The sequence below is a fragment of the Bufo bufo genome, chromosome 2 (assembly GCF_905171765.1).
Source record: "Bufo bufo chromosome 2, aBufBuf1.1, whole genome shotgun sequence".
In the NCBI taxonomy this organism is placed as follows: domain Eukaryota; kingdom Metazoa; phylum Chordata; class Amphibia; order Anura; family Bufonidae; genus Bufo; species Bufo bufo.
Window position 1 is genome coordinate 723,541,405 of NC_053390.1, and position 72,089 is coordinate 723,613,493.

Consider the following 72,089-nt stretch of genomic DNA (forward strand, 5'->3'; position numbering starts at 1 on the left):
ATTAGCGGCTGCTCCCTGTCCCAGACGTGGGACCTGCACCCATCTAAGATTGATGGCATGTCCTAGTGATATGCCAATAATGACCCAGACGGGAATACCTTTTTAAGGTATATATGTAGACAACCTCCAATCTCTGCAGTTTTGCAGTCATGGAGAAACCTCCAATCTTTGATACATTTGAGCATTGAGATATTCATTAGAATTAGAAATTTGCTTTAATGATGTTAATAGGTTAACGGCTATGCAAATTCTTTGTTGAAAAGGCTATTAAAGGAACACTCAAGGCAAAACCAACGTAGGTGCATGACACAGAGGTTCTTACTATGAAGTACTTTAAACCCCTGTGCCGTGAATCACCCCCTTAAGCCCTATACCAGGTATAGCACTGTAGCCCAGAGTGTTCCTCATAGAAATCTTACAATATCGTGTGACATGTTTTCTTCATTAATGTTCACTCTACAAAAAATAAATAACTTTTCCCACTAAGAAATACTAACACAAAAAGGAGTAGGGCTTGCTTATGGTTTTCACTGGAACTGTGCCCAGCCACTCCTTAAAGGGCCAGATCCTGAGAGTTCAATTATAGCCCTGCTTTCTGACTGTCAAAACAGTATTTTTTCACACTAAAGGCACAACTATTACATTTGCTATATTACAAAATAGTTATTTTATTATGGAGAATGACAACTCTTTGTTCTTTCTATAATGGTAGTCACGCATGACATGCACTAAATCCAAAAAGACCACATTTAAACCTACTACTATGTGCATAGGAAAATAAGATCAGCTCCAATAATATATCTGGGACGAACCCACTACATTTTGGAGTTACCGTTAGACCCTATAGTGCCTTATATCTTACCTCCTTAATTAGCCACAGCTATTATATACAGAGCGTCCTTTGTATTCACTAGTCAGCTTGTAGATTAGAGGATGGTAACAGTAATCCTAGTCCTCAGACTTTTCCCTTACGCTATATGTATTTAACTAGAAAATGAACATATGTACTCCACAGAGGCAAAGTGACAAACCTAACGGCTTGCAATAGCCCCTGACCAATTTCACAACATCCTGGTAGGCTCCAACATTACTACAATCCATATGTTTAATCTAAGTTAATAGTGCTGTAGTAGAGGCACATAATACCATAGTGTGCAAAATATGAATGCATCATAAAGAAAAAGTGCAAATCTGTATTGGCCATATTGGTCCAGAGAAGACATCGTTTTGTGCAGGTTGTGGCAGCTATCTTTCAGCTAAGATAAAAATGTATGCTCATATTATTTTTTTTAAGGAATATCAATACAGCCATATACACAAGCCAATCGACTACCTGAATACAGTACTTATATCTGTGATGCCATAGGCATGGTGAAGATCTGTAGTTGGTTGATAAACTCCAAGCCCTGTCACCATTCCCTATGACTTGCCACATGACTTTCATTACTTCAGTCTCTTAAAATGTAGCAATAAAGGTCATTTGTGGATTCACATTTGACCAAAATAACAATAGCATTATATAAATGTTTCTGGAGAAAGCACCCGGACAAGTAAATGTTATCACGGTGGAAGTCTATCGAAACAACCATATAGTGGTAAACAGAGAGGAGTTAAGGACATCTAATGAGGATCTAACTACCTACGACAATGGATCTACTTAATAATTTGTGGACAGTCGCTCCAAGCTTTTGATTTCCTCTTGGCTAATGCCAACCAAGCTGGTTCTGATGAGACAGGAGTGGCATCTGGAGTGGAGAACCTCTTTGGAAGATCCTTTGCATGTGTTACGGGAACAGTCTCTGTAATTTCCACTGTTGGAGGAAAAAAAGTTATGTTTTTCACAAGAAACCATGTGTATACATCAAACTAAATCCATAAATTCTTATTGGATCCTTTGAAGATGTCTATTGCTGATCATAAACAAGTCTTATAGCTAGTTATAGTTAGCATATTCCATGGTAATGTAATTTCTGCAAATTAAAATGTGTGTGTGCTTTATGACTGCTGATAATGGATAGAAATTTTTCCATTCATTCCCTCTAGACCCTGGAACCTGCCCATGTACAATCAAGAAGAGATGTGGACCCGGAGCAGGGTATGGGTCTCTGGAAATCCTGTTTTCCCCTCTCCTGCTGCATTAAGTTACAACAGCTGGAGATTCTTATTGGCTGTTGTAACTTAATTCAATGCAGTTCTGTTGGGACAGACAGAAGAGGGAGCGTGAGGCAGGGCTATGGAGTCTGAGTCCACCTCTGGCTTTTAAATTAAACTATTACATGATTGAGGTGAAAAGTTTGATGTTACCAAGCTTTTACTGCAGCAAATTTGTTATTACCAATTATTATCATGAGCCATTTATGCTGCAGTCGGAGTGTGGAATACAGGAGTGTAATGTGTGTGTGTGTGTGCGTGCAGTACACAGAAATGGAAACTAGGAAACCAGACATGTATGAACAAGCACCAAGTCATTTAAGTATTCATCCGAAATTCATTATATTTAAACACAGTTATTTTGGCCCAAGTAGATGGTTAAATCAACACTCCGAAGCAGATGGCCATGGCTAAACGTGGCCATATCTATTAGATTATTGTCAGGTGAACCTGCCAATTTGTAATGTCCGTGGCCTCCTCCATGCTCATGGCCGATGTCAGGGAAAAGATGTTGAATTTCTACATGCCCAAATCTCGGTTCTGAAGGCATATAAGCCATCTCCAGATTTGGCAGTGGCTGTGCCTATTGAGAACACATGCACACTTGTCTTGGTTGGAAGAATTAGGAGGAACAGCTATCTAAACTGTATGGTAAGTTGGAGGCTGCATTTACCTGTGACTGATGTTGGAAGAGTGTTGGATTTCTGTAGCTGTTCCCTGCGCTGGAGTCTAGTCACCACTGTCTCACATTTCTTCTCTTCGTGGGGTAGTGGCTTCTGCAGTGACCCAGATCTGCTTCTGTATTCGCCTACTAGGACACCAGATGACTATAAAAAAAAAGTGATAGTTCTTAATATAGGAATATGAAAATAAGCATCTCCTGTTTTCAGGTATCAAGTACTGTCTGTCGCCTAATCTAAGTACATCATCTTTGTTCTGACCATTATAAAGTATTAAAACATCAGGAACATTAAAGAGGTTTTCCAAAGTTAGATGAAAAGGACCACTTCTTTCAGAAACAGCACCATTGCATAGGCAGTGTCCGGTATTAGAGCTTAATGGGGCTAAGTTGCTGTACCAGGCATCGGCCATGGACAAGAGTGGCGCTGCTTCTGGAAAAAAACAGACCTTTTAATACATTGACTGAAGTATCATATACAGTCCTGATCAAAAGTTTAAGACCACTTGAAAAATGGCCAAAAATCATATTTAGCATGGCTGGATCTTAACAAGGTTCCAAGTAGAGTTTCAACATGCAACAAGAAGAAATGGGAGTGAGACAAAACATTTTTTGAGCATTCAATTTAATGAAAACAACGAATAAACTGAAACAGGCTGTTTTTCAGCTGATCAAAAGTTTAGGACCACACCTCCAAAAAAAAACTTAACCCCCCCAAAACAGAAATCCAACTTCCAAACATGAACTCAGTATTGAGTAGCTCCGCCGTTATTGTTTATCACTTCCAAAATTCGTTTCGGCATGCTTGATGCAAGCGTTTCCATGAGGTGAGTGGGAACATTTCTCCAAGTGGTGAAGACGGCCGCACGAAGGCCATCTACTGTCTGGAACTGTTGTCCATTTTTGTAAACTTCCCTTGCCATCCATCCCCAAAGGTTCTCAATTGGATTTAGATCAGGGGAACATACAGGATGGGCCAAAAGAGTGATGTTATTCTCCTGGAAGAAGTCCCTTGTCCTGCGGGCATTGTGTACTGTAGCGTTGTCCTGTTGACAAACCCAGTCGTTACCACACAGATGAGGGCCCTCAGTCATGAGGAATGCTCTCTGCAACATCTGGACATAGCCAGCGGCCTTTTGACGCCCCTGCACTTCCTGAAGCTCCATTGTTCCACTGAAGGAAAAAGCACCCCAGACCATTATGGCGTCCCCTCCACTGTGGCGCGTAGAAAACATCTCAGATGGGATCTGCTTGTCATGCCAATAACGTTGGAAACCATCAGGACCATCAAGGTTACATTTTTTCTCATCAGAGAATAAAAATTTCTTCCACCTTTGAATGTCCCATGTTTGGTGCTCTCTTGGAAAGTCCAAACGAGCAGTACTGTGGCGTTCAAGGAGACGAGGTCTTTGAAGACGTTTTTTGTTTTTGAAGCCTTTCAGTCTCAGATGCCGTCTGATGGTTATGGGGCTGCAGTCAGCACCAGTAAGGGCCTTAATTTGGGTCGAGGATCGTCCAGTGTCTTGACGGACAGCCAATAGGATCCTCCGGCTCAGTGCGGATGACATTTTTGTTGGGTCTTCCACTTGACTTTTTTGTTCCATAACCCTCAGGATCATTTAAGAAATTCCAAATGACGGTCTTACTGTGTCCCACCTCAGCAGCGATGGCGCGCTGTGAGAGACCCTGCTTATGCAGTTCAACAACCCGATCACGTTCAAAAAGGGAGAGTTTTTTTGCCTTTGCCATCACAACGTGTGACTACCTGACAGAAAATGACAATGAATCCACATCTTTGCACAGATTTGGCCTTTTAAAGGCATGTGGTCCTAAAATTTGGATCAGCTAAAAAACAGCCTGTTTCAGTTTAATCGTTATTTTCAATTAAATGCTCAAAAAATGTTTTGTCTCACTCTCATTTCTTCTTGTTGCATGTTGAAGCTCTACTTGGAACCTTGTTAAGATCCAACAATGTAAAATATGATTTTTGGGCATTTTTCAAGTGGTCTTAAACTTTTGATCAGGACTGTACTTAGGTATAATAATTCAATTACAGTTTCCTTCGCTAGCTTGTCAGCTTGCTTGGCCTCTCTGGCTTGTCTCCTCTCTTCCCTGGATGCTTGCTGTTCACGGAATCCTTTTTGTTTCTGCAGAGCAAGTGTGATCCAGAGTGGTTGAGCTGATTCAACTTTCTCCATCAGTCTGGTGCCATCTAATGAATGTCGACTCTGAAGCACAGGTCTCTCTGTATGAACAAATGATAGAAACATAAATGACTTTTCCTACTTCAATCTTCTAGTCACAGACAAAAAAGTTAGTCTCTCATATTATCTTATAGGATTGAACCCCCCTCCCCTATGATATCCAGAATAGGAGTCAAACCTTCAGTTTTTAACCATAAGTTTGAGCAGTTACTGCTTTACAACTTGAGATCGACCTTATGGGACCCCCAAATTATGCAGAGATACAACCAAAATGGGTAAAATTGAGAACGAACTGCTCAGCCTTGGAGTTGAGACCACACAACTTCAGCTCTTAGAAATAGCCAACTGGTTATTTATGACATATACCAAGTCTACTGATTATCCTAGGTACATGATATCTTTAAGGGCTTAAAAGCTATGTACACCCTTGGGGACAAATTTTTTTATGATTGCATTTTATCATTTTGGGCTAAAAATTACTTGAAATGAATGAATCCGCATCCTATCCGCAAAAAAAAAATGAGGATTGGATGCGGACTAAAAATACAGTCATGTGAATGGGGCCTAAGCCTCTCCTGTGTTGTCTTGGTGGTGTGCTTAGGGTCATTGTCTTTGCCAGGTTTTCATTAAGAATATCTGTACTTTGCTTCATTCAGTTTTCCCTCAACCCTGTCCAAGCTTATAAACTCCCCCACAGCATGACGCTGTTTTTTCTTTTTAATAAATTTGCAAAAATTTCTAAAATTCTGTTTTCACTTTGTCATTATGGGGGATTGAGTTCAGATTTATGGGGAAAAATTTGATATTTTTTAATATTTTATCACAACGTTGCAACATAAAATGTGAAAAAGTGAAAGGATGTGAACACTTTCTGAATGCATTCTGTGTATACACATAAATACTGCTTCTGCCTTAATATACTGCACCCTGTGTGTATACAGACGGAAGAGCAGTATATACATGTACGTAAAGAGATGGAAGTGAATTTTTGGTTCTGATTTAGGGCACTGGGGACATCCTAGGTACTCCTCATGATTTGGATTGAGGTGTTTTGTGGGCGTGTGCTAATATGGAGTTGGGGAACATGTCTGTAAAAATTTTTTGACTGTCCACGAATTTTATCTTAGTTGCCCAGAAATAACTAATGGCAAGGTTGGATAGGGTATCAGCAGCATTCAAAAGAGTCCAAAAAATAGGGATTTATTCACCCATGTTTTAATCTGCTTGAAAAATATCCTGACCGTAAACTGAAACATTCCACTGAACATGAGTGAATACATTTTTTTTTTTTTTTTTTTTTATGATTAAGACTGTATTTGTTTTTTGGCTGTATGTCACTTTACATCAAGATTTTACTGCTGGCACCCTAATCTCTAATAACAATATCCTGCTATTTTTATAGTTATTAAAGACTGACAGACAGATAGATAGATAGATAGATAGATAGATAGATAGATAGATAGATAGATAGATACGTAGATAGGAGAAACAATTTTAGTTTATTTAGCGGAAGATGTTCCTAAACATGAAGAAGTACATTATATCTGTCCTCAACTTTCCTACTGTATTGCTGACTTTTTATTCTATTGCATGCCAACAGCTTTCATTGTGTTGTAACTGACACAGGAACCTGACAAGCTCCATGTAGGAAAATAACAGTTTGGATAAATGGGTAAACTTCTGTTTTCAAGTTCGGCATACAAGGTTCGGGTTATTTAAGAATTCCGTTATGGTTATGGTCTGTGGTAGCGGAATTCGTAAATAACCTGAACTTTGTACGCTGATCTTGAAAACAGAAGTTCTCTCATCCCTAGTTATAGAGATAAAACCAGTAGTTAGTTGCACACTAGTGCTTTTAGATCCGGCAGGCTGTTCCGGATCTCTCTGCATTCCAGAAGGTACCATTGCCGGAAGCTACCACGTTGCCATCCGGCCGATTCTCAGCGGTCAGATCTCCGCTGATCCCCATTATAGTTATTGGGGCCGGCGGGTATCGGGTAGCGTCTCTGGCAATGCCGGATCCAGACATCTCCAGCAGGTTGCTCTCTGCCAGAACAGCCTGTCGGAGATGTAAATCTAGCCTTAGTGTACTCTGAGATTGCAGTTCTCTACAGCTATCAATACCAACAACTTCAGTATAACAAACAGTTACGTAACAGCTAGATTTATGAGAAAGGTTAGAGGAAATGTGTATGAAAAATAATCAGGTATCAAAGAAGAATATGTTGGCAAACTTCCAAGATTGTAAGGGCAGTAAAACGTTGCTGACATGTATAATATGTTTTCTGCACTATAGCAGAAGGAATAAACAGAAAAGTAGCTTAAAGTGGTTGTCCACTACTTTTATATTGATTGCCGATCCTCAGGATAGACCATCAATATCTAACTGGCAGAGGTCCAACCCCTTGCACCTCCGCCACTCAGCTGTTCTGGAGTAGTTCCATCTACTGTGTAGGGGATAGTGCTGGTTACTGCAGTGCTGCCCTCATTTACTTCAACACGAGCAGCACTAACTAGCTCCGTCTACTACATTGTGTAGTTACAGCACTGGAGCTACTCCTGAATAGTTGATCGTTGGTGGTATGGGGTGTCGGACTTCTGCCGGTGGGATGTTAGTGGCCAATCCTGAGAATAATGCACCAATAAAAAAATGACTGGACAACCCCATTAAAGTGGCTTTCTGGGTTCAGTATATGGCAGGCCTATTCTCATATAGATACACTATATGGACAAAAGTATTGGGACACCTACACATTAGACCTACAGGAGTCTTTATGACATCCCATTCTATAATCATTAATATGGACTTGGTTCCTCTTCATCCCATAGGTTTTCAGTGGGGTTGAGGTCAGGGCTCTATGTGGGCTGTCAAGTTTTCCACACCAAACTCACACATCCATGCCTTTATGGACCTTGCTTTGTCTACTGGGGCACACCCATGCTAGAATAGAAAAGGGTATTCCCCAAACCAGTCCCACAAAGTTGGAAGGATGGAGTTGTCCAAAATGTCTTGTTATGCTGACGTATTAAAGAAGTTTTCCAGGATTACTATGTTAAGCTTATGTAGTTGCTTACCTTATTCCTCATTATCTCAAATCACTACAGTTTCCATCCTGTATATACACTTCCTGTTGCTGTAGCCAACCAAACCCATGATGCACTTCTCCTTTCTCTGTCCCTCGCTCCAGCACCGCCCCTTACAACTCCCAGGTAGTTTATAGCTCCTCCCACAAGCTAGTTACAAAGACACTCCCCTATCACTGCCTCTAAATGGACATAGCATCACAGAAAATAAGAAAGCGCTGTATGGACATGGTCATATGACCATAGCCTAGAACAGAAAATAGGAGCAATAAAGGTAAAAAAATATATATATACATTACAAAATTATAGCTACCTTCATAAATCATTGTTTTAAAGGATCTTGATGCAAACCTGAAGACCCCTTTAAGATTTAATGAAAGCATTGCTAGAATGCATGGAATATATATGCATATCTTTATAGCATACTAGATAGACATCTGTGTCATCTCAAGCTTTTTGTGAATTTGTTCTATAGTGGAAGCCTCAACGATATGCTGAATCAGTTATGTGAAATACCAACAGTGCTGACAGACCCTACTGACTTATAATGGGGGCTGTATGTGAATGGAGCATCTGATTGCTGAATCTTTTATTCACATCTGCCATACATATCTCAGCTTGCATAAATATGGTCCACTTTACCCGTACCATTTTTCGAACACAAATTACATCACTACTCAGATACCTTTCATTTGATAAATTCACAGTTTTAGCACCATCACAAAACTAGTTATTTGGGGTTTACGAGGCAGAAGTATAGTCTCACTAGTAGTGTTACAGTCTGCTATTCCCATGAGGTCTCTAAATGTCATCACGTTAGGAAGTAGAGGAAGACAGTCCTATCAGCACCTACAACACTTTCTAGAAAAATGGAAGGACCATTCTTTCTGCTTGGATTTGGCTATGTGTTTGTGATTATTTCTGAAAAATATGTATTTTAAAGCGATGCTGTTCTTTTGAAAACATGCTGAAAATAGGTATAAAAAAGTGTACAAAGAGTCCAAAAATATAGATAGATAGCATAGTGCATACTCCAGAGTCCAAATCTGACCCATGATTGAAACCACGTGACCATTAGTTGCCACTCATACATATGTCTTTATTTTTATGGACCCAGTAGTTTCCTACTGATGAGGAAACATGTATGGGATGGATTATCGGGGTTACAGGGGTTTTCTGGTCCATTTATATTGATGTCCTATCCTCAAGATAAACCATCAATATCTGAATGGCAGGAATCAGACAGCTGTTCTGCAGTAGCTCCAGCAACTGAACTGCAGCTTCATCAGTTGTGTGTAGTAGACGATGCTGGTTACTGCAGTACTGGGCTCCTTAACTTCAATGGGCAGTCAGCATTAGAACTTCTACAGAACAGCTGATCATCAGGGGTGCAAAGTGTTAGACCCCTGCTGATCAAATATTGATGGCCTATCCTGAGGAAGTACCATAAAATCCCTCTAAAGTAAGGGTCAAAGGGGTGCTTTTCCACTCGGTAGCCCTGTGAGGGACAGTGCAGGATGCATTGCAAAGGACAGAGATAATTTCCATACACATTCCTTTCGGTAGATAGTGGTGATCTATTGAACCATAGGGGACCAGGTCATAATGCCACACATTTAGGATTAGTTCTCCCTGCCTTTCATCCAATTTGTGTCCACCACTACCTAGCTTCTATTGTACAATAGGGATCATAGGACTTGCTTTTCCTGAAAGTATATGCCATAAATGTCTTGTCTTTTAGAATACCCTTTCAATATAGAGTCAACCAGGTTCAGAATTATTCATATTGTCATATATACTTGCACCAAACATGGGGGAAATCATCTGTAGGGTTGCCACTTCTATGTACAGCATTAGATAATTAATTTAAAATGGAAAGTTATGAATTTGAGATGTAATCACATTACCTCTTCCTGTTTTCTCTGGTCTTTTTTCTGGTTTCTCTCTCCATGGGATTGATGGCAAATTTGCTTTATCTGTTCTATCATACTCAAGACTTTCACTATGTTTTGAAGATGGAAAAGCTGCGCTTACTTTAACTTCCTCTGTTACACTTATTTGCTCTGTTTTGCCCAGACTTTCCCCATGAGGGTCTTTCATATCTGTTTTATTCAGTTTTGAAAGAGGGGAGGATGGTGGAGTTGGGCTGGATGGTTTAGGAGCAAGTGACGGCTTCTGGATGATGGGCGACTTAGGAGCTATTCTGTCTTTGTTAGGTGATGACAAATGAGGACTTGTACCTGGGGTCAGTGGAGAAATGAAAGTACTATAAATGTTTTCAGATAGATAGTTTGAGGTATCTAGCAATAATTTAACCGTGCTATCTTTCTTTAACTTAGTAGGGGATGCTGACAATTCTTTGTTGGGTAAAGTCCTTATTTCTGTTTCATCTCCTGCAGTTAATGGAGTAGGAACACCTTCAAAGCTGTCACCTGCACTATATCGTTTCTTCCGTTTCTGTTCATTCTGAGGATCTGAATGAAATCTCAAGGAATAATGTGTCCTTCTTAGTTTGACTCCAAATGGAGCCATTTTCTCTTCTGAACTTTGTAATAATTTAACTGGTTTTCTCATACTGTTGGCCATTTGTGCATTGAGGGAAGTTTGCTCTTCTAAATGACCACGACGAGGAGACGGAGGTGGGTAAGGAACCAAGAAGGATGGAAGATCTTTAGAAAATATACAACCTTCTGCACCACCTTCAATCGTAGCTTGCCTTTTCATTTTATTTGCCACCACTTCTTGGACACTCAGTGCCCTTTCTGTGAGCCTTCTCTCAGCTGTGTTGTCAGGTAACACTGTTCCTATATGTTCCTTATTTGATTTCATTGCTGGGGTGTCACTACTAAATTCAACGGTTTTCGCAGATTCTGGAAATTTCTGCCATGCTGGTGTTATAGAAAATTTAGCACTAGCTGACATTGTCTTTCGTAAGATGTTATGGGAGTCATCTTTACCCTTTCCTATCCAGTCATCACTAGGTACACAAGGATCAGTTTTATTATTTTCGGTCATGGCAACATTTTCAGATTTGTTGAATATTTTTGACCTAATGGAAGCCCATTCTTCCATGAAGGACTGATTTTCCAATGTCTCTGATGTATATTTTGTTTTACTGCTGATATATTTAGTATTGCCCATATCTCTTTCATTTTTGGTTTCGGCAAGATCTAATTTCCTTTCTTCAGTCAGTCCAAGCAATGTTTTACAAGCGGTGTCCCTAATCTGGTTAAGGTTTACAGCTGTACCACACAGTTGTGCTCCTGTAACCAAAATTGCAGTGTGGGGAATGCACTGGGAGGATGGAAGAACATGTGAACTAATATTCGTTTTAGTTTCTTTAGGGTCCAGTCTATCAGGGCATGTTGGTTGCTCTTTTACTAATGTAACTGGAGATAAATTAACTTTCTCAAATATAATCTGCTTTTCACCTGACGTGACCTTAAATGTAAATGGTCTTTGCCTTTGGTCAAGCTCATTCCATCGGAGTTCTTCATTACTTTGTCTCTGTTTTAAATCTGTGTCATTTTCTTTACTTATTTCATCTGTTTTCAGCTTTTCAGGTAGATGTTTTTCTGTAATACTGCTTTCATGATCTGGAGAGGAATGCCTTACCTCAACTACATTCTTCTTAATATCCTCATTAATTGGATATTCTTTCTTTAAAGGTTCCTCGTGTACCAATTTTTTGTCCTCCACTAGTCGAACAGCTTTTTGGTCTTCCACTTCAATCCCTTTCTGCACCCCAGCTGCCCTATGTTCCTCCAAGTCATGTTTTATCTCCTCTCCAACAAGAAGAGATCTCTGTAGTTCCAGTTTATGTTTCTTCAGTCCTTCTGCCATTTGAGAAGTCCTCTGCAGCTCCAGTTCAGATCTTTTCTGTTCTTCTATCTGAAGTACATTTTGTTGTTCCATTTCATACTTTCTCTGCTCCAGTGCAATCTGAAGTGCTTTCTGGTGTTCTTGTTCATGCTTTCTCTGCTCCTCTGTAATCTTAAGTGTTTTTTGCTGCTCCAGTTCTTGCATTATCTGCTCTTCTGCCATTTGAATTGTTTTCTGCTGTTCCATCTCACACTTTCTCTCTTCTTCTGCAATTTCGAGTGCTTTTTGTTGCTCCAGTTCACGATTTCTCTGCTCTTCTGCCATCTTAAGGATTCTTTGCTCCTCAAGTTTGCGTTTGTTCAGCTCTTCAACTTCCTGCAGAGCTCTCTGTTCCTCCTTTTCACACATTTTCCGTTCCTCTGCTAACTGAAGGGCGTTTTGCTTCTCTACTTCACGTCTTTTTTGTTCCTCAGCATCCTGCAAAGCTTTCTGTTGTTCCATTTGCTGCTCTATCTCAATCTTCTTCTGCTCTGCAGCTTGCTGCAATGTTCTCTGTTGCTCCAGCTCATGAGTCTTTTGTTCTTCTGCTAATTTGAGACATCTCTCCTCCTCACGTTGTCTTTGCTCATCTTGTTTTCTGTCTTCTTCTAATTCTTTCAGAATTTGTTCAGCCCGCAGTTTTTTCTCTTCTTCACGTCTACGCTGTTCCTTCATTTCATTTTCTTTCTGTTCTTTTATCTTATGCTGGAGCCTTTCTAACTCAATGTTCCTAATGATTTCCTGTCTTCTTTGTTCCTCTTCTGTGGTACGTTTATCTGCTACTGACTTCTTTCCTTTATCCATTTGTCTACTTTCTTCAGATTTAAAAGTGATTGGCTCCTTATGTTTTTCCCCTTCATATTGTCTATTGGTCACTTGAGTATGCTCAGGAATTTGTAATCCACAGGCTTTTCGCTCAAAATAATTAGACACAATTATATCCTGATTGGAAATATCCATTGAGTGGTACATGGCTTTATTGAGAGATCGATGCACATTCAGTCCAGTTTCATGTTCGTTGTCTTCTATGCTGTAACAATCCTGTGGAGAAAGTTAAAAGTTTTGAAAATGAAAATACACATAAGGCATACTTTTTAAGACGACTGTCAGTAACCATAAGGTAAAACGGCAGGAATTCTAAGGAGAAGGAGATGCTGCCAGACAACCAGGTGCAGCTTTTAAAAAAATATAATTTAGCCAATTAATTGCCCCAAGTGCGCAGATCGTAGGTCAAGCCAAAAATAGAAGGCTCTATCAGCATCAATCTAATATGATTAGGTAGCCTAGAGGTTAATTGGAAGGCAAATTATATGATTTATACACACAGAAGAATTATTTTATTTGCCCATTGACATTCTCCTGAAACTTTCCATATTGTCAGACGGAGTTAATTTGCATTTACACTGCGTCAACGAGTAGACAATTATCAGGAAGGAAGCGTCAGTGGAGGAGGAGAGCTGCATTTACATGCAGTGATCACCTCAACTGTATGGGGATGAGCAATAGCTACTGCTATCAGTCATCTTCATACAGATTCATTGTTTCTGGGCAGAAGATCTTGACTGAGGTGACAATGACTGATGTGTCCGAACAAAAGATCATTTCACCCGATGAACGAGTGTGTTGCTCATCCACTTGGTGATCTGTGGCAGCTTTACACAGGCCGTTTATCAGGAATGAGTGTTCTTACAAATATCCGTTCTTCGTAAATGGCCTGAAAATCGAGCCATGTAAATCCATCATTAAATAAGTATGAAAAGTGATTTGGAAAGTTAGCCTAGCCTAATGGAAATAATTGCTTTCAAGATCATTATTGTGAAGTTTACTCTTAAAGGCCAGATCCATGTTCAGGTTTTCTGATGTAGTTTAAGCCAAAACTAAGTGTGGATCACATGGGAAGAGTAAGTATAAAGGACAGAAACTACCTCACCTGTTTTTTGAATCCACTACTGGGTTTCACAGCAAAAACCGCATCAGAAACCTTGAACATGTAAACTCAGCCAAAGGGTTACTACTGAAAGTGCTGGGTAGGGTCTATGGAGACCTGGGCAAGCATACCTTTATCAGTGCTTTTATTATTAGCAGCAATGTGAACCTGAACTTTTACTCTGCTGGGCACTACTCCTGTAAGTATCCCTCTGTTCTCTCTGAAAAGGCTGTATTCACACATAGGTTTTTATGGCATTTTTCGGCACCTTTGAATTTTTGCTGTTATTTTGTGGTACGAATGTCAGCTCCAGATGTTAGCTGAAGCTCTTTGGGACATATGAAATGTAGGACACAAGTATTTTTCACTATTGGTGTTTTCGTTAATTAGGTGGCGTTTTTTTTGTCTTTCCTGCTTCCTTTTAAAAACCCAACATACTGCAGCTCTTGGAATTTTAACAACACCTTTTCTATAGCAGAAAAACACCATGCATAAAAGGTACGTTTCTCTGCTGTCCACAGTCCCAACCAGGGGGGTACACAGATATCATAGGGCACCATAGCAAAACTTAGTAAGAGTCCCCAAAGTAAGATTTCTGAGGTAGGGATGAGCGAACCCGAACTTTACAGGTTCAGGTTCAGGTTCGGTGTTCAGGTGGTGAGGGAATTCCATTATGGATTCAGTTATAGTGGAATATAACAGAATTTGTATTTCAGAATGCAAAACAGAAGCCTTTAAGAGGCATTCCGTTTTGATCCGTCATAATAGAAGTCTATGGGCAGCATAACGGATCCGTCTGGTTTCCATTATGCAGGACCTGCATAACGGAAACCAGACGGATCCATTATGCTTGGCTGTAGACTTCTATTATGACGGATCAAAAAGGAATTCCTCTTAAAGGCTTCCATTTTGCATTCCGTCTACGAATTTCATTATTTTACGCTATAACTGAATCCATAACATAATTCCTACACTACCCCAACACTGAACCTGAACTTTTAACGTTCAGGATCGCTCATCCCTATTTCTGGCTAATTAACTTTTTTCTTATTTGCAGTTGAAGAAGCCACACTTTACCCAACTTCTATGTGCAAAAATGGTTCCTTATTCTGAACTCGATCTCCTTCATTGTATTAATGTAGCACCCTGGAGCAAGGACATTTGTGGACATTTTCCCCTATTGCTACTATGCAAATCCATCAACTGACTACTCATTCTTTGCACTTTGAAGGGTTAACTAACTTGCACTGTGATTTATGCTGTAGTGTGCACTTATACTGTTGAACTGCATTTATCTTTATTGTAATATATCCTGTTCATTTGCACTATACTGTAGCTACAATGCACTGTGGAAAGGGTTAATGCACAGCCAGCTAATACTGAGACTTTATGACTTTCTACCTATGCAAAGTTTTGGAGGGGAAAAAACAGACACACTGACTTTCTGACTGTCTAGTTTAGCTCTGTTGTTTATGTCTTAAAAAAACGAATTATTCATTCCCATAGACTTTCATTGCAGCTCTATACAAATCTATGACAGACTAAAATTGTAACATTGTTTCTGTTTAGGCTCTGATTCTCCACTCCACCTTTCTCAGTAGAAAGTTTTAGTTCAGCTAGAAACTGTATATAGCTAGAGCAGTTAGAGCCCTTAGTTATCTGCAGATAGGGACAAGTGTTTAGAAGGAGAGACTCTGCCAGTCTGCAGATGGAGACCAATGTTTAGTAAAAGAGACTCTGCCGGCCTACTGATAGGAACCAGTGCTTAGTAGGAGAGACTTTACCAGATTGCATGAGTGACAAGAAGAAGACACTGAGATGGGGATGCTGAGCCACAGACCCCAGGTTGACATCCTGTAGACGACTGAGCCATGGGCCTTGGGTCACCAGCCTTTGGCCAGGGTATCAGGCTTCTGAGAGAGATAGGGACAGCTATTTCAGGCCTTTGCTCAGCATGAAATCATCTTCTGCTTGAAAAGCCCGCTCAGTGTCTTGCCTATATTGTTTTGCACTCGAGTTCCTACAGTAAAGAAGCACAATGCCTAAAGCAGTTGTCTGCTTTTTACTATTGATGACCTATCCTCAGGCTAGGTGATCAATATCTGATAGTTGGGGATCTGACACCTAGGACCCCTGCCGATCTGCAGTTTGAAGAGACTGCAGCGATCATATGAGCTCTGTTTACCTGCTCGTAGCAGCAACTTCAGTGGTGAGCAGGTGCAATTACGAAGTATGGTGTCTCCATTCACTTCTATGCACCGCCTCTGTAGTATTAACTTGAACGGACAGAGCTGTCCCATTGAAGTGAATGAGGACACCATAGTTGTAATCACACTATCCTCCGGAGCAGGTAAACAGAGCAGAGAAGGCAGCGCTCGTATGAGTCAATGAGTATTGATAAATTTCTCCCATGCAGTTTAGAATCCTCTGCTTCCCCTCACACAGTATATTGTAGCGATAACAGCCTGTAGCCACCACAAGGGGGAGCTCTGTGCATAGGAATTTATACAGAAACCATTGAACTCAATTGTAAGTCTAAAACTCTCTATGCACGGAGCTCCCCCTTGCAGTGACTTCAGTACATTCAAGACTTGTTTTTGGATGCAAAATGAAAAGTGACTATCTAAAATCCATCCATTTTGATAATTGCCATTATATACTACATCTGGGTACATTACCTGGGACATCCCTCTGTGTTTCTTTGACACTCTCTGATTTTTTGGCTTGACAGAAAGTTTGTGTTTAGCGGCAGTATTATCTAAACAAGCGGCAGATCGTGGAACGACATCCAAGTTTATAGAGTCAATTGTGCCAGATGGTCTTTTTGTTCGAGACGATTTCACAGGAGTGACCTGTATTACAAAGAACAGATGTGGAAAAAAATCTTCTCATGGTGAAATATTTCTCTTTCATCATCAAGAAAATCTCACACAAGCACACACATTTCTGTTACTAGAGGTACAGATAATTCCAGTTAGGTTTCCTGCAGCTACACTGTGTTCTCTCTACTAAGTGGGGCCCCGACGCATATAGACAACTTATAGAAATATATAGAAGAAAAGTATGGCAATGACAGTGAAATAGAACTACCTTTTCCTCTGTCTTGTGTTCTGGCTGAGGAACATTCCTGGTGCCATGAGAACTCGGTGACCCTAGAATCTGATGGAAGACAAAGAAACGGCAGAAAATTACCAGTTCATAGATAACAAGTAAGAATGGTTTAAAGGGGTTTTCTCAGATCAGAAAAAAATGAACAAAAAGGAGAAAATACCAAAAAATAAACCATTACTCGCTTGATAAATCCTCCACGTCTCTGGTGGTCCCAGGTGGTCTTTGCTGACTTTCATGCAGCGTTGATGTGCCATACACCTATTTGACCACTGCAGCCAATCACTGGCTTCAGTGACCTGTTCTGTACATGTCAGCACACTGCTGAATCCAGTGATTGGCTGCACTGGTCATGTAGGTGTATTATAGCACATGACCACTGGGAAAAAAAAAAAAGACAGTGACCATCAGGGACCTCTGGATCCGCCTGATTTTTTTTTTTTTTTTAGGTGAATAACATTTCTTTTGTTATTTTATATCATTTCCTCTTTATGGACATTTTCTCCTGTTCTCACTATTTGGGAAATCATTATACGGTATAACACTATATTAGAATGCTGGCAGAATCCATGGGATCCAACAACAAAACTGTAATGCTTCGGTATGGTCATCTTAAATCTTACTTATTATGATCACCTAACGTTACATATATCTATAAGTGTCAAAAGTAAAACTAAAGCATATACTCCACAATGTAAGAAGGGACAGCGTTCGAAATTTACAGCACAATAATAATAAAAAAATACAAATATATAATCTTCTCTGCTTATATTTATGTTGGTTGATCCCAAAAAAATATGTGTATGTGTACAAGCAGACCGACTGGCCAACATTCCCAGGACAAGTGCAGGCCATGATCCTCAGAGCTATCTGATAGCTGCTCAGCCATTGTTTTCTCCACTGTCATACAGAGCCATATTTGCAGGCTAATGGGGGGATCAGAGGGGATCACTGCTGCTCCAGTACTTTTTATGTTTTTATCGGTGAAAGGATAAAATACAAACCATCAAATACAATTAGGCAAAATAAGGGTCATTTAAGACCACAATGTTGATTATAGTGCAACAGCAAATAATCGCTATATAAGTATCTGGCTGATACTGAGTATAACAACCATTAAAAGGGGTTGTCCGAGTTCAGAGCTGAACCTGGACATATCTCCATCTTCACCCTTCGCCCCTCTGATATGAGCATTTTATGCTCCGATGCTCTCCCTTGCCCTGCGCTGTTTGTTTATATTTGCACACTGCTAGACAGAGGCTTCCGCCTAGCAGTGTTTCCTGTAGCACTGCCCTAGCCGTTTTAGAGGCTAGGGCAGCGCTAAAACCCGCCCATTAGTACCGGTGACGTTACTAGGCTTATCTGCTAGGCAGAAACCTCTGCCTAGTTTACCCATTGAGAGCCTGCTACATCACCGGATGTCCAGAAAAAGTATTTTACCTGTGCAAGTCAGCACAAGCCAAAGGACAGTGTCGGAGCATGAAATGGTCTGATGCTCATATCAGAGGGGCTGCCTGGGTGAAGAAGGGGATATGTCCGGGTTCAGTGTTCTTACCCCTTTTAGAATATTAGACAGGCTCTCAAGCTATTAAAGACTCACCTCAAGTACTCTCAAAGGCCTATGCCTATATATAATAAGACAGTTCAAAGGAGGAAGAAGAGAAAAAAAGGGTGGGAGAGTATGTATTCAGAAAAATGATGATTGGGTATTTCACCATAGGCCAATTTAGTAGGACCTGCTCCAGATTCATAGCATAACTAGAAGTTAAGGGGAATTCATAAACATTATCAAAGGATGCCACCATTTCGAGAAAATCTCCGCCTTCTCCTGCTGACCCGCAATCAATTCCTCCATTCTCATGATATAATGGAGTTTACTGGCCCATTCACAGAGAGAGGGGTAGCCCTATCCTTCCAACACTTAGGAATCACCATTCTAGATGCCGTCAGGAAATATCTTAACAAAACCTTTTTCACTTGGGCCAAAAAGCCAGAGGGGAGAGAGAACAAGGTCTATTCAAGGGTATTAGTTATCACTTTCCCAGAAAACTGCAAATTATTGGACATCCCCACCAGATGTGCAACATTGAGCCCAGCTCTTTTTCCCAACGCCAACACACATCTGTCACTGTGGGGAACATGCGATATAGGGTAGTTGGGCAATAGTACCACCTCAAAAATATTTCATAGTTCTTCTCTTTCATTTGAGTGGCCAAAGAGATCCCATGAGAAAATGTACACATCTTGATGATCTAGTACCTTGTCTAGGACATTCTAGGTCTTAGAAGACATTGTTACTCACCAGTCCCAGATACTGCGGCATGCACTTCCTCACTCCCTTCATCTGTCCGGCTCAGTTTCTAATCCTGTCGGACTGTCACAGAAACCTGGTGGACAGGAATTAAGTCATCCTGCCAGGTTATTAAACCCGCCTCAGACTTGATGTTGGTTAATGGCACCCAGCTGCCCAACTGTGCTACATCATTCTGCTATGCCAGGCTCCAGTTGCTATACTGGTCTCCAGTAAAGAGATAGAATTCAGCTACAGGACATCACTTTACTGGCCTTTAGTATGCTGCTACAGCTCTGCTACACTGGTCATCAAGATAACACTGCTACAACCATGCTATGCCGATCTCCCGTGCAACTCACTCGCCTTCAGTCAATAGCTACATTAGTCTCTTTTTCACCCCTGCTGCCATCGCCTCCTCTGCTCTGCTACACCTGTCTTTCTTGCTCTACTGCAGCCGTGCCGCCTATCCATGTTGCTCAAGATCTGATTTACCAGACAAGCAATTTGCAGATCCACCTCACCAGGTGAGTACAAACATATTTACGGCTCCTATCACACATTAATATCATTTTTTTGTTGCAGTCTTTCGCAATGTTTAGGTTTACAATTTTAACACAGTCCCATCGTCTTACCTTACTGCCACTACTGAGAAATCCCACATCACGTTCCCCTAGGCTATCCATGCTACTGTTCTGTGTTTCCTCCTGTGTAGCCCCCAAATCTTGCATCCTCTTCAGCGGAACATTGGCTGGCGGCGGTTGTCCAAACCGAATATTCTTTCCCAATTGTTGCTAAAGTGTAATATAATGTAGAATAAATGTAATAGAAATATTTACAATCAGCTCACTAATATGGAAATAATGCAAATGGAGCCAAACAGCTTCCTGGTGGCAGCTTAGTGTCCGTTCATGCTGTAGTGGTATGTCCACAAGACTACAACTACCACAGACATGACTGTGCTCAGTCCGATTAGGGATTTAGAACTATTTCAATTTTTCCTAGCAAATAATTGATCGACATTATTCTTTTTGGTTCTTTGAAAACACTGAAAGAGGATGTGTTCCCTTTCCTGATGTGTTTGGTTTAGTAACTACTTTCATTCCCTATGTAATAACAATTCTGGAGCATCTATTCTTATGACTCTATGTTGTGCCATTCCTTTATTATTCCTGCTAGAAGTTATAAATGAACCGCTAGCAGTTTGCAATGAAGGTCCAGATGGGGGTTACCAGTTAGAGGTGTGTCCTTGAATAATGTCAGACTGTGCAGGGACACACCCCCAACTGGTAACACCCAGAATTGTTATTACAAGATGGATGCAAGTAGTTGACCGTTCCTCTTTAGCATTTCACTGTAGAAGAAAATGACATTTTTGGAATAGTTTACACTGAGTTTCTGCCCTTACCTGGAGAGACTTCACTTTCCCCACACTGTGGTCTTGTGGTGTAGCCTGAGATTCTTGCTCATCTTCAACCTGCCCATCCGGTATGAATATACTGTCATGAGAAAAGGCTCTTGTTCCCATGCTATTGGTGAGGAACCTGAAACAGGTACATGAAAACGGCGTTGCCATATGGTGCAAAAACCCTCTGACATTCAAAGCATGTAGACATGTGCATCTTTTCAGGGCTTCTGCTTACAATACTACAATCCTGAAGGACACCCCATACCATCTTACTGTCCATATCTTATGTGTTCAATCCATATTGCTGAATTAGAGAAGTAAATGGGCAATTTTTTTTACAAATATATTAACTAGAAACCAGTTAACCACAGAATTATAATTTAGTGTACATTTTAGCTCCTGGTAGATCAGCAATGTGGCAGCATCTCAGCAGTGTGCCCATGGCAAATCAATGTCTTCTCATCATTAGGGCGTTAGCTTCATTGAGACACATTTGACCTAAATTCCTTAAACACTGGGTTTAGTGTGAGCACTAAGGAGTTGTTCACACACTGCAGACATGTTACTCCCCCCCCCCCCCCCCCCCAAAGTAAGTGATGACCCATTGCTAGGATATGCCCCCACTTACTAATTATTGGGGATCTGACTGCCAGGACCCTCACTATCTATAGAATAGCATTCGATTGGACATAACATAAAAGAGTCCTCTACTTAAAGGGCTATTCCAGGATTTTAATATTGATGGCCTATACTCAGGATAGGCCATCAAGGTCCAACACCCCACATCAGCCGTTCCTGAGCCGTTCTGGTGGCAGAACTGCACATCTACATCTAGCGATAAGCCGTCTACAGGAAAATCCTGGAATAGTCCTAAAAAGCCTGAGATATGTGCGTCAGATGTATAGTAGCTACAGATTGAGCCAGCGCTGGTCTCTGATGGATTTCAGAAAGAACAGAGCCAAAACTAAAAGCTGCTGAAAATTTTGAATTTTTAAGACCAATCCGAAAATTATTTTTAACCCAAGATAAATACAATAATAAAAAAAAGGTGTCCATATCCTTTAAGTATTGAAATTTATGAAGCAGTTGCCTTTCGGTTTATGTGGATTATTTTTAAAAAATAAACTAGAAAATGTTGTTCAAAGATGGACATACCCTTTAAGAAACAATGAAGCAATCTTAATGGTTCTCCAAAACTAAAAGGATTTTAAACAGAAAATGTCACTACTCCATAATCCAACAAATGAGAGTTTATGCCTAGCAATGACTGGAAATGACAATTCTTGCTTTGCCCACAGCAATCGGTTACAGTTCCACTGACATGTTACACAATGAAATGAACCATCTGATACATTGAAGAGCAATGCAACTTGTTTTGTGTCCATTGTTTTTATAAGGGGTTGCAACAGAGTAGAAATACAAAACTGCTTTCCTCCAGTCTTGTCCATGGCCATGGCAGGTCAACCCATTTACATCAATGTGGCTGTACTGCAATATCAAGCACAGCCTATACACACTAGTGGTGCTGCTTCTGAAAGAAAGCAGTCCTGTTCTTCTTTTCTCATACAGGCATGATTCAGGCAGATTAGTAGATGTATAGACACCTGTTAACAATCTCAAACTGGTGGCTGTCCAGCTATTATGAAACTTCAACTTCCAGCATGCTGCAAGCTGTAATCTGACAACTGGAGAGTCACGCATTGGAGACTATTGCTATAGGGGAGACAGAACTTTATGGCATGTAAGGTCTTGATGATGCATGTATATATAGAGTTTAAGGAGGACCTGTCCCATCTCCATACATGTTTTAGTACCTACTTGTATTCCCCATGTAGTAGAAATTCTGGAGCATCTATTCTTATGATTCTATGATCTGCCACTCCTTTATTATGCCTACTATTATTTAGTTGCAAACAGTCTGCAATAAAAGTCCAACTGGATGTTGCCAGTTGATGGGGGTAGGTGTCCCTGCATGGTCTGACACTGGCAGCACTGATTGGATAATGTTAGACTGTGAAGGGGCACCCCCCCAACTGGTAACACCCAGCTGGACCTTTACTGGAAACTTCTGGCAATTCATCAATAACTTCTGGAAGGAATAATAGAGGAATGACACAACATAGTCATAAGAATAGATGCCCCAGAATAGTTATTACATGGGGAATGCAGGAAGTTGCTATTACAGACATATCAGGAGAGGGACCAGGTCCTCTTTAATGGATTTGTCTCACAATACTTACAAATGGTTTATTTTAGTGTTTATAGATCCTAGAGTGTATACTATTATCACATATAGAAAATCATCATTGGTTGCCCTTGTATAGCACTTGAACCAGACTCCACTAGGAAAGGTATTACCCTTCCACAATTCTGTTTCCAGAAAACGTCTTTCTCACAATCCTAAGTCACTAATGATTTACCATCTCCAAATGACTATTTCATATTGTTATTTCTTGCAGTGTTTTATTATTCGCTGTTACGTGCCTTCAGCTTCCGGTAATTCTGATATTTCTTTAATGCTGCGACTTATATGGGCTAAATCAACAGGCTATTACCGGCAGCTACTACAGCAATCAGCCGTTCACCATCTCTGAGAACACAATGTGTAAAAATACACGGCTAATACAATGCAAAGTACCTGTGTAGCAAGGAGTAATTAACATTTGGCAGGTATGTATTATGTCTCCTTATTATATCTACTGAATGCAGCCTTTCTTGTCCTGGTAAATGTTTTCAGCAATATTTTTCGATGCGTACACTGAGCAGGAAAAGGAATAGCACGAAATCTGTCATTATACCAATGCTAAATGACTTCTAGAAGAGAAAAGGTTAGGAAGATATTTAAAGAGGACCTTTCACCGATCCTGTCATTGTGAACTAAGTATCATGACATATACAGCGGCGCCCAGGGATCTCACTGCACTTACTATTATCCCTGGGCGCCGCTCCATTCTCCCGTTATGTCCTCCGGTATGTTCGGGGACTTGGGTTATAGTAGGCGGAGTCTGCCCTTGTTCTGCTCATAGCCTGGGAGAAAAAAACCTCCCAGTCTGTGAGCTCTGCGCTGCGATTGGCCAGCGCTACAGCCGAGGAGAAGGAGACGCCCAGCAGAACAAGGGCAGACTCCGCCTACTATAACCAAGTCCCCTAAGTCTCCGCCTACTATAACCAAGTCCCCGAACATACCGGAGGACATAATGGGAGAACGGAGCGGCGCCCAGGGATAACAGTAAGTGCAGTGAGATCCCTGGGCGCCGTTGTATATGTCATGATACTTAGTTCACAATGTCAGGATCGGTGAAAGGTCCTCTTTAAGCATAAATAGCTACAGTCGTGACTAGGAAGTACTAGTCAGGCAAAAAGGAATAGTAAGTGTGACTAGTTAATTTCGTCAGTTATTTTCGGCACTAGAGATGTCAATGCCACCAGGCGAATGTACAGATTTAGGCTCCATTCACACGTCCGCAATTTCATTCCGCAAATTGCGAACCCATTCATTTCAGGCAAAAAAAATAGAACATGTCCTATTCTTGTCCGCAATTGCGGACAAGAACAGGCATATTCTAATAGTGCCGGCAATGTGCGGTCCGCAAAATGTGGAACGCACATTGCCGCTTTCCGTGTTTTGCGGATCCGCAAAACACATTGCGGACGTGTGAATGGAGCCTTAATAGGCCTTATTCACACTTCCATTTTTTTTTTTCGTTTTGCAGGCCGTTTTTTGCGTTCCGTATACGGTCCATATACGGAACCATTCATTTCAATGGTCCCGCAAAAAAAACGGAATGTACTCCGTATGCATTCCGTTTCCGTATTTCCATTTTTCCGTTCCGTTGAAAGATAGAACATGTCCTATTATTGCCCGCAAATCACGTTCCGTGGCTCCATTCAAGTCAATGGGTCCGCAAAAAAACGGAACACATACGGAAATGCATCCGTATGTCTTCTGTATACGTTCCATTTTTGCGGAACCATCTATTGAAAATGTTATGCCCAGCCTAATTTTTTCTATGTAATTACTGTATACTGTATATGCCATACGGAAAAACCGAACGGAAACGGAAACACAACGGAAAAAAAAAAACGGAACAACGGATCCGTGAAAAACGGACCGCAAAACACTGAAAAAGCCCTACGGTAGTGTGAAAGAGGCCTAAACCTAAAGTCAAATGTAAATTATGTGGTAACTCACCTTTTATTAGGTGAAAGTAAACATATGTGTATACAGGTGAAACTCGGAAAATTTGAATATCGTGCAAAGTTTGTTTATTTCAGTAATGCAACTTAAAAGGTGAAACTAACATACGAGAGACTCATTACATGCAAAGCGAGATATTTCAAGCCTTTATTTGTTATAATTTGGATGATTATGGCTTACAGCTTATGAAACCCCAAAGTCACAATCTCAGGTCCCCTTTGCTCAGGGGGTATGGATTAATTAGCTGACTAGAGTGTGACACTTTGAGCCTAGAATATTGAACCTTTTCACAAAATTCTAATTTTAAGCTGCATTAATGCAATTCCTTTTTATTTGCATTACTGAAATAAATGGACTTTTGCACGATATTCGAATTTTTCGAGTTTCACCTGTACATCGCTAGCATACACGGATTCTTTAGATTTATGACACACTACAAGATCTAAAGAGTCTTCTATAGACATAGTCGGGCACCAGGTCTCTGAGATAACATCAATTTAGAGACCATAAAACTTTCACACCCCTTATCTGTAAGATAATTAAGGACTCATTCTCAAGATCTTTTATATATTGTTCTGTTATTTTTCAAATATCCATTCATTCCCCATGTCTCTGTTCTTATTGTATATATTGCTGTTTCTTCATATAGCTGATGAAGGGACTGGTGATGTCTCGAAAGCTCGCTATGTAACATCATTACTTCTATTTTTGTTAGCCATTAAAAGGTATCAAACCTGCAATACTCTTATTTAGTTTCTTTTAATGATAGCACTCAACTAGTTTTCTATTGGCTAACACAGTACCAGACCTTTTCCCTTTTCTCATCACCTATTGTGAATGGTGGATTTTGTGTTATCTCTACAGAGGTTTCAGAAACTGCAGTAAAAACATTGCATCAGTCAATGTACACGGCTGGCATAGCTCTTCATGGGATAATTAAAAAGTTATTTCCTACATAATATTAATTCAATCCACTATGTTAGAATAGAAAGCATAATAAAAAATATATTAGCTACAACTGAGAATAGTAAAAGCCCTAAGGTGTAAACAAAAGAAAATATTTGGTCAGGCAAATGATCGCTCATTCCTGATCATTGCTGCCCCATGTAAGGGTGTCATCTGTGTGCTTTATGCATCTGTAAGTCAGTTCTGAAAAACGATAGTACATTGTCCTATACTTGCCCGCAAAATGTGGACCACAGACCCACTGAAGTCAACAGGTCCGCAAAAAATGCGGCTGTGACACAGATCTGTAGACCTGGATCCGCAATTTGCGGACTGCAAAAGACAGACGGTCGTGTGCCTATATATTTTCTCCCTGTTTATATGGCTGTAAGTGAACAAAGAAAATCACTGAAAAAAATTCAAAACAAGGCTACATTTATAAAGTCATGGAAAATAATGCACTAAAACAATAGATGTTTAGTCCATATATTATGTTTGCATCTATTGTTTCAGTGCATTCTTTTCCGTGACTTTGTAAGTGAACAAAGCCAGTACTGAATGTATGAAATCGATCACTGGCAGGGATGATATTCATTAGTAAAGGGTATATATGGGAGCACGATAGCATTTACATATCATAGTATTATTTTGGAGGAGTACTACGAGCTGTTTCCGCAATACCGGGTACTACATCCAAGGTGCAGTCACTTGGAGACTAGGAAATGGCGTCTCTGTATTTTATATACAGTAAGTTATTGATTTGTGTTGGATTACATCACCTCTGTATCCTGTTCGAGTGAAGATCAAATATTTATATGGCCACATATACTAAAAGATAAAAAAGCTCTTAGTCACACTAGTTGTACTCTTTTTGCTTGTCGCCTTATTTCAGCACTTGCTTTATGGCGATATATGGTACATTGATTGATTATTGCTAATGCATGTCACACCAGGGTGGAGAACATCCTCTAATATCTCAGAGGTAACTAGATAAAGAATGTTCTCATAGAAGGTGTGTGACTAGAAAGCCCCAATGCTTGCCAGCTATGGGCGGGTACCACTCACATACGACACAAGAAACCTGCACTGATTCATTCCCATTGATTTTTTTCAGATTATTTCTACCTCTTTATTCTCGTGTAATAAAGAGCATCATGAGCGAATGGACCCCTACTCCAAATACCTGCCATACTGTTCTTTCATATCTATGTGAGTCAGTTATCTCTTTAAATATTGTACAACATTCGATAAACTCACTTATCCCAAACTTACAATGTTACCGCTGAAGGGGAAGGTCTGGCCCAGGGGCGGACTGGGAACTTAAAGTGGACCTGAAAAAAAAATACTAAACGTGGCTCCATTTTGTAGTTGGGCCCAAATTGATGGAAGGTAGGGCCAGCAATACCATATTGTGGCACATTATACCACCCCAACAGAGCCAAATACCACAGTCCATCACAAAATACATCCCCCAAAAACATCCACTGTCCGGCTGTGAGAAGGGCCCAGACGGCCCCCTTGGGCATCAGCCCACCGGGACATTTCCCTGTAAGGTCTATGTCCAATCCGCCCCTGGTCTGGCCCCTACGCTGCATTGTATTAGTTGTATTTAAAGGGGTTGTCCCATGACATAGGATAAGAGATAACTGTCTGTTGGGGGGGGGGGGGTGTCGATTCTCAGCAATCACCGGAAATGGAGCCGGGGTTGCCCTGTTTGAATGGGGCAGCCACTCCATTCAACTCTATGAAGCTGCCAGAGGTGGCCAAGCGCTTGTACTTGGTTATCTTCCATCAGGAGAAGTGCTGCAGTAACCAGCTGCACCCAGTACACAGAGGTGTGATCGTTGGGGGGCCCGAAATCATTGCAGGTCTCAAAAGGATAGGCCAGCAATGTATAAATCTCCGAGAACCCCTTTAAAGGCCCATGCACCCTGCTGTATTATGGAATCATGTACTATGGGTCTATATTGTACCTCCAGTCTTAGGCCATATGCACATGACCATTAGATGTTTTGCGGTCCGCAAATTGCAGACCCGCAAAACTGGGATACCAGCCACGTGAATTCTGCATTTTGTAGAACAGAGCGTCTGACCCCTAATAGAACAGTCCTATCCTTGTCCGTAATGCGAACAATAATAGGACATGTTCGGCCGCGCGGACATACGGACACTAATTGCACAGAATTATTTCTGTTTGTTTTTTTGCGGCCCCATTAAAGTGAATTCTTCCGCATACGGGCCGCAAAAAAAGGGGACAAGTCACAGATGAATTTTAGTAACTTATCTCGCCATGTCCTATTCAGCAGAGTACAGTCCCATTCTCCTGATATGCAAATGAGACTTTACTGATCGGACCAGATTTTAGGATTTGTGAAATAAATGCTCCTCAGGATGACTGTGAGAAGGTCCACATGGTGTTTGCAAATGCCAGGAGCTGGCTTAGTTTATAAAAGGTTGAAATGTAATCAAATTGGAGACTGCAATGCTCAGGAAAAGGGCGACATAATAAATTATCTACTGTCATTTTTGGTTGCTTGCCAAGCAATCTCTGTTAAAAAGCTAAACTAATACAGGGTAATTACTCAAGTAATGATAAGAGATTGATTTGTTCTGAAAATCAGGAATACGTAATTATGCTTATGCCGCAGCCTTGTTTCTATGACAATGCACAGTATCCTCCTAATTAGCAATATGTGCCAATGCTGGGGTCTAATGAGGAATGTGAATCCTAGAAGGTATTAGAGAATAACAACACGTGTGTAACAAAGTAGTCCAATTCATTTTACTAAATAAAATATGAGAGAATGGCATAAATGCCTTGTTCTCCAGTTACCTGCACTTTTCCTCCCCCTTTTCCTAACGTAAGAGTCACTCTGAATTCTATGATGAATTTGTCTTGAGAAACCAGGAAGGACTTAAAGGGGTTCACCAGGAATTAAAAAAAATGAAAATACTTAAATATTATTTTATAATAAATATATTCACAAATACCTTTCATTACTTAAAATGGCTTGTTTTGTCTAGGGAGCAATCATTAGGAGAAATAAAATGGCCACCGTGCTATCAGTCCACACAAAACCTGTCCTAATCACACAGCAGGACAAGTTACTTCACCACAATGAGCCATAGTGCTGCCTCATCCTCGCCTCTGCTTGTCAGAAATCATGATCCTGAATACAGGTGAATCTCTGTGGGAATGGAGAAGATGAGGAGACATGAGAGGAGGGTGAGGTGTGGCTAATGAGCAGCAGCACTTGTTTACAGTCTCCATCACTACAGCCCCACATTACCACAGCCTGTCCTTTCCGTCCTCTCTGTACTTCATGTCTCCTCATGAACTAAATTTCCCAGAGATTCAGCTAAAGTTCTTATTATCTGTATTCAGGATCATAATACCTGACAAGTAGAGAGGAGGAGGAGACAGCTCTTTACCTCAGTGTTGTAAAGTAACTTGTCCTCATGTGTGATCAGGACAGGTTTTGTGTGAACTAATGGGACAGCGGCCATTTTGTTTCTCCTAATCATTGCTCCCCAGACAAAACGAGCCATTATACACTGAACAAAAATATAAACGCAACACTCGGTTTTGCTCTCATTTTGTATGAGCTGAACTCAAAGATCTGAAACGTTTTCTACATACACAAAAGACCCATTACTCTCAAATATTGTTCACAAATCTGTCTAAATCTGTGTTAGTGAGAACTTCTCCTTTGCCGAGATAATCCATCCCACCTCACAGGTGTGGCATATCAAGGTGCTTATTAGACAGCATGAATATTGCACAGGTGTGCCTTAGACTGCCCACAATAAAAGTCCACTCTGAAATGTGCAGTTTGATCACACAGCACAATGCCACAGATGTCACGTTTAAGGGAGCGTGCAATTGGCATGCTGACTGCAGGAATGTCTACCAGAGCTGTTGCCCGTACAATGACTGTTCATTTCTCTACCATAAGCCGTCTCCAAAGGCGTTTCAGAGAATTTGGCAGTACATCCAACCGGCCTCACAAAAGCAGACCACATGTAACCACACCAGCCCAGGACCTCCACATCCAGCATGTTTACCTCCATGATAGTCTGAGACCAGCCACCCGGACAGCTGCAGCAACAATGGGTTTACATAACCAAAGAATTTCTGCACAAACTGTCAGAAACCGTCTCAGGGAAGCTCATCTGCATGCTCGTCGTCCTCATCGGGGTCTGGACCTGACTGCAGTTCGTCGTGGTAACCGACTTGAGTAGGCAAATGCTCACATTCGATGGCATCTTGCACATTGGAGAGGCTTTCGTCGTGTGGGTGAGCGGTTTGCTGACGTCAACGTTGTGGATCGAGTGGCCAATGGTGGCGGTGGGGTTATGGTATGGGCAGGCGTATGTTATGGACAACAAACACAGGTGCATTTTATTGATGGCATTTTGAATGCACAGAGATACCGTGACGAGATCCTGAGGCCCATTGTTGTGCCATTCATCCACGACCATCACCTCATGTTGCAGTATGATAATGCACGGCCCCATATTGCAAGGATCTGTACACAATTCCTGGAAGCTGAAAACATCCCAGTTCTTGCATGGCCAGCATACTCACCGGGCATGTCACCCATTGAGCATGTTTGGGATGCTCTGGATTGGCGTATATGACAGCGTGTTATAGTTCCTGCCAATATTCTGCAACTTCGCACAGCTATTGAAGAGGAGTGGACCAACATTCCACAGGCCACAATCAACAACCTGATCAACTCTATGCGACAGAGATGTGTTGCACTGCGTGAGGCAAATGGTAGCCACACCAGATATTGACTGGTTTTCTGACCCCTTCCCCCCTTACAAAAAGTAAGGCAAAACTGTGCACATTTCAGAGTGGACTTTCATTGTGGGAAGTCTAAGGCACACCTGTGCAATATTCATGCTGTCTAATCAGCACCTTGATATGCCACACCTGTGAGGTGGGATGGATTATCTCGGCAAAGGAGAAGTACTCACTAACACAGATTTAGACAGATTTGTGAACAATATTTGAGAGTAATGGGTCTTTCGTGTATGTAGAAAATTTTTCAGATCTTTGAGTTCAGCTCATGCAAAATGGGAGCAAAACTGAAAGTGTTGAGTTTATATTTTTTTTGTGTGTATATAATGAAAGGTATTTGAGAATATATTTATAATAAAGTAATATTTAAGTATTTTAATTTTCTTAATTCCCGGAGAACCCCTTTAAGCTCACTGAGATATCCGATAATAATAATCTTTAGGCCAGGTTCACATCACCGTTTAGTTTTCCGTTCTTCTGATCCATCAAAGAAAACAAAAGAATGGATCCTTTATTTTGAGCATCCGTTGTGCTCACTTTACAACTGTTTTTGTCAGTTCCATCTGAGAGCCGTTATTTTAGACGGGAGAAAAAGTCCTTCTCTAATGGAAATGACAAAAACTAATGCAAAATGAGCACAATGGATGCTAAAAATAAAGGATCCATTTCTTTGTTTTTGTTTATTTCTGTTCTTCTGATGGATCAGAAAAATGGAAAACTAAACGGTGATGTGAACCTGGCCTAAAGACTAGGACAATAGAAATGAGGGCCCTGCCCACGAGAGTTTACAATCAGATTACATCATCCCATAGAAGACTATGGAGGGGGAGTGAGACAAACATCTCAACTCAAGTGATTTATTAACATCTATACCGCTCAGTGCTTCTCTATATGGTGAGTCTCACTGAAAGAAAGCTAGGCGGCAGAATCTCCTGTTTTTTCTCTGTGTAGTCTATGGGAAACATCACAGCAGCTAGTCTGCACCTACCAGCTCAGAGTAAAGTTGCAAAAAATTCCAGATACAAGTCATACAATGGCCAGATATAGTGCCATCATTTATCTATACATACATCGCAGCTTATTTTGCAAAGTTATCTGAAAGTGTAGGTACGTATGCTTTAAATAGTTGTCTAACCACTGTAAATTATGTCCATGTGCCCTGTTAGGGCATATACACATTACACATCACAGATAGGGGTCCCCTGGTTAGAACTGCCTATCTATGTGGCATAATAAGGAGCCATTCAATTAAATGTCTGGCATGTAAAGCTATATTGTATTGCTGGATGTAGTGTCTACTGGTGGCAACAGCTGGGGGTTAGGCTTCTTTTCAGAAGCCAGCCCCTTTAACCACCTCCAGACCGCCTAACGCAGATTCGCGTTCCGGAGGTGGCAGCGCTGCGCACAATCACGCATATACGCGTCATCTCGCGAGACGCGAGATTTCCTGTGAACACGCGCACACAGGCGCGCGCGCTCACAGGAACGGAAGGTAAGAGAGTTGATCTCCAGCCTGCCAGCGGCGATCGTTCGCTGGCAGGCTGGAGATGTGTTTTTTTTAACCCCTAACAGGTATATTAGACGCTGTTTTGATAACAGCGTCTAATATACCTGCTACCTGGTCCTCTGGTGGTCCCCTTTGTTTGGATCGACCACCAGAGGACACAGGTAGCTCAGTAATATGTTGCACCAAGCACCACTACACTACACCCCCCCCCCTGTCACTTATTAACCCCTTATTCACCCTTGATCACCCCTGATCACCCCATATAGACTCCCTGATCACCCCCCTGTCATTGATCACCCCCCCTGTCATTGATAACCCCCTGTAAGGCTGCATTCAGAGGTCCGTATGAATTTAAGGATCCACTGATAGATGGATCGGATCCGCAAAACACATACGGACGTCTGAATCCAGCCTTACAGGGGAGTGATCAATGACGGAGGTGATCACCCCATATAGACTCCCTGATCACCCCCCTGTCATTGATAACCCCCTGTAAGGCTCCATTCAGAGGTCCGTATGAATTTTACGGATCCACTGATAGATGGATCGGATCCGCAAAACACATACGGACGTCTGAATGCAGCCTTACAGGGGAGTGATCAATGACGGAGGTGATCACCCCATATAGACTCCCTGATCACCCCCCTGTCATTGATAACCCCCTGTAAAGCTCCATTCAGATGTCCGCATGATTTTTACGGATCCACTGATAGATAGATCGGATCCGCAAAATGCATACGGACGTCTGAATGGAGCCTTACAGGGGCGTGATCAATGACTGTGGTGATCACCCCATATAGACTCCCTGATCACCCCCCTGTCATTGATTACCCCCCTGTCATTGATCAACCCCCTGTAAAGCTCCATTCAGATGTCCGCATGATTTTTACGGATCCACTGATAGATGGATCGGATCCGCAAAACACATACAGGCGTCTCCCTGGAGCCTTCCAGGGGGGGTGATCACCCCATATAGACTCCCTGATCACCCCCATGTCATTGATCACCCCCCCCTGTCATTGATCACCCCCCTGTCAGGCTGCATTCAGATGTCCGTATGATTTTTACGGATCCACGGATACATGGATCGGATCCGCAAAACACATACGGACATCTGAATGGAGCCTTACAGGGGGGTGATCAATGACAGGGGGGTGATCACCCCATATAGACTCTCTGATCACCCCCCTGTCATTGATCACCCCCCCTGTCATTGATCACCCCCCTGTCATTGATCACCCCTCTGTAAGGCTCCATTCAGACATTTTTTTGGCCCAAGTTAGCGGAATTTTTTTTTTTTTTTCTTACGAAGTCTCATATTCCACTAACTTGTGTCAAAAAATAAAATCTCACATGAACTCACCATACCCCTCACGGAATCCAAATGCGTAAAATTTTTTAGACATTTATATTCCAGACTTCTTCTCACGCTTTAAGGCCCCTAGAATGCCAGGGCAGTATAAATACCCCACATGTGACCCCATTTCGGAAAGAAGACACCCCCAGGTATTCCGTGAGGGGCATATTGAGTCCATGAAAGATTGAAATTTTTGTCCCAAGTTAGCGGAAAGGGAGACTTTGTGAGAAAAAAATAAAAAATATCAATTTCCGCTAACTTGTGCCAAAAAAAAAAAAATTCGATGAACTCGCCATGCCCCTCATTGAATACCTTGGGGTGTCTTCTTTCCAAAATGGGGTCACATGTGGGGTATTTATACTGCCCTGGCATTCTAGGGGCCCCAAAGCGTGAGAAGAAGTCTGGTATCCAAATGTCTAAAAATGCCCTCCTAAAAGGAATTTGGGCACCTTTGCGCATCTAGGCTGCAAAAAAGTGTCACACATCTGGTATCGCCGTACTCAGGAGAAGTTGGGGAATGTGTTTTGGGGTGTCATTTTACATATACCCATGCTGGGTGAGAGAAATATCTTGGTCAAATGCCAACTTTGTATAAAAAAATGGGAAAAGTTGTCTTTTGCCAAGATATTTCTCTCACCCAGCATGGGTATATGTAAAATGACACCCCAAAACACATTCCCCAACTTCTCCTGAATACGGCGATACCACATGTGTGACACTTTTTTGCAGCCTAGGTGGGCAAAGGGGCCCATATTCCAAAGAGCACCTTTAGGATTTCACAGGTCATTTACCTACTTACCACACATTAGGGCGCCTGGAAAATGCCAGGGCAGTATAACTACCCCACAATTGTCCCCATTTTGGAAAGAAGACACCCCAAGGTATTCCGTGAGGGGCATGGCGAGTTCCTAGAATTTTTTATTTTTTGTCACAAGTTAGTGGAAAATGATGATTTTTTTTTTTTTTTTCTTACAAAGTCTCATATTCCACTAACTTGTGACAAAAAATAAAAACTTCCATGAACTCACTATGCCCATCAGCGAATACCTTGGGGTGTCTTCTTTCCAAAATGGGGTCACTTGTGGGGTAGTTATACTGCCCTGGCATTCTAGGGGCCCAAATGTGTGGTAAGGAGTTTGAAATCAAATTCTGTAAAAAATGACCAGTGAAATCCGAAAGGTGCTCTTTGGAATATGGGCCCCTTTGCCCACCTAGGCTGCAAAAAAGTGTCACACATCTGGTATCTCCGTATTCAGGAGAAGTTGGGGAATGTGTTTTGGGGTGTCATTTTACATATACCCATGCTGGGTGAGAGAAATATCTTGGCAAAAGACAACTTTTCCCATTTTTTTTATACAAAGTTGGCATTTGACCAAGATATTTATCTCACCCAGCATGGGTATATGTAAAATGACACCCCAAAACACATTCCCCAACTTCTCCTGAATACGGAGATACCAGATGTGTGACACTTTTTTGCAGCCTAGGTGGGCAAAGGGGCCCATATTCCAAAGAGCACCTTTCGGATTTCACCAGCCATTTTTTACAGAATTTGATTTCAAACTCCTTACCACACATTTGGGCCCCTAGAATGCCAGGGCAGTATAACTACCCCACAAGTGACCCCATTTTGGAAAGAAGACATCCCAAGGTATTCGCTGATGGGCATAGTGAGTTCATGGAAGTTTTTATTTTTTGTCACAAGTTAGTGGAAAATGATGATTTATTTTTTTTTTCTTACAAAGTCTCATATTCCACTAACTTGTGACAAAAAATAAAAACTTCCATGAACTCACTATGCCCATCAGCGAATACCTTGGGGTGTCTTCTTTCCAAAATGGGGTCACTTGTGGGGTAGTTATACTGCCCTGGCATTCTAGGGGCCCAAATGTGTGGTAAGGAGTTTGAAATCAAATTCTGTAAAAAATGACCAGTGAAATCCGAAAGGTGCTCTTTGGAATATGGGCCCCTTTGCCCACCTAGGCTGCAAAAAAGTGTCACACATCTGGTATCTCCGTATTCAGGAGAAGTTGGGGAATGTGTTTTGGGGTGTCATTTTACATATACTCATGCTGGGTGAGAGAAATATCTTGGCAAAAGACAACTTTTACCATTTTTTTATACAAAGTTGTCTTTTGCCAAGATATTTCTCTCACCCAGCATGGGTATATGTAAAATGACACCCCAAAACACATTCCCCAACTTCTCCTGAATACGGAGATACCAGATGTGTGACACTTTTTTGCAGCCTAGGTGGGCAAAGGGGCCCACATTCCAAAGAGCACCTTTCGGATTTCACCAGCCATTTTTTACAGAATTTGATTTCAAACTCCTTACCACACATTTGGGCCCCTAGAATGCCAGGGCAGTATAACTACCCCACAAATGACCCCATTTTGGAAAGAAGACATCCCAAGGTATTCGCTGATGGGCATAGTGAGTTCATGGAAGTTTTTATTTTTTGTCACAAGTTAGTGGAATATGAGACTTTGTAAGAAAAAAAAAAGAAAATCATCATTTTCCGCTAACTTGTGACAAAAAATAAAAAGTTCTATGAACTCACTATGCCCATCAGCGAATACCTTAGGGTGTCTACTTTCCGAAATGGGGTCATTTGTGGGGTGTTTGTACTGTCTGGCCATTGTAGAACCTCAGGAAACATGACAGGTGCTCAGAAAGTCAGAGCTGCTTCAAAAAGCAGAAATTCACATTTTTGTACCATAGTTTGTAAACGCTATAACTTTTACCCAAACCATTTTTTTTTTTTACCCAAACATTTTTTTTTTATCAAAGACATGTAGAACAATAAATTTAGAGCAAAATTTATATATGGATCTCGTTTTTTTTGCAAAATTTTACAACTGAAAGTGAAAAATGTCATTTTTTTGCAAAAAAATCGTTAAATTTCGATTAATAACAAAAAAAGTAAAAATGTCAGCAGCAATGAAATACCACCAAATGAAAGCTCTATTAGTGAGAAGAAAAGGAGGTAAAATTCATTTGGGTGGTAAGTTGCATGACCGAGCAATAAATGGTGAAAGTAGTGTAGGTCAGAAGTGTAAAAAGTGGCCTGGTCTTTCAGGGTGTTTAAGCCCTGGGGGCTGAGGTGGTTAAAGGGGTTGTCCTGGTTCAGAGCTGAACCCAGACATACCCCCATTTTCACCCCTCCAGCCCCCCGATGCTCTCTCTTGCCCTGTGCTAGATCTCGCAGGGAAAGGGCTTTTTTGTTTATGTTTTTAACACTACTAGATGGAGGCTTCCGCCCAGCAGTGTATTCAGTGACGTCACCAGCTTTGACGGGTGGGCTTTAGCGCTGCCCTAGCTGTTTTACAGGCTAGGGCAGCACTAAAGCCCGCCCATTAGTCCTGGTGATGTCACCGGGCTCACTGCTAGGCAGAAACCTCAGCTTAGTAATGTTAAAACCATAAACAAAAAAAGGCCTGCACGATCCTGCACAATGCGCTCCTTTGCCAGAATTGGGCAAAGGAGCGCATTGGAGCATGAAATGCTCGTAGCAGGGGGGCTGCCTGGGTGAAAATGGGGGTATGTCCAGGTTCAGCTCTGAACCCGGACAACCCCTTTAATAACCCAGGCCATATTTTTTTTTTTTTACATTTTTCTATATAAGCTGTCTGATTCTATTATTTTATACTATACATTTGACTGCATCCAATATATCCAATTTAAGGAACTGTTTACTCTTCTTACATCTTCAATAATTCTTCAGGAGTCAAGAGAGGCTGTAGGAACAGCTGGAATCTAGGTTAAGAGGCATATTGTGCATGTGAATATAGCTGCATAATAATACACATCATTATGTAACCAATGAAGAACTTGATTATCCTTGGGGCTTTCTAAATTCTGATCATTACACCTGCTCTTCATAATGTGATTTGTATTATGTCAGTAGAAGAAAATATTGAAATTCCATAAACCATAGAATCAGCACACATAGCAAAAGCATAGCAAATGTGCCTGTAGAATACTTGGGGTGGTAACCTCTGTGCTTGAAATGACAAGTGGCATCCCTTCTTCCAATCTATGGACTGCAGAGCAGAAGTCACAGTCAAGGACCCATGTCGCCTGACAAACAATTAATAGACATTATTCATGTCACAAGCAGATGCCATAGGAATCGTATAAAAGCCCAATTGTTAAAAGGGTATTTTATCAACTTACATTTAGGGCATTTCGGAGAACAGGGCCCCCTTTGGGCCACAGACAACATTCCTGTTTTCATAACTTCTGCCATAGATATGGGCACCACAAGCTGCTTTCTGTAGCACATTGGGGGTCATAAGACCCCTGTTCTCTTAACTTTCAGACTTTTACGTTATATCCTACAGATATGTTACATGTTTTAAAAGAAGTCACCAAAGAATCTCAGTCCTTTCATTGTTCTCCTCACACCCACAGTGTTGTCACCCATCTTTCCTTTTGCACCAGTATGAGAAGCTGCACCCCACTACTGCTATTAAGTACCATCGAGGAGCCAGGGAGACCTGACCGACTATTCCAATGGGTGACCTAATAGTGAGCATATTTTTCCAACATACAGATATATTAAATGGGTGACTGACTAGAGGGGGACTCGCAGATTTACATTTGCAGAACGTGTTTTTTCTTTCAAGAAAACTTGTGACTAATTTACTTGCAGGATTTTTGATACTATTTAAAGAGGTTTTTCCAGGAGTTTCATGTTGATGGCCTATTCTCAAGTTAAGACATCAGTATCTGATCCGTGGTGGTACAACACCGGGCATGCCTGCCGATCAGCTATTTGAAGAGGCCGCAGCACTCTGGGCTCCTCACCAAGCACAGTACTGTATATTGTAGGCCCATTCACTTGAATAGGACTGAGCTGCAGATAGACCATGTGACCAATGAACGTGACGTATTTGGCCTAGGAAGAGGCTGTAGCACTCAACAGAGCACCACGGCTAAACAGTGAGGGTATCGGGAGTCAAAACCCCAGCAATCAGATACTGATGACCTATCATGAGGATAGGCCATCAATATTAAACTCCTGGAAAACTAGACTATAATGGGGTCCGTTAGGTTTCGGCTCAGAAGAAGATTTTTGAAGCGGAGACAAAAGTCCTGCATGCACAACTTTTGTCTCCGCTCCAAAATCTTCTTCTGAGCGGAAACCTAACTGACCCCATTATAGTTTATGGGGCCCGTGGGCTCTGTTCGGCTCAGTTATGTGCCAAATCCGTCCTTTTCCTGCCCCTAAACGGGGCAGGAGAACCAAAAGGCTGAACAGTGATGTGAACGAAGCCTTAGACATAAAGTTTATAGCCTCGTGTGGCTGAGAAAGTGAAACTTTTAACTAATTAGTTACAGTACAATTTCAAATGGTATATGTGAAACTTAACAGAGTATTCCAGCGTTCAGATCAGCTCCCATTCACTTGATGCAGATTTTGATGCAGATTTAGCGTGGAAATGCAGTGAAATCTGAGCCAAAATTCATGTCGAAAATCTGCATCAAATGCATTAATGTGTGCAGGTAGCCTGAAACTGGTGACAGACTCCTTATCATACAAAAATAGTGCAGAATATATATGGACTATACATATATATAATATATATTATATATATAGGTGAGGGGGCACCCTTCTAGTTAACACTATCACACCCCTAACCAGTGGCATAGCTAGAAATGACTGGGCCCCACAGCAATTTTTTGAATGGGGCCCCCCTCCCCCAGTAATTTTTTCACAACCCCTTCCTATCATGCCGCCCCCATTCCTGTGGCTAGTATAGATCGCTCTCTCAGACCAGGCCCGGCAGCTGTTCCATCCGTTTCCTACACTGTCTATACAGTCACTGTATATAATTTCATTGTGTAATACTGTTGAGGGGGCCCTGACAAAATCTTTTAGTCCTCCTCCACCCGGATGGGCCCCTTCTAGGTCAGGGCCCCAAAGCAGCCGCTTCTCCTGCTTCTCCTATAGTTACACCCCTGCCCCTAACCATTGGAGACAAGAGGACTTGGCGCTTTCTTGCCCCCGTTTTCTCTTAATGAGCATGTGGAGAAGGGATCCCTCCCAGATTCTGACCAGCCATTATAATAAGAAAATGGGGCAACCTAAGTTGGGCCCACTCTCTTTTCATGGGCTCCATAGTTGCATGGACTGTCTCTATGGAACTTATGCCCTTGGGACGATATGCATCACATCATATAATAAATAGGGTTAGGCAAACATCTATGTTCTACTAGTTAGTTAAAGGGGTTATGCCATGATGATGATGTAAAAAATGAAAATCAGACATCATATACTGCATGACACAATCTCTTTCTAACAAATCTAGAACCAGCCCCGTACCTCACATGGATCCAGAGATCTCCCCGTTCATTGCTCCAATTACTCTACTAGATTTATTAGTCCCTACTATTATTATCATTATTTTATTTTGTATTTATTATTCTTGATCTTGACATTTTATCAGCTTCTGGATAATATTATGAGATAATATTACTCAAGTCTATATGATTTGCTGATTTATGCACTTATTTTGTTGACATATCGTCAAAATGCAGAATATGATGGATTTGGTCCATATTTCTGAATATTATAAAAACGTACAGACAGGTGCTTTACCACAGTGACTGAAATTAAAATGCTGCAGGCACAAAATTGCAGATACACACTGTCAGCACTAATGTATTTATGGATACAGACTTTACAATGTAGTACTGAAATTTCTAGGGTGCTATAATATAAGCATTTCATTTTGATCAGCGTTTCCATTGAGCATAACTGCTTTCGGTCAGTGGTAAATACAGCAATTTCTACCCAGGTTATTATGTATGGCATTTGGCAGTTCTGCATATCCAGTTATGCATGTGCTTTTATTCCCAGGGGAGATAAACCATTGCCAGAAATGTCTGACAGCAACTTTTTCCCTTCTCCCCAACAGAACACCTGCATGGTGGATCAGGAGGAATGAGTGTCAGCCGAATGAGTGTTTGGCCAGCAGCTATATAACTGGTATGGCTAGCTTTAAGGGGTTGTCCCACGAAAAATATTCCATAGTTTTCAAACCAGCACCTGGATCTGAATAATTTTGTAATTGCATGTAATTGAAAATTTTGTATAGCTGCTCAGCTATTCCATAAAATGTGTCTGTATAGCGCCACCTGCTGTTTATTGTACATCTCATTTCTTTGACCTGCTCACTGAGAAGGCCGCACATGCCCAGTTTCATTCTTCAACTGCCTCCTGAGCTGTGATAGGCAGAGCATGGACACGCCCCCTTATCTGCAGCACAGAAGACACTCCTCTTAAGCTGTCAGCTTGATATAAATCTAGCAGAGCAATGAATGAGGAGATCTCTGGATCCATGTGAGGTACAGGGCTGGTTCTAGCTTTGTTAGAAAGAGATTGTCATGTACTGTATAATGTCTGAATTTCATCTTTTTACATTACCCATGGGATAACCTCTTTAAGTGTAGGAACCCATCTGAAAGAATTCACTATGTGTGATAGATGAATAGACACAATTGATCACGATGTGCGTTGAAAGTCTCATAATATTAGATATTACAAATTGCTGTAGTGTAATGTTATACATGATTTAACATATTCATATATACCTTGAGCTGACAGTGTACTTCAGCATTGTAATTGTGTATATTTCCATCACTAGGCCAGGGTCGGATTAGCCCACCATAGGATCTTTCAGTGGGCCAAGCTCTAATAAAGCAGGGCCCCTAAGGTCTAGCAGAAGATCGTTTTATTTGGAGCTGACTGTGGAAGAAGATCAGACATAATATATGCAGCTGCACAGGGGTCCAGCACCATCTTATCAAGACAACCCCCAATGTATCCTGATGTCTACTTTTTTGGATGTAAAGGACTGGTACCTGTTGTCATAGCTGTTACGGGCAGATTAAAATCTGCACTAAACAACTTGCTAGAAAGGAGCTCTATGATAAACAGAATTAGCTGTTACATACAGAGGGCCCACAAACTTTTCACAGGGGCCCTTTCCAGTCTATGAGGGCAGGCCTTCAGAATCATCTCCACCGGTGGGCCTAAGGAATTTCAATCCGAAGCTGAACTAGGCTCTATACTAATTTTCTTCCCATTGACTTATCGATGTGGTCTGTCGGGTGGTGGCCGCTTTTACATAATATCACAGATCAGATAAAGATAAATGGGTTTAATTAAAGGCAATGTGTCACCTATTTTTTTTTTCTGCCAGTTAAAATCAGATAGAGACACAGACTCCATTTTTCTAATCTGTTTTCATTTTCGGATCGATTTTGTATTCTATTTCCCGAACAGAGTTATGAGGGCTGCCATCATGCCTGAGCTGTGATATAGGCCATAGATACAACAGACTGGAGGGGACTCATTGACTTCTATGGGAGAGTTTTCTAGGCATGCTCTGTGACCTGTGCAGAGGTCAGGAGGGGGTAGATAAGTTGTGATATCACCTATTGTATATAAATATATATATAGTGATCTGTACAGACCAAAAAGTGTTAGCTATTATTAGGTTTAGCGGCATATCAATGTGTTGGTGTACGGATTTCACTGGGTCAGGAGTGAGCGCTGTACAGGCAGGAGCACACATCACTGCTCTTGCCCGTACCAGCTCACCATGCTAAAAGCTCTGCATGGCACATTAGCGGAGTGAGCGCAGGTCGAGCAGAGACGTACTATGTATACTCCTGCCTCCACTCTTCTAAAAGCCTACCAGGAGGCAGAAGCTCACATAGCAGATTGCTGCTCCTGCCTGCGCTCACTACGCTAAAGCTTGGCACAACTCATTAATGATGTGCTATGCAGAGCTTTATGACAGCGGAGCAGCGATGTGTGTTCTCCAGCCTGCACAGCGCCCAGTGAGGCCCCAGTTAGATCCGTACACCGCTGGCGCTGTAGGGAGTGTACAGATTCCAAAGCACGATAGCCAGGTGCCTATTTTGCAAGAAGAACTTAAATCAAATAAAGTATATTACAAATATTCTTTTTATCACATGTACAATGGATTTTATTAAGTTTTATGTAAAAGTTTAGATACACATTAATGCTCTGTTCTCATTTGCATTGCACCAGAGGCTACATCATGTTTGACATGAAAAATTAAGTATTCCGTCATTATTATTCCCTCTGAAATAACAAACACCATGACAGAAACCCAATGAAACCATTAAAAGTCAGCAGGGTCTGTCAGATGCCATGGAATGTTTAATGGAAGTTTGAACAGAACCTAACATGCATCAGTGCAAAGAAGTACAGAAAAATGCACAGGCAATACTGGCAAATCATATAGACCAGGGGTCTCCAAACCCCGGCCCGCGGGCCACATCCGGCCCGATTGTGCGTTCGATCCGGCTCGCCCGCAGCTGGCAGGTTGCAGGAACCAAATCCGCACAACCGCCCAGGGGCGTAACGATCGCGGTCGCAGAGGATGCGACCGCGACCGGGCCCGGCGGTGGGGGGGGCCCGCAGCTCCGTCGCCCCATCGCAAGTAATTTTAACATTTTTATGTAAATGGCTGGTCGCTTGGGCCCCCGGCCTCTGTGAGTAGTTGCGCCGCCCCACCAACCCCAGCCCTGCCTCCATCCATTCGGGCTCCGCCTCCACCCATTCAGGCCTGGTGGCGCTGTGATATCGCGCCAGCCAGGTCTCGCGGGATCACACAACGCACGCTGGAAGACAGGATTGTGGGCTGCAAGCAAGAGCAAGAAGGCGGGAGCGGAGCAGTCTGACGAGGTAAGTATTTTTTTTTTAAATGTGCACACCACCACTGCCTGGCTATAACTCACAGGGGGGCACCTGGCATGGAACTAAATGTCAGGCAAGAAATCCTCCACAGGGGACCAATGGGGAACAAAAATATATTTCAATAAGAAAAAAAGGCAAAAAAAATGGAAAAAAAATTAAACAGATAACAGAGGGGGCAAAAATGCAATATATACACACAGGGGATAAATGATTATGGAATATATACAGAGGGGGCAAAATGGATATATACAGGGCCCCTCTATTTATATCCATTTTGCCCCCTCTGTATATATTCCATTTTCCCCTCTTTATCGATATTCCACTTTCCCCACCTGTGGAGCAAAATTGTATATATCTTATTTTGCCCCCTCTCACATTGTATATATTCTGAGTGAGAGGGGGCAAAATAAAAATATATTCTGAGTGAGAGGGGGCAAAATAAAATGTATTGTGAGTGAGAGGGGGCAAAATAAAATGTATTGTGAGTGAGAGGGGGCAAAATAAAATGTATTCTGAGTGAGAGGGGGCAAAATAAAATGTATTGTGAGTGAGAGGGGGCAAAATAAAATGTATTCTGAGTGAGAGGGGGCAAAATAAAATGTATTCTGAGTTTGCTGACATTGCTGTTCTGATGGGGACATTGCTGTGCTGATGGGGACACCGCTGATGGGGACATTGCTGTGCTGATGGGGACACCGCTGATGGGGACATTGCTGTGCTGATGGGGACAACGCTGATAGGGACACGGGTGTCCCCATCAATGGTGTCCCCATCAGTGGTGTCCCCATCAGCACAGCAATGTCCCCAACAGCAGCGTCCCCATCAGTGGTGTCCCCATCAGCACAGCAATGTCCCCAACAGCAGCGTCCCCATCAGTGGGTGTCCCCATGATGGGAATATTGTTTTTCTGATGGGAATATTGTTTTTTTGATGGGAATATTTTTTTTTTTATGGTAATATATTGCTTTTCTGATGGGGACATTGCTATTCTGATTTGGCCATTGCTGTTCTGATGGGGACACCGCTGATAGGGACACGGGTGTCCCCATCAATGGTGTCCCCATCAGCCGCGTCCCCAACAGCAGTGTCCCCATCAGTGGTGGCCCCTATCAGCTGCTAATGGGGACTCCGCTGATGGGGACATTGCTGTTCTGATGGGGACATCGTTGATGGGGACATTGCTGTGCTTAAGGGTGACACGGCTGATGGGGACATTGCTGTGCTGATGCTGACATTGCTGTGCTGATGCTGACATTGCTGTGCTGATGGGGACATTGCTGTGCTGATGGGGACATTGCTGTGCTGATGCTGACATTGCTGTGCTGATGCTGACATTGCTGTGCTGATGCTGACATTGCTGTGCTGATGGGGACATTGCTGTGCTGATGGGGACATTGCTGTGCTGATGGGGACATTGCTGTGCTGATGGGGACATTGCTGTGCTGATGGGGACATTGCTGTGCTGATGGGGACATTGCTGTGCTGATGGGGACATTGCTGTGCTGATGGGGACATTTTTGTGCTGATGGGGACACCGCTGATAGGGACACGGGTGTCTTTGCGTTGTTTTGCTAAAGTTTTTTCTCTTTTGTTCTCAGTCATATCATGCTGATTACAAAAACGATCCATGTAAAATATATACATTTAATTTAATACATAACTGATTTTTTTTTCCGGCCCCCGAATACTTGTAAAATCTTCAATGTGGCCCTCCTGTTGAAAAGTTTGGAGACCCCTGATATAGACCAATATATGGGACACTATACTTCAACGCGCTTCCAGGTAACTGGTAACCTGTATTTTTCCCTTACCTGTTCTTTCCTTTCCTTTTCCCCCTCCCTCCCTCCTTCCCTACTCTTTCCATGTTTGTCATATTTTATTTGTCCATGTATCAATGACTTTATTTCTTTTGATATAGATATATGCATATTATTTTTCAAAAATGTAAAGAAATGTTTTCGTTTGCTCATTTGGAGTGATGTAACTCCACAGAATATATCTTTGAAATACCCTTAAAAATAAAAAATTTACATATACTTCAACGCTCTTCATCCAGGGGACCAATGGTGACCTTTTTCATTGAGGGTCTCCACATTTATGGGATTTTTTCTTATTGAAGAATGCCATGGCATGTAAAATTTGGTGGAATTTGGGACAGAGACTCCAATCAGTCAATTCAGTGCCAAGGTTCACAGAGCCTAAGGCTACTTTCACACTCGTGTTTGGTGCAGATCCGTCATGGATCTGCACAGACGGATCCGCACCGATAATACAACCGCATGCATCCGTTCAGAACGGATCCGTTTGTATTATCTTTAACATAGCCAAAACGGATCCGTCTTGAAGACCATTAAAAGTCAATGGAGGACAAATCCGTTTTCTATTGTGCCAGGTTGTGTCAGTAAAAACGTATCCGTCCCCATTGACTTACATTGTGTGTCAGGACGGATCCGTTTGCCTCCGCATCGTCAGGCGGACTTCAAAACGCTGCAAGCAGCATTTTGGTGTCCGCCTCCAGAGCATAACGGAGGCAAACTGATGCATTCTGAGCGGATCCTTTTCCATTCAGAAAGCATTAGGGCAAAACTGATCCGTTTTGGACCGCTTGTGAGAGCCCTGAACGGATCTAAATGGAAACCAAATTGCCAGTGTGAAAGTAGCCCTTGTACCGGTTGAACTGATGAACATACATCTTTTTCATCATTCAGTCATGTTACTAACCTTATCCACAAGAGAGTTCTGTAATTTAAAGTTTGTTTTTTTGGAGTATTGGATTGTGGGGATTAATATCTCCTTGGTGGCCCTATTTCAACTTTTTACTGTGTATTCAATTACCCCTTAATTCCACATTTTTGTTCCCTGTACTGCCTACTTTTACCTGTGCTTAAAATAGGGTTGCTAGGCATGGTCCTCTATCTGTTGAAGGACGGAGGACGCAGTGTGCACTTCTCCCTGTCCCTGCGCTTGGCAGACGCTCCCTCACTCAGCAGAGCTGGAGAAGTAGAGTTGAAGCAGCGCAGACCAGGGAAGGGAGATCTGCCGTCTGCTCAGTGTATAAATGAAAGCAACATGTGGTAAGAGGACCCCTTTGTGCTGCAGGAGATTAACCCTTTAGGGGGAGGGCTCTGGTTACTGACACTTTTGGGGGGCCATTGTTACTGGCTAGTGAGGGCAGGCGGGATTAGCCTCAGGGTGAGGGCAGTGGCGGCCATCTTAACTGAATAGTGAGATTGCAGTTTTATGCAGACTGGTTGCTAAGGACTGAATCTTATATAAATATGGGGTAAGTCAGTCTAATAGTAACTGATTCTGGAATATCGTGTTATTAGTAACTACATATATTAAAATTTAAATTAGGGTCTAAATGTGACAGTTATCCTTTAAGTAAATTAAATGAACTATAGACAATGAAATATTATAGATTATTGGCTAGTCGTATAAACAGGTATATAATTTATTGATAAGGATGGAGAGCTTTCAGGGAGAAAGCCCAAGAATATATACGATAACACAAAATAGGCTAGTATAACACTATGTTTTTTTTTAACAAGAGGACTTCATTCTGTTATGTGAAATGTATGTATTATATTACAATACACCTCTGAAAACAATTCAGGGTTTTGAATGATCAGATGCTGGATTAAATGAATTTCCAATACTGTAACCGAAGAAGACATTTACCTCTCACCAAAACCATATACTGACTTGTAATCTTTATAGTAGGGTCTCAGTCATAGGCTTCATGAGCTGCAGTGCTAGTCGGTCAGTATCACATTATAAGATGTTACATCCCATCCTAAGACAACTCAGTATCAGGGTATGGCCACAGGTTTCCTGATGCAGCTTTGGAAGCCAAAACCAAGAGTGAATCATAAAAGGAGAGAAAGTAGAGGACAGATACCACTTCTCCTCCTTTCAGAATTCACTCCTGGTTTTGGCTTTTTAAAACTGCATCAGGAAACCTGACCGTGCGGCTGTATTGTGAGCACTGCTGCTTCCACCTCTGTCACACAGATCCGTCATGGGTCCTGTGAATTCTGGATCTTGGCCCAGTAACACCTGCAGCCCCATATCATGTACTTCATCCAACCAAAACCATGACTGTACAATCCACCAGTATAAATTGTTGCTAACCTCAGATTATCACATGCTTCTTCATCCGAAGACAACGCCGAGAGTGGGTTACTGCACACACTGCCAATAGACTGACTTGGCTTAAGTTTGCCTTCTTGAAAATGAAGCAAAGAGGTCTTCTTTTTCTTCTTTCCAAAGAGCTTCTTTAGAGGTTGAAACTTTCCAGTCCTCTTCTTCTCTGTAAAGAAATGATATAACGTTATCAGAATTGCCAACACTAAGGCATGGCTGCACAGTTACCAAGAATAAGATAGGACAAAGTCAAAGTGCAATAAGCAGGAGTATAAGCAAACAAGGGCTCGGAGTGAATGTCTTACATTGCCGCTGAAGCAGAACTAAGATTATAAAGTCATGCGTTAATAAACACAGATTTCCAAATCTCAGTCATGTCCCTCCCCGGCTGCTCAGTGAAGGTATCTTATCGCACTTCACTAAGCACCATGATCTGCAGCAGGATAATACCAATGGACAGGTCACTCCATAAGAAGGTGCCCATAAAGAGCAGTTTAACATTTTTGTTCTGGTCTGCTGACAATCTAATATCTATGGGGGTCAGAAAACCTGCCATCCATTAGCTTTTGGAGAGAAGAGCATTGGCCATGTTGAGTTTTCTTGGAAAATTCTGTATTAGTTCCTCCATGGTGATGGATGATAACTGCTGTATGGGCAACATCTGGCTGGGACATACGGGGGGAGATTTATGTAAACTGGTGGAAAGGAATACTGGCTTAGTTGCCCAAAGCTACCAATCTGATTGCACCTTTCATTTTCCAAAGGAGATCTGAAAAATGAAAAGTGAAATCGGATTGGTTGCTAAGGGCAACCAAGCCAGTTTTCCTTTCTACTAGTTTAGATAAATCTCCCCCACTGAATATTTCAAACTTGTGCAAAGTTTTCTTAAAGGAAATATCAATAGAAAATTGCATACTATTTAACCCCTTCCTGACCAGCTCCCTACTAGTACGGTGCTGGCCGACTCTTTAAAGATGGCGCCAGCTCCTAAGCAGATTATGACTACAGCATCTGAGCGCGCGAAACACTGGAAGCGCACAGTTCCAGTGATGCTCCGGCTCCCCCATGCGACGATTGGAGGAGCCGGAGATTGCATGCAGCAGCCCCTGTCTGAATGACAGGAAGCTGCTGCATAGTATTTCCTATGGAGCCCTTGCCTGTAATAGGGCTCCATAGGAAACTAGCAATTTTCTTATAGACTCCAATGCTAGTGCATTGGGGTCTATGAGAATAGCAATCTAATGATTGCTTGTTATAGTTCCCTATGGGAAATATAAAAAAAAGTGTTAAAAAAATAAAGCTTAAAAAATATAAACAAAATAAAGCTTAAAAAAAACATAAAAATTCAAATCACCCCCCTTTCCCCCAAAATAAAAATCAAAGAACTAAAAAAAATAAAAAAAAACACACCAGGGGCATCTCCATGTGCTAAAATGCCCATAGTATAAAAATACCTTCCCCATAGGGCAAACAGCGAAATGGAAAAAAAAACTTCAAAATGGCAGTTTTTGGTTGCTTCATTTTCTACAAAAAAAATTAAATAAAAAGTGATCAAACGGTAATATACACCCCAGAATGGTATCAATCAAAAGTTCCGATCGCCCCGCAGAAAATGAGCTCCCATACAGCTGTGTACACAAAAAGGTTGTAGGGGTCAAAATATGGCGATGAAAAAATAAAACTGATTTTTTTCCATCTTTTTTATAATTTGTTTATTATTTTATCACTATCAAACCGCAAGAAAAACTATACATATAAGATATCTCTGGATTCGTACTGACATTGAACGTCGTAAATAAAAAACCCATAAAACTGTAGCGGAATAGCTTTTTTTTTTTGCAACTTCACCCCATTTGGAATTTGTTTCCCGCTTCCCACTACATCATATGCAATATTAAATGGTGGCATTGGAAAGTACAACTTTTCCTGCAAAAAACAAGCCCTCAACAGCTATTGAACAGAAGAATAAAAAATGTATGGCTCTGGGAAGGCAGGGAGCGCAAAACAAAAACGCAAAAACAAAAAACCTCTGGGGTAGTAAGGGTTAAACATTTTTTTAGAATGGTGATTATTTTTTTTTTTTACATTTTCCATGTCACTATTTATATATATATATTGTTAATCCTAAAATCCTGTTGTTTCCACACTAGCAACTAAGGCTACTTTCACACTAGCATTAATATTTTCTGGTATTGAGATCTGTCAATGCGTTCAGTTCTGTTCTTATACCGGAGAGCAAAACGCAGCATGCTGCGGTCTTCTTTCCGTCATGGATGCGGAGCAAGACGGATCCGTCATGACCCACAATGAAAGTCAATGGGGACGGATCAGTTTTCTCCGACACAATAGAAAACGGATCCGTCCCCCATTGACTTTCAATGGAGTTCATGACGGATCCGTCTTAGGTACAGTACAGACCAAAAGTTTGGACAAACCTTCTCATTCAAAGAGTTTTCTTTATTTTCAAGACAATGAAAATTGTAGATTCACACTGAAGGCATCAAAACTATGAACTAACACATGTGGAATTATATACATAACAAACAAGTGTGAAACAACTGAAAATATGTCATATTCTAGGTTCTTCAAAGTAGCCACCTTTTGCTTTGATTACTGCTTTGCACACTCTTGGCATTCTCTTGATGAGCTTCAAGAGGTAGTCCCCTGAAATGGTTTTCACTTCACAGGTGTGCTCTGTCAGGTTTAATAAGTGGGATTTCTTGCCTTATAAATGGGGTTGGGACCATCAGTTGCGTTGAGAAGTCAGGTGGATACACAGCTGATAGTCCTACTGAATAGACTGTTGGAATTTGTATTATGGCAAGAAAAAAGCAGCTAAGTAAAGAAAAACTAGTGGCCGTCATTACTTTAAGAAATGAAGGTCAGTCAGTCAGCCGAAAAATTGGGAAAACTTTGAAAGTAAGGGCTATTTGACCATGAAGGAGAGTGATGGGGTGCTGCGCCAGATGACCTGGCCTCCACAGTCACCGGACCTAAACCCAATCGAGATGGTTTGGGGTGAGCTGGACTGCAGAGTGAAGGCAAAAGGGCCAACAAGTGCTAAGCATCTCTGGGAACTCCTTCAAGACTGTTGGAAGACCATTTCAGGGGACTACCTCTTGAAGCTCATCAAGAGAATGCCAAGAGTGTGCAAAGCAGTAATCAAAGCAAAAGGTGGCTACTTTGAAGAACCTAGAATATGACATATTTTCAGTTGTTTCACACTTGCTTGTTATGTACTGTATATAATTCCACATGTGTTAATTCATAGTTTTGATGCCTTCATGGTCATGAAAATAAAGAAAACTCTTTGAATGAGAAGGTGTGTCCAAACTTTTGGTCTGTACTGTATGTTAAAGATAATACAACGGGATTCGTTTATAACGGATTCAGATGGTTGTATTATCAGTAACGGAAGCATTATTGCTAAACCCTGCCGGATCCAGCAAAAACGCTTGTGTGAAAGTAGCCTAAGCCTAATAATGTCGAGACCTCCTGTTCTATTGACACTTTTCAGCAGTCAGCTATCATTGCAGCAGGATTACAATGACAGATAATACCTCTGTATAGTTTACACAGGACCCACAGTGACCTTTGCACAGGTCACAAAAACTCACAAATGTCAATGAACAACTCTAGTCTGTTGTGGTGGGCTGTAAAGCATATATCTCTAAATGCTGTTAACAACAGCTTGGGCAAGATGGCAGCCTCCATAATTCTGTATAGGCATAGAATAAAAAAAATCTACAATTACAACATACTGTAAAAACAGATTAGAAAAAATATCTGATTTTCATTGGCAGAAAAAAAAAATGATAGGTGACATATTACCTTCAAAAAAGCTGAAAATCCATGTTTTCAGCTGGTCTAACACTAATAATATATAGAACGAAGCAGATAAATACAGTACAGTCTCCCTCTAATGTTCCAGAACTTTCAAATACAGGTTAGAAACAGAAATGAGTGGGAAACGTTATCAATGGCTGCAGCCTCGTCGAGGCCTGGTAGGAATCCTGGTTGGTAACACAATGTAAGACTACATGTAGCTGTGTAACCTGAGGTCATACCTGGTTAATGTAATGTGAGTGCGATTCTTTACTGTAGTTATGTTGTTCTCAAGGGTACCATTGTGAGGACTGACATGTTTATCATGTGTTGGATCCTTGTGACTTCCATTATGCATGCAACCACTTGCCAAATATTTTTTATATTGTGTTTTAGATTATGTGATTTTTATGGCTATGCTCAATAAAGATTAACATGTATATTTTTTGCATATTGTTTGTAGGTGTCCTGGTTTCATTTTCAAGTAACTTATTGAGGCATTCGCAGTTAATATAGGGGCATCCTTGTTTTGGGACCTTCAATGGAACTAAGACGGCGGCAATGAATATCTCTCCATCTCTGGAGGACCTAACATATATCCATGTATTACAAGGACATACATTATAATTGCCAAAGCAATGGGAGTATAGTTACATAGTTAATACGGTTGAAAAAAGACATAGTCAGGGAAATTCTACGATAACCTTAAAGCCATTGTACAACCTTGGAGGCAATTTTTGTTTATGATTGCACTTTACTCATTTTTGGCTAAAAATCATATTTTCAATTGCCGTTTTTTTAAATGGTTAACTGTTTTTCTAACTGTGTGACTGGTACTTTCACTTTGTGTCATCTAATAAACCTTATCTCTATACTACTGAGAGGTCATAAACACTTGTTTAAGCCACATTCTTAACAGTAAAATAAGAACTTAGATATAATGAGTGTTTATAAGGTCAGAGAGCAGAGATAAGGAGCCTGTCAGCTCCTCAGATGACATAAAGGACAGAAAATCCACAAGCAGCTAGTACAACATCTCAGCTCTGTACAGAAAAAAGGTTTTTTTAATAAAGACCAATTGAAATAAAAGAATTTTAGCTCAAAATAATTAACAAGCAATAATAAAATAAATTGCCCCCAAAGGTGTACATAGCCTTTAAAACCAGTCTTGTAAATACTTCAACTATCCACCACCAAAGCAAAAGCTCAAGGCTTTTGGTGTGAACAGAGGTATGCCCATCGTAGCAATATTGCTAAATTAAAGATCTCTCATTGGTCCATGAGAATAATCTTCCTTTATAAGAGTTTTTTTTATTGTAACTTACCTTGACAAGCGCAATAGTGCTGTAATTCAGCTTGTATCATGGATGACCTTCTGAGCATCTGCTAAAAATCCTCTGCTCTACCAGCTGCATTAGATCAGCAGGGAGCGGGAGCTTTTATACCCTTTACTTTGCAGCAATCTATTATGATTTAAATTTTAACTAAAGTATTTCTACTGTTATTTTATTTCCAATGCCAGGCATCCAATTGCTGAGTGTTTGCTGTACACATATATCTCTCTATTGCCTTCATAGCAGCAGATAATATGAGAACATAATGCAACATCTAACACAATCTAGAAAACAATAAAAAACTATCCACAGAATATCAACCAAATGCGGTTACAGTGACATTTGTACGGCTGACGGTTTATTGGATTTTAAATGGAACATAATACAAATTTTAACTGCAAAAATGCATGTAAATGAATCAAGCCACAAACGTTCCCTTCTTCTAAATGTTGGTACATTGATTGACAAAGGAAGTTTATTTCCATCCTGTTTACTGTATTATGTATGCTATGAAAACTGCAGTAACGAGCTTACACACTATTGGAGCTATCCTCATAGGACCTCGAGTCTGGGGGAGGCAGAAGTAAAGGCAGATGGTGCAAGGACTCTCTGTAAATGTTGAACGTCTTCCCTATCTTAACCATGAGAACAAATGTGAATCCTAAGTGGCAAGCATTCCAGTTCTGTTCTCTTGGCCCGAAACTCAACCTAGAGACTAATACTGAGATATGTCTCAACTTTATATTGTGTACTGTGTTTGCATCTTCTGTACAGGAATGTTATGCCAATTTATTCTTCTAACCCAAAGATCTTTCAATCTATGAATATGTTGTTGGAATCACCCATGCATTGTACTAGGAATGTAATACATATGTATTCCCTTGCAGTAAATAAGAGAAGAAGATCTCTCAGACAGGAGTCAAAGGGGCATGACGCTTGGTGAAGCGTTGCAGTCCCTTCTCTGCAAGGCACAGGACTAATAATCTGCTGCTTCTGTCAGATTCCACTAGGACCACTCTGAGTAATTGTAGGAAAATGAAATGAAGAGATAAAGGGACATAAATCTACAAGAAATAAAAGGATGCAGCTGAGATCCTGGACATGGCTCTTGGTCATGAAGCTGATATAGCCACTGTTGCCTTCAAGAAATAACTACTTTCCCACATAATAACAACTGATAAGGTTAGAAACCTATCATTTCAAAATTTCCTCTTGACTGAAACATATAGGACAAGTAGTCAGAGATCATGTAGTGAGAGATCATATAGATCAAAAAGAAATGGTGACTATTCGCTATTGATTCTGCTGGATCTCTCTGCAGCGTTTGATACCGTAGACCATAAACTCCTCCTCACCATGCTCCACTCAATTGGCCTTAAGGACACTGCTCTCTCTTGGTTCTCTCCCTATCTCTCTGGTCGCTCCTTTAGTGTATCATTCGCTGGCTCTTCTTCTTCCCCTCTTCCTCTTGATGTCGGCGTTCCTCAGGGCTCAGTACTAGGTCCACTACTCTTCTCCCTCTATACAGCCCCCATCGGACAGACTATCAGTAGATTTGGCTTTCGATACCATCTCTATGCTGATGACACCTAACTATACACTTCATCCCCTGACATCACCCCTGCTTTACTCCAAAACACCAGTAATTGTCTGGCAGCTGTCTCTAACATCATGTCCTCTCTGTATCTAAAACTGAACCTCTCAAAAACTGAACTTCTTGTCTTTCCCCCATCTACTTACTCACCTAAACTTGATATTTCAATTTCAGTCTGCAGCACTATCATAAGTCCTGTGCAACATGCCCGCTGTCTTGGGGCCACATTTGACTCTGCTCTTTCCTTTGTTCCCCATATTCAATCACTTACATGCTCTTGTCGTCTGCACCTCAAGAATATTGCCAGAATCCGCCCTTTTCTTAGAAACCTATCCTATCATTTCAAAATTTCCTCTTGACTGAAACATATAGGACAAGTAGTCAGAGATCATATAGATCAAAAAGAAATGGTGACTTTTTTGCTATTGATTCTGCTGGATCTCTCTGCAGCGTTTGATACCGTAGACCAGGGCTGGCCAACCTGCGGCTCTCCAGCTGTTGTAAAACTACAACTCCCACAATGCCCTGCTGTAAGCTGATAGCTGTTGGCAGTCTGGGCATGATGAGAGTTGTAGTTTTACAACAGCTGGAGAGCCTCAGGTTGGCCATCCCTGCCGTAGACCATAAACTCCTTCTCACTATGCTCTACTCAATTGGCCTTAAGGACACTGCTCTCTCTTGGTTCTCTTCCTATCTCTCTGGTCGCTCCTTTAGTGTATCATTTGCTGGCTCCTCTTCTTCTCCACTTACTCTTGATGTCGGCGTTCCTCAGGGCTCAGTACTAGGTCCTCTACTCTTCTCCCTCTATACAGCCCCCATTGGACAGACTATCAGTAGATTTGGCTTTCGATACCATCTCTATTCTGACGACACCCAACTATACACTTCATCCCCTGACATCACCCCTGCTTTACTCCAAAACACCAGTAATTGTCTGGCAACTGTCTATAACATCATGTCCTCTCTGTATCTAAAACTGAACCTCTCGAAAACTGAACTTCTTGTCTTTCTCCCATCTACTTACTCACCTAAACTTGATATTTCAATTTCGGTCTGCAGCACTATCATAAGTCCTGTGCAGCATGCCCGTTGTCTTGGGGCCACATTTGACTCTGATCTTTCCTTTGTTCCCCATATTCAATCACTTACACGCTCTTGTCGTCCGCACCTCAAGAATATCGCCAGAATCCGCCCTTTTCTTACGTTGCAAACGGCAAAAACTCTTGTTGTTGCCTTGATTCATTCTTGTCTTGACTACTGCAACACATTACTAATCGGTCTCCCTCTCACTAACTTTCCCCCCTTCAGTCTATCCAAATGCTGCAGCCATGCTCATCTATCCATCCAACCGCTACACTGATGCTATTAGTCTGTGCCAGTCACTTCACTGGTTGCCCATCCACCACAGAATACAGTTCAAACTTCTCACCCTCACCCACAAAGCTCTCCACAGTGCTGCACCTCCATACATCTCCTCCCTCATCTCCATCTACCACCCTACTCGTGCTCTCTGTTCTGTTAGCGACCTAAGATTAATAACCTCCATAATTCGTACCTCTCACTCCTGTCTTCAAGACTTTTCTCGAGCTGCACCTACTCTCATGAATACTCTGCCCCGGAATACTAGGTCAATTCACAACTTCTCCACCTTCAAACGTGCCTTAAAAACACATCTTTTCAGGCAGGCTTATCAAGCTACCTAAACTGACTATTCCCTGACCAACACTTCTGGCATGAACCCGATCCTCTAGTAGTCCCAAACCCGAAGCAGATCGGCCGTCACCACTCCTGTCAGTTTAATAATGGCTCAAATCCTGCTTATCACAATCAACTACCTTATTTGTCACCCCCAATTCCTAATAGATTGTAAGCTCTTGAGAGCAGGGCCCTGACTCCTAGTGTTTCAGTGTAGCCAGTTAGTTTTGTTTTGTACATGAACCCTATGAATTTGTAAAGTGCGGTGGAATATGATGGTGCTATATAAATAAATGTTATTATTATTATTTATTATATAGGAATTCTTCAAATCTAACATGTAAAGCAAATAGTGTAAGGAATTTACACTAAGCTGATCATTTGATGATACATGTGGTATATCCACCCATATGCTTACCTGTCTGATATTAGTTGGATGTCACAGTAGCTAACCCAATAAAAGCACACTTGTGATGTCATCTCACAATATCCGGTGATAGTGCAGTTGTGATGTCACAGCAGCTTTCATGACTGAAAACCACCTATGATATCACTGCAGCTTACCTAACGTCACTTTAACCACCCAGTGACATCACAGCATTCCTAACTGAAAATCACTTGTGTTGTCACAGTATATGACCTGGCTGAAACCCACTTATGATGTCACAGTAGCTTTCCTGATTTAAATTCACTTGTGATATCACTGACACCTACTAGTGATGTCACAGCATGCATGCCTGATGGAAAATTACTTCTGATGTTATAGCAGCTCACTTGTAATGTCTCATCCCTTGTGATGTCACCAACCACAGATGTCTCTTGTGCAGGAAATGTATATAGCAGGGATGGCCAACCTGAGGCTCCCCAGCTATTGCAAAACTACAACTCCCAGTATGCCCACACTGCCCACAGCTATCAGCCTACAGCAGGGCATGGTGGGAGTTGTAGTTCAACAGCAGCTGGAGAGCCGCAGGTTGGCCATCCCTGGTATATAGCAACAGTTCTATTGTCTAGAGCAGAACTGGAATGGGAGTCCAGAGACCATAAGCCAGGAGACATTTCTTCTGTTCTTCTGAATGTATTGAAGCTGTACAGACTGTTACTGAAGGCCAAGGAGAGCATGGAGGCCGTGTGGATCTATAGTACAAGGCAGAGGCAGACCCAGGCTGCAGGGGCAGACCCAGGCCAGAAGTCTGGTGAGGTTCCCCGCTATCAGTCACCACCACTAACACAAGAGCCCCCTATGACAAAACCCCAACACTGGAATCCCCCCCCCCCCCCCCCCCGCCCACCTCAATTTCAAATACCTCCTCAAACACAAGACCCCACAAATATTAGACATCTCCATGAGACACAGGAGCCCTTCAGTGTCAGTCCCACCCAAAACAGGACCTTCAAGTGGCAACCCCACTGAAGTAAAACACTAAATATTGGGATGCCTCAGACCCTATAGCCCTGGCACTTTTTTGGGACTACTCTAATTAATACATGTATGTAAAGAATATGTATGTGTGCTCATATGTAGTTAGTGTGCATAAACTTATGTACATATGCATGTACAGAGTGTAAGTACCTAATACATACTAGAACTGCTGCTCAGGGCTGGTTGATATACAGAGATATAGGGTACGCAGAGTGCAGAGAATCTCCTAACCTATAAGAACTGTAATGGCTGTGAAAATAACTAAAATCATGTACTGATCATTGAAATCTTCTTGTCTCCTTTGAAAAGCTTAGTGATTGACGTTCTCCATTATATTTGTTTAATCTGTTTTGTAAAATGTTAAGCTGAGATGTAAAACCAAACAGTAGGATGTAATAATTATTGAGCACATTCACATAATTACAGGGAGGAAGCCAAAACATAATCCTAGGAAAACCGTCCATGGAAATGACATGGCCCATTCATGTGCAATTATGGAACAAGTCACGTACAAAGTTGATTGTATGAAGCTGATTCCATATTGAGAAACATGTATTTTACAGCACAATCTTCTTATGTTATCCAAATTCATCAGGATTGCCAACCTCAATTTTTCTTTTTTCTAAAAAACGTATCCAAAAATCATAGATAACCAGCATTTTACAGATAAATTGGAACACCATATTAAAAGGAGTTCTCCAAGCTACAGATATTGATGACCTATTTTTAGGATGGGTCATCAATATCAAATTAGTGGTGGTCCACCAATCACCCCCACCAATCAGCTGTTTCATGCTTTAGGGCCACTGGAGACAGTACAGTGTACGGACTTGGAGGAAGAAAACTCCATCCACTTTGTAGTAGCCATGCCAGGATGCTGCAGCTCAACTCCCATTTAATTGTATGAGAGCTGTGTCTCAGTAATACTGGTGCCGGGAAGTACAAAGTTAATGGAGCCTTCTGCCTCCACTCTGTACACTGGCGCTGTCCGAAACAGCTGATTGGTGATACATGTCTATAGCTCAATAAACCGTGATGAACGCATTACCACAATTTACTCTAAGCTGATGATATTTACAGTAAATCATCTGCTCAAGCACCACCAGCCTCAAGAACATCAAGAACCATCAATTTTTTTTTCACAGACACTGGAAAACAGTGTCTTATCTTTACGGATTGTCCAGGAATAAGCCATAAGATAGAGTCCATTAGATGGTTCGAATTACATAGAGAGAAGATTGCACATACAAATGGGAAACAAATTGGAGTGTGGGACTACACATGCACAAAGGCCAAATCTACTCTAAAAGGAGGTCTATTCTAGAAAAAGTACACCCTTTAAAGGGATAGGTTGCTTTGCATCAGACAATATGATCACTGTTTTAAACCCTGTCCCCAGTATCCCAGTGGTAGTCATGTTGATTGACGTCCCCTGTCACTTCAGACCACCGCTTCCACACAGTGGCAATATGGAGGAAGCGGTAGGCTGAGACAGTCTCTAGACTGTTCTAATGCCTGTAATTAGACAGCGCAGTGTAAGTGAACGGAGAGGATGGGCATAGCTGGAGACATCACTCTACAACATTTATACATCTTCCAAAGCTGGGGTGAATGGAGGAGAAATATTTTTTTCTGCCCCAGTGACTGCATATTATAGGCCACACAGGGCCCAGAAAGATTATCCTGTAAACTTTAAATTACAGCATCAGTGTGATCTCTTAATACAATAATTACATCCATTAAACAGCCCCCAAAATGAGAAACGGGGCTGAAAAGAAAGTCACTTAACATGATCCTTCTCAGCAAGACATAGCACACCGAAAGCCGCCCCCCCCCCCCGCCCCCCACACTTCCCCGCCACCACATACAGTTAAAAAGTGCAGCTCCCCGGAAAGTTGACATCTCTTTGGAGAGTCTACAAGCCTCCAAGGTATTTTGGAGGAGTTGACAAGTATGGATACCTCATATGATTCCATAAAAACCAGAGGTGCTTTCTTTTCCACCCTTGATTGGCAATATTATGTGAACTGTTTATGGGCTATAATTATACCCACTAGTGTCACTTTATTTGCATATCATCTTAATTATGTCAATAAATCTTTTCTATTGCACTAGCTCTCTGTGGATTGTAGCAGTATCTGCTACAGTTGAGTTGGCTAGAAAAGAACACAGATGAGTTGCAATCTAGACATGGGATGTCAGGAGCCACATAAAAGTGGTCCATCGGCTTTATGTGGCCTCCCCACCACATTATGGCCACTGTCACACCAGACTGATTCTAGATATTATAGACAGTGCAATGTTCACCCAAAGTCACAGCTTCATGTTCCTGGCTTTCAGAAGTATGATCTACACTGCGTGCAGAATTATTAGGCAAATGAGTATTTTGACCACATCATCCTCTTTATGCATGTTGTCTTACTCCAAGCTGTATAGGCTCGAAAGCCTACTACCAATTAAGCATATTAGGTGATGTGCATTTCTGTAATGAGAAGGGGTGTGGTCTAATGACATCAACACCCTATATTAGGTGTGCATAATTATTAGGCAACTTCCTTTCCTTTGGCAAAATGGGTCAAAAGAAGGACTTGACAGGCTCAGAAAAGTCAAAAATAGTGAGATATCTTGCAGAGGGATGCAGCACTCTTAAAATTGCAAAGCTTCTGAAGCGTGATCATCGAACAATCAAGCGTTTCATTCAAAATAGTCAACAGGGTCGCAAGAAGCGTGTGGAAAAACCAAGGCGCAAAATAACTGCCCATGAACTGAGAAAAGTCAAGCGTGCAGCTGCCAAGATGCCACTTGCCACCAGTTTGGCCATATTTCAGAGCTGCAACATCACTGGAGTGCCCAAAAGCACAAGGTGTGCAATACTCAGAGACATGGCCAAGGTAAGAAAGGCTGAAAGACGACCACCACTGAACAAGACACACAAGCTGAAACGTCAAGACTGGGCCAAGAAATATCTCAAGACTGATTTTTCTAAGGTTTTATGGACTGATGAAATGAGAGTGAGTCTTGATGGGCCAGATGGATGGGCCCGTGGCTGGATTGGTAAAGGGCAGAGAGCTCCAGTCCGACTCAGACGCCAGCAAGGTGGAGGTGGAGTACTGGTTTGGGCTGGTATCATCAAAGATAAGCTTGTGGGGCCTTTTTCGGGTTGAGGATGGAGTCAAGCTCAACTCCCAGTCCTACTGCCAGTTTCTGGAAGACACCTTCTTCAAGCAGTGGTACAGGAAGAAGTCTGCATCCTTCAAGAAAAACATGATTTTCATGCAGGACAATGCTCCATCACACGCGTCCAAGTACTCCACAGCGTGGCTGGCAAGAAAGGGTATAAAAGAAGAAAATCTAATGACATGGCCTCCTTGTTCACCTGATCTGAACCCCATTGAGAACCTGTGGTCCATCATCAAATGTGAGATTTACAAGGAGGGAAAACAGTACACCTCTCTGAACAGTGTCTGGGAGGCTGTGGTTGCTGCTGCACGCAATGTTGATGGTGAACAGATCAAAACACTGACAGAATCCATGGATGGCAGGCTTTTGAGTGTCCTTGCAAAGAAAGGTGGCTATATTGGTCACTGATTTGTTTTTGTTTTGTTTTTGAATGTCAGAAATGTATATTTGTGAATGTTGAGATGTTATATTGGTTTCACTAGTAAAAATAAATAATTGAAATGGGTATATATTTGTTTTTTGTTAAGTTGCCTAATAATTATGCACAGTAATAGTCACCTGCACACACAGATATCCCCCTAAAATAGCTAAAACTAAAAACAAACTAAAAACTACTTACAAAAATATTCAGCTTTGATATTAATGAGTTTTTTGGGTTCATTGAGAACATGGTTGTTGTTCAATAATAAAATTAATCCTCACAAATACAACTTGCCTAATAATTCTGCACTCCCTGTATAGTAGATCACCTGAACTAAGAATGAAAAATTTAAATAGATATACATATTGCAAAAAAGATATACATATTGCAAAGGTATTCACCCACCTTGACTTTTTTTGTATTTTGTAACATTGCAGCCTTAAGGTCAATGTTTTGTTAATCTGAATTGTATGTGATGGATCAGAACACAATAGTCTAAGGCCTCTTTCACACTTGCGTTGCCCGGATCCGTCGTGTACTCCATTTGCCGGAAGTGCCCGCCGGATCCGTAACACCGCAAGTGAACTGAAAGCATGTGAAGATGGATCCGTCTTCAAAATGCGTTCAGTGTTACTATGGCAGCCAGGACGCTATTAAAGTCCTGGTTGCCATAGTAGTAGTGGGGAGCGGGGAAGCAGTATACTTACCGTCCGTGCGGCTCCCGGGGTGCTCCAGAATGACGTCAGGGCGCCCCATGCGCATGGATGACGTGATCCATGCGATCACGTCATCCATGTGCGTGGGGCGCCCTGACGTCACTCTGAAGCGCACCAGGAGCCACACGGACGGTAAGTATACTGCTCCCCACTACACTTTACCATGGCAAACAGGACTTTAGTGTCCTGGCAGCCATGGTAACCATTCAGAAATAGCTAAACGTCGGATCCGGTAATGCACCGAAACAACGTTTAGCTTAAAGCCGGATCCGGATTAATGCCTTTCAATGGGCATTAATTCCAGATCCGGCCTTGCGGCAAGTGTTCAGGATTTTTGACCGGAGCAAAAAGCGCAGCATGCTGCAGTATTTTCTCCGGCCAAAAAACGTTCCATTCCGGAACTGAAGGCATCCTGATGCATCCTGAACGGATTTCTCTCCATTCAGAATGCATTAGGATAAAACTGATCAGGATTCTTCCGGCATAGAGCCCCGACGACGGAACTCTATGCCGGAACAGAACAACGCAAGTGTGAAAGAGCCCTAAGTTGGTGAAGTGAAATAAGAAAGATGTATAAATAAAACTTTGTTAGGAATCCCATAAAAAGCTCTGGTGCAACCAATTACCTTCAGAAGTCACATAATTAGTGAAATGATGTCCACCTGTGTGCAATCTAAGTGTCACGTGATCTGTCATTACATATACACACCTTTTTTTGAAAGGCCCCAGAGGCTGCAACACCTAAGCAAGAGGCATCACTAACCAACCACTGCCATGAAGACCAAGAAACTCTCCAAACAAGTAGGGACAATGTTGTTGAGAAGTACAAGTCAGGGTTAGGTTCTAAAAAAAATATCCAAATCTTTGATGATCCCCAGGAGCACCATCAAATCTATCATAACCGAATAGAAAGAACATGGCACAACAGCAAACCTGCCAAGAGACGGCCGCCCACCAAAACTCATGAACCGGGCAAGGAGGGTATTAATCAGAGAGGCAGCACAGAGACCTAAGGTAACCCCGGAGGAGATGCAAAGTTCCACAGCAGAGACTGGAGTATCTGTACATGGGACGACAATAAGCTATACGCTCCATAGAGTTGGGCTTTATGGCAGAGTGGCCAGAAGAAAGCCATTACTTTCAGCTAAAAACAAAAAGGCACATTGTGAGTTTGCAAAGTGGCATGTGGGAGACTTCCAAAATTATGGAGGATCGTGCTCTGGTCTGAACTTTGAAAAATTGAACTTTTCGGCCATCAAAGAAAATGCTATGTCTGGCGCAAAACCAACACATAACATCACCCAGAAAACACCATCTCCACAGTGAAACATGGTGGTGGCAGCATCATGCTGTGGGGATGTTTTTCAGCAGCCGGGACTGGGAAACTGGTCAGAATTGAGGGACAGATGGATGGTGCTAAATACACGGATATTCTTGAGCAAAACCTGTACCACTTTGTGAGTGATTTGAGGCTAGGACGGAATTTCACCTTCCAGCAGGACAATGACCCCAAACACACTGCTAAAGTAACACTTGAGTGGTTTAGGGGAAACATGTAAACGTATTGGAATGGCCTAGGCAAAGCCCAGATCTCAATCCAATAGAAAATCTGTGGTCAGGCTTAAATATTGCTGTTCACAAGCACAAACCATCCAACTTGAAGGAGCTGGAGCAGTTTTGCAAGAAGGAATGGGCAAAAATCCCAGTGGTAAGATGTGGCAAGCTCATAGAGACTTATCCAAAGCGACTTGGAGCTGTAATTGCCACAAAAGGTGGCTCTACAAAGTATTGACTTTAGGGAGGTGAATAGTTATGCACATTTACTTTTTCTGTTATTTTGTCCCATCTTCAAAGTTGTGGGCATGTTCTGTAAATTAAATGATGCAAATCCTCAAACAATCCATGTTAATTCCAGGTTGTGAGACACTAAAACACGAAAAAAAAAAGTCAAGGGGGGTGAATACTTTTGCAAGGCACTGTATATATATTGTATGTGTACCTTATCCAGACCAGGAAGAGGGAAGTAATATATCCTTGTAATCATGAGCATAAAAGAAGAATGCGACCTTGGCAGGTACAGTAGTAATATTAAGTGAGGAATATAAAGGACAAGCGACCTTCTGAGGTAAAGTCTGCTTACATATAGTATAATGTGATAAGCACAGCCTGGGCTTAAAGGGATGGTACAATCATTTTTTTTAAATCACATAATAACAGACCATACACTTCTCACGAAAAGGGAAATTTTGGCTTTTGGGTGAAATTTATGTTAAACATAAAAAGTTCACGCTACAGTGATATTATATAATGAAAGTAGGGCATTTAAGTAGAAGTATGCAATAGTGATTTCCTCATCTCAAACAATTTATTAAAATAAAAGCCAACACCAGTGGTGGGTATACCCCGACAAACAATGTCAATGTCTCAATAACTTGTCATGTGGTCTTGTGCATCAATTACAGCTTGACAACGACATCTCTATCCTCTGGATAGTTCATCAGTATCTGATCGGTGGGGTCCAACAACTAAGACCCCTGCCGATCAGCTGTTTGTGAAGGCAGCAGTGCTCGCAGTAGTGCTGTGGCATTCTCTCTGCTTTTCCTAGGCCAGTGACTTGTTCATCAGTCACATGGCCTAGGCGCAGCTAAACCCTATAGAAGTAAATGGGGCTGAGCGTGACACCAAGCACAGCTGCTATACAATGTATAGCACTGTGCTTTCACAGGAGCTCCGGTGCCTTCTCAAACAGCTGATCGGCAGGGGTCCCAGGTGCCAGACCCCCACTGATCAGGTACTGATCCAGAGGATAGGTCATCAGTATTTGAATCTCAAAAAACACTTTTAACTTCACCTCTGTTTTGACTTTTGCATGGCAAACATCTTTGCTTGACTTCCCCAGTCGAGGTCCCTTTACATGGGATGAGGATCTAGCAGATTGTTGGGAGAGAAGTGTTCCTTCCTGACAATCTTCTGATCGCTAGCGGAGGAGACTGCTGCATTTCCATGCACCGATCTTCTCCACCTCCTCCAGAGTATGGGGAGGAGCAATCACTAATGCCATCTCTCTTCTTTATAAGGACTTGTTTTAATCACTTTGGTAATATAAGTTAAACATATTTTTTAAGAATTTTTGATGATGCTGTTAAGAACAGTTTAGGCAAGATGGCAGACCTCATAATCATGTTCAGGAAACAGAATACAAAAATTTGAATAAAGGATATGTGTTGCTATCTAGTTTTAACATCTTGCAGTACGCGATTGATAACATTCTTTGTGTAAGTGTGTATACAGAGATAGCTGTCAGTCACTGATAGCTGTAAACTGGAAAAGTGTTATTAGTGACTGATAGCATTCCCTGTGTAAGTGTATATACAGACATAGCTGTCAGTCTCTGATAATTGTACATGGGGAAGGTGTTATCAGTGATTGATCGCATTCTCTGTGTAAGTGTGCATAGATAGCGGTCAGTCACTGATAGTTGTACACAGGGGAGGTGTTATTAGTGATTGATAGCATTCCCTGTGTAAGTGTGTATATAGAGATAGCTGTCAGTCACTGATAGTTGTACATTGGAGAGGTGTTATCAATTATTGATAGCATTCTCTGTGTAAGTGTGTATACAGAGATAGCTGTCAGTCACTGATAGTTGTACACGGCGAGGTTTTATCAGCGATTGATAACATTCTCTGTGTAAGTGTGTATACAGAGCTAGCTGTCAGTCACTGATAGTTGTACACAGGGGAGGTGTTATTAATGATTGATAGTATTTTCTGTGTAAGTGTGCATACATAAATAGCTGTCACTCACTGATACGGTAGCTGTACATTTGGAAGGTGTTATCAGTGATTGCTAGAATTCTATGTGTAAGTGTGTATACATAGATAGCTGTCAGTCACTGATTGCTGTACACTGGGGAGCTGTTGTCAGTAATTTTCGGGCAGATTATTGGGAATCAACGTTCCTGCAAAAGCTCATTCTCATCTAAATGTGTCACCGCTCACCCAATGAAGGAGAAAAACACTTGTTCATTGAGTGATCCTGTCATTTGTGCAGACACCTAAATTATCATTTCTGGGCAGCAAATCGTGCAGTCTTAAAAGCGATCTGCTGCACAGAAACATAGCAGATGTATGAGGACAAGGGATCACAACAGTGATCGCTCGTTCTCATACTGTGGAGAAGATCACTGCATGTAAATGCAGCTTTTTCCTTTACTGAGTGAGCAGCCAACACTTCCTTCCCGACAATCTGCTGCTCATTGCAAGTTGTAAATGCACCTTAAGTGTGTATACAGCGATAGCTGTCATATACTGATAGTAGTACACGGGGGAGGTGTTATCGGTAATATCAGTAATTGAAAGCATTGTCTTTGGAAGAGTGTATACACAGATAGCTGTCAGTCACTTATGAGATGTCCCTGTGTACAACTAAGCTCAGAAAGAGCAGAGATATAAATGTATAAATTACAAGTTTTAATTAATCTTTTCCCATAAAACTATATATCAATCTGTCTAGTTCCTCCTGCTCTATAACATGCTGCCTGCAGATTACAATGGAAGTTAACCTGCTTGCCATAGGTGCCTCACATTCACAACTCATGCATGCATGCCCTATTTTGAGTGTGCAGGTGTTTGTAGAGATGGAGAAAGATGGCTGTTGGCTGAACATTCGGCTGTTCATTATCTGAAATGTACATCTGGCTTTAGGCTGGCCATATAAATTAGATAAATGTTGGCTGAAGCCCCAAATTTTAGGGGGACCAGCCAACCATCTAACGTGCATGGAGGCCTCCCGGTTAAGCATTGGACATTGGATTGTTGTTGTCTGGAAGATAAGCTGCTAACATAGTTGTTTGACAGGGGCTGTTCCCCTCTCTCTCTGTTCAGGACACATACATTCTTTGCTGAGTTGAGTGTGCATGTATATTTGGGGAGAATCAGGAGAGATAGCCATCTGCTGGAGTGTGGCCAGCTTAACATCACTGTCTGTCCCCAGTGGGGCTCACTATCTACTTTCTTCCATTTCAGTCAGAGAGGCACTACGACCAGTTTCATATCATGTGGGATGTTAATGCACTGCCAGGACTGTGGTTTACCATGTTTTTTGCCAGGCCAGGCATCCTAAATGGAGGAATTTAAAAATAAAGTTATGTTTTAGGATCTATTCCGACTTTTGTCAGAAAAACCCCAAAAACCAAATAAAAATCTGCATGCAAAAAACTACATGTTTTTCAGTTTCGGTTAAATGATGTACAGTGCAGGTAGAGGCTCATACAGATCCATCTGATTCAGAAATCACTTAAGAAGCTCTTCACCTGGATCAGTTCAGCCAGGGCCGGATTAACGTAGGGGCTGATGGAGCTGCAGCTCCAGGCCCCTGCCATAAAATAGGCCCATCTGCCAGCCAAAAGGCCGTCGGGAGGGTTAAAAGTCCTCTGTTGTACACAGCGCAGCGTCACATAGCACAGAATGCAGAGACGCTCGCCTCACTGGCAGCAGGGAGGAGCCTGAGGGCGGGACTCGGGAGGAGCGTAATATGATCCTAGAGTGGAAGCTGCTTCTGCCAGCCCCTCCCCTCCCCGCCCACCAACCAATCAGAGCTGAGGCAAGGCAAGCACTAGCAGCTCTGAGTCGTCTGAGTAGTACAGGGAGTCTTCATAGGTCCTGTAAGGGAACTGCACAGTGTAAAGTGTACTTCCCAGGTTAGAACAGTGCATCTGGCAGGACCTGTGATGACATCATCTTCAGCATCACAGGTCCTGCAGAATCTAGCAAAAGAACTGCACGAAAAATGGTGTAGTTCCTAGGTTTGAAAGGTACATCTGCCAGGACCTGTGATGACATCATCACAGGTCCTTCAACCCCTAACAGCAAGTATTAGAAGTTCACAATCAGCTCTGCATTGATCCATACAGACTGTAATGGAGTGGTAAGAGGAGGTCCTCCACTTTTCATCATTTACACCCCCCCCCCTCCATGCCCTGTTTTTACTCATTGCTCACTCATGTATAATACTTCAGACAGGTACAGTGACCACAACCTCATGTACTTCACACACACAGTGACCATAATTGTATAACTGACCACATATTTCTATAAACACTGCATCTACAGTATTATACCTTGTATGCCTCATATATATATATATATATATATATATATATACACACACACACACACACTGCATATATTAAACAGTATTATAGATGCAATATGTACAGATATATAATATATATTGCAGTGTACTGATATGTACAAGGTATAATATATGCAGTGTGTATAGATATATTGTATATACAGCAGTGTACTGATATGTTAGGTACGAGGTATAATAGATGGTGTGTACAGGTATATTGTATATACAGTATTGGATTGATATGTGAGGTACGAGATGTAATTTATACCTCATATATCAGTACACTGCTGTATATACTATATACCTGAACACACTGCATATATTATACCACGTTCCTCACATATCAGTACACTGCTGTATACACTATACATCTGTACACACTGTATCTATTATGCCTCTTTTGTGTGCCAGGCCTGTTTTGTAATCCCAATCCGGCCCTGATGGCATAAATTATAAAACAGCAGCGAACATAGTTCATGGAACAAAGAGAGAGGCCTGGAATGGGTAGTGGGAGGGGCTATAAAAGGGGAATGGGGGCCCAATTTAGATTTTTGCTATGGGGCCCAGTGATTTCTATGTACGCCTTTGACAGGAGCAGAGAGATAAGAGAAGTGACAGATGACACAGAGTTTAGATTACAGGTTGAATTAACCCTTTAGGATCAAATTGGCTTCTCAGGAGATATATATATGTTAAAGGCATCTCGTTCAGTAGCTATATAACTAAGGGTGGGTTCACATCTCCTTTATGGATTCCGTTAAGTGGGGACTGTGGGGACTATTTTATTATTAGCCAGTGACTGTGTTACTGTAATACTGTTATCAATTCAGCACATAGTTTTCCCTGTGCGTGCATTTACATTTCACTTCACTTGGTTCGTTGTACTACTGTCAGTGTCAGACTGTTGTCACTGTGGGTAACAATGCACAACAGACAACAATGCACACCACAGTGACAGCTCCCGAGTCCTCCTGTCCGGTGTCAGCCTCAGCTTCCCTTCACTATCACTATAATCAATCACTCTTCCTGATCCGGACTCACTCATTAGAGAGCTGAAGAGCCGACTGAGTCAGCAGCAGCAAGTGAATCGAATGAATAGCATCTGCGCATGCGCACTGGCACCTAGAGTCTTCGGTTCACTTGCGAGTCAGCTCAGCAGTCAGTGACTCAGCAAGTGAACCGAAGATCCGATTCATGAATCGGTTCATTTGAATGAGCTGATTCAAATGAACCGATTCATCTGAAAGATCCGAACTTCCTATCACTACTGAGGTCATATCCGGCGGGCCGCGGCATTACAGGAACAGCACCAGCTGCTCTGACGTCCTGCCGCCGGATATACGTCACAGGATATCCGGCGGCAGGACGTCAGAGGAGCTGGTGCGGTTCCTGTAATGCCGGCCTGCCGGATATGACCTCAGTGCGCCCGCGGTTATCCCTCCTGCACGCTGCGCTGTGTACAACCTACTCAGCAGTTTCGACCAGCACATGGCCCACAGCGCTCAGCCACACCAGCCCGTGAGACAGCAGGAGCTTCTGGAGCAGGGCAGGTATCAGATAAACTCATCCAGTTGGAAGGGAGGGCAATCATAGTGCTGTTATAATTTATGGACACAGCTCTCAGCATGCTTAGCCAGCCTTCTATCTGGCTTTGCATCTTGAGAGTCACAGTCCACAAGAAGCACAGCCAGATAGAAGGCTGACTAAGCATGCTGAGAGCTGTGTCCATAAATCATAACAGCACTATGGAAATTACTGACTGGCTAAGCATGCTGAGAGCTCAGTCTAAATAACATAACACATTAAAGAAATTACTGTTTCTAGCTGCTAGTCCACAGCAGCTAGAAACAGTAATTTCTTTAAAGGGATTCTGTCACCAGGTTTGACCCCTGTCAGCTAAAAATATGCTGATGTTCAGGGCGTCTTCACGATTCCTAATGTGGGCTTATAAATGTCATCTGTGGGCTTATTTAGCTAAAAAACAGCTATTACTAACCTGTCAGTCAAACAAATAAGGTGCCCAAGGGGATGTTAATGGGTGCAAGATGCCCGCCGCACCCACCGCCGTTCGTGCCCAGCGCCGCCTTTCCGGACTTCTGCACCGCCTCCTAATCCTCTGTGCTGCCTCTCGCTCTCCCTCCCCCTCCTTCTGCTGTAAGATCTCGCGCTTGCGCACAGGGCTCTGCCTGATGCGCCCGTGCAGACTTCTCCATTTGGCTTCTTACAGCGAAGTGCGCATGCGCCGGCATTTCGCTCAACCCCTGTATGCGCGAGATCTTACAGCAGGAGGAGGGGGGAGGGAGGGAGAGCGAGAGGCGGCACAGAGGATTAGGAGGCGGCGCAGAAGTCCGGAAAGGCGGCGCTGGGCACGAACGGCGGCGGGTGCGGCCGACACCTTGCATTCATTAACATCCCCTTAGGCACGTTATTTGTTTGACTGACAGGTTAGTAAAAGCTGTTTTTTAGCTAAATAAGCCCACAGATGACATTTATAAGCCCACATTAGGAATCGTGAAGACGCCCTGAACATCAGCATATTTTTAGCTGACAGGGGTGAAACCTGGTGACAGAATCCCTTTAATGTGTTATGTTATTTAGACACAGCTCTCAGCATGCTTAGCCAGCCTTCTATCTGACTGGCTAAGCATGCTGAGTGCTGTGTACATAAACACAGCTCTATGAAAATTACTGTTTCTAGCAGCAGCAGCTAGAAAACAGTAATCTTCATAGTCATGTTAAATGATCACTATAGCGTCAGGAAAACAAAGCGGTTTTCCTGACACTATAGTGCACTGAGGGTGCCCCCACCCTCAGGGTCCCCCTCCCGTGGTCCCCCTCCATGTTGCCAAGATAGACGCCAAATGAAGGGGTAGTTGCAGGAACAAAATACTTTAATGGTATCGATAAAATATATATGTAATTAAGACACTGAGTGCAGTTCCATAAAAAGGCCCAGCAAAATCCTCAGCACCAGGCCCATGATGCTCTTAATCCTGCCCTGAGTTCAGCTGCATATATATTGTACTAAGAGCAGTGAACAGATTAAACAGTTTTGTTAGAACAGCCCAAGCTTTACATACTCTGTGCCAAGATCTGACACTGCAGATGAATTTCAATTACAGTGAGGCTTCTACATCAGGTCGATATAATTTGTTATTTAAGTTTTTTATCACGAGAGAGCAGACATTGTTCTCAGAACAGGCTAAAACCACAGTTTATATGCAGTATCTGGATCTATGGAAACCTATGGAGGATACATCACAAACTGGTGGTAAAAGGAGCAGTGGGATGTTGCGATTGCATTTCAGTGTGCCTGCTGTTGGTCCTTCTACCCCAGGCTATGGTGATTCCAATACCCAACTCTGTTACAAGAGGATATAATATTTTATGAATAAAAGACTTATGACTCACATAGCTGAGGGTCAGTAGCTGGGACCCCCAACAATCTGTAAATGTGCATATTTCACCACCTTTAGCAGAAATAATTGCAACCAAACACGTCTTATAATGGAATTTTCAGCCTGTAAAGCAGTGTCGGGCTGGGGTTCCTTGGGACCACCAGAGAAAAATTATTCTTGGGGCCCCAAGTCATTTATCATCAATAAAGTCTAACAGGTGAAAAAGACCCTAGTTGAAAGGGATTTTTCTCCTGGATCTTTGGGACTCACCATGGTTTTAGAGATTGGGCCCACTGGAGGAAATTATTCTTGGCGCCAAACCCATAGATCATCAATAAAAGTCCAACAGGTGAAATAGACCTTAGTAGAAAGTGATGGTATCCAAAGGCATCCCCAAATGGGATTATTCTCCTGGATCTTTGAGGCCCTCTATGGTTTTAGAGACTGGGCCCACCAGAGAATCCTCTTGTACTCTGATGGGCCTGTCCGACCCGGTTGTAACGTCAATTTTAAATCTAAATCTCACTATATTGAACCATTTTCTTGAGAGTAAAAAGTTACCTCATAGTTTCTACAATAATGCTGTGCCACTATGAAAGGAGATAGTGGCACCAGCTGAGCGTGCAAGATTATTTCTGTGGTTAGAGGGTTTAGACTGCAGACATTTTATCTCCTGTGGGAAAAAAAATTCAACATCTGTCTCTTTTGCACCCAATATCATTGGTGTACATATTGAGACCCCAATACACATTAGATTATCAGCATTCAACCAACTTTTATCAAATGTAAGAGCAATTATGTATATTCTACAGGAGAGGCAAAATTATTCCAACAGTACAGTGACAAATCACAAAATGACCTACAAGTACTTCCAAACTGCTATACTTTCTAATGGCACCATTTAATATTCCATAAATAGTGAATAGCTGGAAAAAATTCTAAATTGGGTGGAAT

The 72,089-nt window shown here is 41.9% G+C and overlaps 1 protein-coding gene and 1 long non-coding RNA gene across 4 annotated transcripts; one reads left to right on the forward strand and one right to left on the reverse strand.

Moving 5' to 3' along the window:
* Positions 1 to 429: 429 nt before the first annotated feature.
* CRACD (capping protein inhibiting regulator of actin dynamics) lies at positions 430 to 47,699 on the reverse strand. Of its 2 annotated transcripts, XM_040418818.1 has the most exons (9): positions 47,403 to 47,699; positions 20,713 to 20,848; positions 19,940 to 20,098; positions 16,997 to 17,065; positions 16,585 to 16,758; positions 10,026 to 13,020; positions 4,885 to 5,075; positions 2,825 to 2,978; positions 430 to 1,811 (listed from the first exon to the last, which is right to left on the reverse strand). In XM_040418818.1, the coding sequence occupies exons 2-9, from the start codon at positions 20,830 to 20,832 to the stop codon at positions 1,654 to 1,656; spliced, it is 4,020 nt and encodes a 1,339-aa protein (XP_040274752.1). In that variant the 5' UTR covers positions 20,833 to 20,848; positions 47,403 to 47,699; the 3' UTR covers positions 430 to 1,653. The 2 variants fall into 2 exon arrangements, with proteins under 2 accessions (XP_040274752.1, XP_040274753.1); XM_040418819.1 differs by lacking the exons at positions 19,940 to 20,098; positions 20,713 to 20,848; positions 47,403 to 47,699 and adding an exon at positions 19,317 to 19,708 and having other exon boundaries at positions 434 to 1,811.
* LOC120990196 lies at positions 19,720 to 42,804 on the forward strand. Of its 2 annotated transcripts, XR_005776382.1 has the most exons (4): positions 19,720 to 19,831; positions 23,260 to 23,382; positions 41,825 to 41,942; positions 42,599 to 42,804. It is a non-coding gene; the product is annotated as an uncharacterized LOC120990196 (long non-coding RNA). The 2 variants fall into 2 exon arrangements; XR_005776383.1 differs by lacking the exon at positions 42,599 to 42,804 and having other exon boundaries at positions 41,825 to 41,960.
* Positions 47,700 to 72,089: the final 24,390 nt, after the last annotated feature.

Excerpts from the sequence above, each read along its gene's own strand:
- CRACD (XM_040418818.1), bottom strand. The coding sequence starts at position 20,832 with ATGGGAACAAGAGCCTTTTCTCATGACAGTATATTCATACCGGATGGG. Across the intron at positions 20,099-20,712 it reads GGAAAGTGAAGTCTCTCCAG|CAACAATTGGGAAAGAATAT; the intron begins GTAAGGGCAGAA and ends ATTACACTTTAG. Across the intron at positions 1,812-2,824 it reads TCTTCCAACATCAGTCACAG|TGGAAATTACAGAGACTGTT; the intron begins GTAAATGCAGCC and ends TTCCTCCAACAG.